This window comes from Panthera tigris, chromosome D1, assembly GCF_018350195.1.
Source record: "Panthera tigris isolate Pti1 chromosome D1, P.tigris_Pti1_mat1.1, whole genome shotgun sequence".
In the NCBI taxonomy this organism is placed as follows: domain Eukaryota; kingdom Metazoa; phylum Chordata; class Mammalia; order Carnivora; family Felidae; genus Panthera; species Panthera tigris.
The window spans coordinates 19220713-19292801 of NC_056669.1; the positions used below are offsets into that span (position 1 = coordinate 19220713).

Sequence of the window (72089 nt, forward strand, 5' to 3'; positions counted from 1 at the left end):
CCCCGCCCTCATAAAGGGGAAGTGGTGTGTATTGGGGGTGGGCAAAAGAAAAATGACAAGAAGCAAGCACTTTGCTCCTGTAGGATCAAATTCCAAGCAGAATTCCTTCATACCCGTCCATTTCTGCTGTGAAAGTGCAGTGTGGTGTTCGTTTTCACTGTATCTGCTCGCTTAATTGTTTCTGCCTGTTCATTTCATTCTTCAGTGAAAACATTAGCCTAAGGGACATTTGAAAATCAAAAGGTAGGCTTGAAGTTTAACAGGAAATGAACAGTGGTGTTGCTGCATTATTAAAGTAAAAGTTTAGAACCAATAGAAAATAGCCACAATTCTAAACTTAATATATCTTTCCTCTTTCTCGTTGTTTCCTTTTGCTCTCCCAAATGTCAAGATTAAAGAAAAACATTCCATGGTTTCTACAGTTTTACATGGCCAAGGTACATAAAGGATGCTGGGAAGTCTGCGTTAATGGAAGTTACCTTCGATGTGCTGACAATCAAGGGGTTTTGAACGCTTACGTAGCAATATCTAAAACCCCGGACAAATTTCCTGACAGCTGTAGCTGTTTAATTCTTTTAGAAGTCTCCCTCTCCACCCCCAAACCTCCTCTTGCCAGAATTATCCAGATAATTAAGGAAGTGGTGGGAAGGTTAGAATCTGAACCATCTCCATACCAAAACTGGCCAGATAATTATCCAACTCTCTGCCTCACTTACAACGCAGAAATATGATTTCGGCGTCTCCGTGTCAGCCAGTGGAGCGAGGCCTCTGGTAGGGAAGTTGTCTCCCAACAGAGTAAAACTTGAACTTCAGAAGTTCTTTATTTCTCCGCCGAGTTGCCCACTTACACTCAAGGTGACGTGGCTCCACCACAGCCAACATCAGTGGTGCTTACGGCTGCTGTTGAAACAGCTCAGGATGGAGTACCACCATTGTCCAGCTTCTCTCTGGTCCCCGAGACAAAAGATCGAGCAGGTATTCAAACACCAAGCTCAGAAGATACCCGCTTAACATACTGCCTCTTTTACAACTACTTTGTCCACCTTAAGAAGGAAATCAAACAATTTCCAGAACGGCAAAGCAACCAGCAGAGCAAAGTTGTTTGCAATGGCCCACTGGCTACAGATATCTTAAGAGGTGAATGGCGAGGTGGAAAATACCAGACTTAAAAAAAAAAATGATAAACGAGAGCCTAGGTATTTAAGCATATAGAACTTCTTAGACCATTTATTTGGGGAAGTAATGCAGAGTTAATTCAAATGGCCACGACGAGGAGTAGTCAAATAACAAGTAATTACTTTTTCTTGCCTTGAAGAACAATGGATTTGGGATGGATCCAAATGTATAAAGAGCAGTCATGATTTGATAGTTGGTTATGTAATGGAAACAGCGCTGTACTTTCGTATTATTTTTGCTAACGCTCTATTTCATAGGCACGGCACACTTGGAGAATTTGTTTAATCAAAAGTAATCTTCACGTACTGATTGATGGTGTATCACACGAATTCATTTTAAGAAGAGCAGCACAAGAGAACTGTTGGTTATGAAACACAATTTTCGGGAGAAGTGGTATGTTTAGCTACCCTTACAATGATCATTCTCCATGGAGAATATAATCTTTTGGCCGTTTCTGTTAGGAAAGTGGAAGCGATGTTTGTAGGGGTGGGGGCAGGGGTACAACACCAGGGATAGGTTTGAAAATGGGAAAGCCAGGCAAAGGAACAAATTGCAAGTTAAATACTTTCGGGGGAGGGGACGTATTTTTACAGGTATCAATTATTGTCGTTACAAGTAATAAATAATGCTAAATAAAACATGTAACTAAACGGGCATTAAAGACCTTTTACATACATAGAAGAAAAGAAAACCTTTTTTTCCTCCTATGCTGCAGACTGCAGGCATTTTCCTCTCCCTCTGTCAAGTGCAATTCTTTCTTGATGAATGACAAGGCAGGATAATAGGCTGTGGTCGCCATGGCAACCAGACAGCAGCGCTGTGTGCCTAGCATTTTTTCATCTGAAAATGAAACCAGAAGCAAAGAAAAGCTGAAAATGTAACCAACAGATTAACTGATACAAAAAAAGAAAAGAAAGAAAGAAAGGAAAAAAGGAACAAAAAGGCAAGTTAGATTACAAGCAATTAAAATTACAGTACCTAGTCTCCCTTTCTCCCTCTCCCTCTCCCTCTCTCCCTCTTTCTGTCTCTGTCTCTGTCTGTCTGTCTCTCTCTCTCTCACACACACACACACACACACGCAAGCACACACACCCCGACCAGATATTTTAAAATGCTATTTGACAAACATGCAACAATCATGTTTTATCTTTATTTTTCAAAATGCCTCATTTGTTTTGAAACCTAGGAATAGCTGATATTTTTTCAAAGAGGCATTTAATTTCACCACGCACCGCATTTTATTAAGCCTGACGCACTGTGTTTGTACTGGAATTTCTCGATCCCTCTCCTCTCTAGTGCCTACCCCTGAACTATGCAGCGACTGAGGGCTTGGCGTGCAACAGTTTTATCTGACGGTGGTCTTACATACTCCATCTACTGCATTTGCTAAGGAGTCATAGTTGTTCTTCTGTTGAGCTAAAATGAAGCTGCCATGCTTTGCTATATTCTCATTCCTCACATTAGAAGGTTCCTGAACTCCCATTCAGAACACTGTATATTATTCTGCCCATATGATTTCCTTTTATTTACCGATAACAAAGCATCACTAGCAGTTTTCCTTTTAGACGGTCTCTGTCTCTGCTGTATGCATGTGTAACAGAAAACAGATATAAAGGAGGATGTTCTGAGAGCAGTAGCCCCTTTGCCGTGGATATTGGTGGAAGCAAAGAACACTGAGCTGGAAACAGAAGCCAGGAGTCCTGTGAGGCTCTCAGCTTTGCAACCTGGGGTTGGCTAGCCCAGGGCGGGGGTGGGGAGAGAACAAACAAACAGACCTTGATTTGAATCCTAGCTCTACCCCTTTGGTGATATGACAATAGGTATCCATATCAATGAGGAATGAACCCTAGAGTTTTTAACTTCTCTGAGCTTCAGTATTTTTCATCTCTAAAATGGGTGGCTCAGTCGGTTAAGCGTCCGACTTCAGCTCAGGTCACGATCTCGCGGTCCGTGAGTTCGAGCCCCGCGTCGGGCTCTGTGCTGACGGCTCAGAGCCTGGAGCTTGTTTCAGATTCTGTGTCTCCCTCTCTCTCTGCCCCTCCCCTGTTCATGCTCTGTCTCTCTCTGTCTCAAAAATAAATAAACGTTAAAAAATAAAATAAAATAAAATGGGCACTTCTTACCTACTTCATGGGACTTTTAAGAAGATTAATGAGATCACTTGTTGAAAGTGGTCCTCCTCCCTGCAGTCAAAACTTCCAGCTTTCTAATCTGTGTAGGAGAAATATCTGTCTGGTGTATGTGTGTGTGTGTGTGTGTGAGAGAGAGAGAGAGAGAGAGAGAGAAAGCAAGAGAGGGAAGGAGGAAGAGGGGGAGAGAGGCTATGTGTCCTAACCACCTGTTTCAGAAGGCTGTAGGTCAAATAAGTGAATTTATGTGAAATGTTTTTTTTTTTAATTTGTTTTAACGTTTATTCATTTTTGAGAGACACAGAGAGAGTGCAAACAGGGGTGGGACAGAGAGAGGAAGACACAGAATCCGAAACAGGCTCCAGGCTCTGAGCCGTCAGTACAGAGCGCGAAGCGGGGCTCGAACCCACGAACCGTGAGATCGTGACCCGAGCCGAAGTCGGACGCTTAACTGACTGAGCCACCCAGGTGCCCCTATGTGAAGTACTTTTAAAGCATGAGATGTTCATGAAAAAGAAAGGGGGTGCCACCCAGATGTTGAGAAACTTCTAGAAGCATCTCAAGAAAGGTGTCTGGCTCTGACCTGCCCTAAGGCAGAGGGATGGGCTGACCAGCTATACCCCAAGGGCTCCTAACTCAAGACCTCCCCCCTTGTGGACAAGAAGATTGAAATGTTGGAGGCCCACAGAGCAAGTCCAGGGACTTTAGCTGGGGCATCGGAGTATCTGAGCACTGACGTGTACCCAGTACGTGTCAGCTCAGAGCACTCTCCATTTCCCTCTGACATGCCCAGTGGCTGTGTGGCCACCCACAGCAAGGCCTAATAAATCCTTCCTTTGTCCCCATTTCCCCCAACACATACAAATGCAAAGTAAACATTTGGATCAAAGCTTTTAATGTGCTTTGTACCGTTTTATTTGAAAAGATCAGGTCTGATATTTGAGAGGAAGAGTCCATCTGGCTGGGCTGAGCTCAAGAAGCTTCAGACAAATTGTAAACAGGACCAGGGCGCAAACCCCTCTCACGGCCCGCGGCTCGACGCTGCCCTCACCAAGGCACCGCCCCATGCTTGCTGGCTCTCCCTGACCACTCATGCAGAGGGAACTTGGTGTATTGAGACTGACCCTCTTTGCAAGCTTTGCCTGGAATTTTCTAGCATCATCTACTTTGCCGACTGCCATCGACCTTCTTCCCAAGCTTCTACTGTCCTGGGACTACAACCCGTTCAGAGTTTTAAAATTTCCAACAGTAGATGTCATGGTGCTTTTGCAAACCACGAGGAGACTTGGTTGTTCAAATAAACTCCTTGGCAACTTGGAGGAAAAAGGGGAGGAATGGAGACTGGAGGGGAGAAAATGCTTTTTTTTTTTTTGACGTGATACCCATGTGTTAAATGTAAGGCTTGCGTTTTCCCCACCTGTGGAATAGGGAGAAGGGGCACGTCGACTGCATTTCCTCCGCCCCGGTATCTCGCACACACCGTGCTGTTATTTATTCGATGATCTGTTCTCCTTGCCGGACGGAGTGCTCCTGTCAGGCAGGGGTCGAGCCCATCTTGCTCGCTTAACCCATCTCCCTGGCCTAACAGAGTGTTTCACCCAGAGGAGGCCCTTAAGACGTATTTGGTGATCAAACGGATGAGCTTTGCAGTCAGACATGCCTAGGCTTTTGCTGCAGCTCTGCGTACTCGCTGTGACTGTGGGCGTCTTTCCTTTTCCAAGACACGTGGGTAAAAATGCAAAGTCCCCGGCACACTCTAGCAGGTATGCAATGGCCACTTCTCTTCCCCTTTTCCGTGCAATACCTTCTGTTGAATTTTTAAGGGACTTCTCGGAAGCCATATGATGCTGCCAAGAAAGGTAGGGGTTCCTGAAAGGTTCCTTCTCCAGAAACTGGTTTCGCGGATCCATTCCAAAGACCACGTCTGTTGCGAGAGTAGAAGAGCAAAGGCCGTCCACAATTCACCGCAGCAAGGAAGACTGAATTCGGGAAGGCCGGGTTGGGAAGTGAGGACAGACCCTTAGCGCGGGCAGCAGGTGAGGGACCAACACGAATGCACAGCTGTAGGGCCATTAATCTCGGGATAACCACTTGTGTGTGAGCATCCGGAGAACAAATCACACACCGCAAAATTGGTACCAGTGGGGGGCACACAGCATCAGCTGAGTTCTGAGAGCGAACTGATAGCAGCATTTATGCAGCACCTACTGTATATGGGACAACGGCTCTGTGCGTTCAGGGGTGTGTGTATATCTGTTAACTTTGGAGGCAGCAGCACAGCCGTAAAGCCCAGGCTCGAGAGACTGTCAGGGCTTCCGTCCAGACTCTTCTGCTTAGTAGCTTCATAACTAGGCACGTTACTTAAATTCTCTTATTACCGTTGCCTCATCTGTGAAACGAACAATGGTGTATCTACCTCGCAAAGATTTTTTTTTTTTTTTTGTGGTCATTAAAGGATTCTAAAGCTCTTAGAACAGTGTCTGCACATAGAAGGTAAAATCAAATCTCAATAAATTTTAGCTGTGGTGGTTTGATTTGTACTCAGCCTTTTCATTAAAGTTAAGAGAGATTAGGAACTTGTGACCGGGAAGAGCTACAGACCGGGGATCAGGAGACCTGGGTTGGAAAATCAGTTCAGCCACTTAGAAGCCTCGGATTCCTCATCTGACCATGGAAATAAGATCTGGCTCATAAGATGTGTCACGAGAAGTCCATCTATTGAGAGACCAAGGCTAAGTGGGTCAGTTGAGCCCCTGCAGGTGATAAGCAGAGTTTCAGACCGCAGGTAACCAGCACCAGGGAAACTCAGCAGCTGACCCACGGGCAGCAGGAGTTGGAGCCCAGGCCCCCGGAGACTGAGACACAGGGACAGGGACCCAAGCATTGAAGAGGAAGTTGCCCAGATAAGCACAACAGCCAACTTAACCACGAGACACAGTGATACCCAATTAATTTTCCCAACACATCGTTCGGATGAGATCATCAAGCCCACGTGCCTCCAGCCGCTCCCACTGGCCCAAGAATAAAATCTAAGCTCCTGTGCTGAGCATACAGGTCCTTCCAGGACTTTCTTTCAAAATCTACTTTCTACTTTACCTCTCTTTCAAGATCACTAAGATACCAGCTGTTGCCTGTACATGCTCATGGCATTCGAAGGATAGAGTCACAAGCTTTGGTCTCACCCTTCTCTCCCTCTAGAGCACGATTTCTTTCCACCTCTACTTGTGCAAGTTGTTCATGGCCTTCGAGGCTTAGCTAAAGGCAGCGTCCTCTGTGAAGCTGTCCCGAGGCCTCCACGTTACGACTCTTAAGCTCTTGGGCATTTAGCAGTCTCTCCTCTGTATTAGAATCCTTTCTGTGTCTTCCTGTCTTTCCTGTGCAATTACAGGTACATTCAACGGGAAGGGTTTTTAACTCTTACCCTTATTTGCTTGAAAAGGTACTTAAACAGAGTGGTCAAGCAATATATATTTGTGTTATTTGTTTGACACCTGTACTGAATGAATGAGTGAACAAATGGATGAATGGATGAGTGATGGAAAAGGTACGTAAATTTATCAATCCTTTACCTATAGCCAGCTTTTGTTTTCCAGGGCTTACCATAGACTTTAGTATTAATAATAATAATAACTACGAATTAACACGTATCGACGCCTATAGTGGGCTACGTGTCGAACAAAGGCGGAAGGATGCTGTGGTGAGAGAGACATACACATCTTTCCTCTCTGAGGCTCATAGTCCTATGGAAAGGACATACGTGGTCAAATCATTGCCCAAAGATATAATCGCGAACCATGAATATTATAAAGAAAAACATTAAAGCCAGTTGTGAGAACACAAACAAAGGGACAGGATCTAATTGGGGGGAGGTCAGGAAAGCCTTCCTTGAGGAATCGGTGTTTCTATTCAGATGTGAATGATGATAGCAGTTGATCATGGACAGAGTAGTGACTTGACAGCCAGGGACTGAATAGAATGGCCATTTAAAGGCATTTCTACCCTGCAATCAGATGTTTCCAGGCTGCGTGAGGATGGCAAGTGGTCTAGCATCAGCGCTAATAATTTTGAGTGTATGCGGCAAAGTAGGCAGACAGTAAGAAGGATGGTCCAGAGAAGCACATGATAAAAGAGAAGAGAGATATGGCTGAGAGGGGGAGAAAAATAGCTCAATGAATAAATAATAAACCTGAACAAGTAGCGAAATACAAACACAAGGCAAAAAGGAGGAAATGGTGAGTCTACCATCAATCTCCATCCTGGATGTCTCAAATAAATTCTACAGATCTTCGACCAGCAAGCATTTTTGGTTTGCAGTTACACAACTTGCATTTAGAAGTTAACGAACGGGTGTGACCGAAGGCAATCCTGACGTGGCCTTTCATGAGACTACATGTGTCTGTGCCTAGGTCCTGGACCGGTATGATGTCACCCTCCTGAATGTTGTCACCCTTCTCAATGTGACGGAAGCAAAGAAGAGTAAGGGCTGGATGGACTTAAATGTGAGGCGTTCAGGTTGGTTTGTCTGTGGCCTCTGGCTCTGGCTGGATATTCATGTACAAACATACTTCCAGGTGAACTTATGAAAGTAAATGGGATAGCTAAAGGTTCTGGGAGAAGACAGGTGGAGTTGTATGGCTGAGTTGGGTGTCCATGCCTGAAGTCAAAGCTCTTAAGAACTGAAAAAGCAGGGGCTCCTGGGTGGCTCACTCGGTGAAGCGTCTGCCTCTCGACTTTGGTTCAGGTCATGATCTCATGGTTCGGGAGTTTGAGCCCCACATGGGGCTCGTAGCTGACAGTGTGGAACCTGCTTGGGCTTCTCTCTCTCATTACCTCTCTCTCTCTGCCCCTCCCCTGCTCTCTCTTTCAAAATAAATAAATAAAAACTTTAAAAAAATTGAAAACGCAAAGGGAGAAGGTGCATCGAGAACTTCTAGGACGCTGCATTGACTAGTCAATATCCACAGGGAACATTTTAAGGTACAGAATGGCATCCTTGGGTTCTGAGAGACGTCCTGTACAGTCCCAACAAGTAGCATATTTGTTCCACCTCTCTGCATGGGCTTAACGACCTCGTGTGGCTCTTCTGACCCAACGATGGAAACGTCTAACGGGAGTGACGGGCCCCGTTTCTAGGGACAGCACTATTTAAGCTTCAGTGGCTTTGAATTTGAAGGCAGGTGGAAGAAACAGAGTGTTCAGATTACTGAGAACAAAGAGTGTAGAGAGTCAAAGCCGTGGGTACAGAAGACATAAGCTTAGCTGCTCAGCAGTTATTCTCAGGCAAATGGTGGTGGGAGACATGATTGCAAGTGACTTAGCCTGCCTAGTTCCCCCCTTCACCCCACGAGTCTGCCTTCACCCCACGAGGCTGTCAGAAAGCCTATCATGGGAGAACTCTTCTCTGCGATGTTAAGTCATGTCCGTGTCCGAGGCTCCTTTATTAAAGCACTAAAGCCCAGGGGAAGAACCCACCTTATTAAATAATACCTTAAAGAAGCAGTCATATATCAGTTATTTTTTAGATAGGTACAGAGAGCTGAACCTGACGTCCCAAAGAGAGGAGACATGTGACAAAGCTAAGGGCCAGGCACAGACCCTACTAAGTGGGATAATACTGGACAAAATTCCACCCAACTTCACAAACGATGCTTACAATTCTATCAGAGCTCTACTGGCTCCCAATAAACAGTGCTTGGTCTCACACAAAGTCACTATATATGCAAATGCTTTATTCATAAAGGGGCGATTAGGCAATGAAGATAAATGTGCACATATTTGGAGCATTTGCTCTTTGGCACACGCAGAGCTTCCATGGTCCGATATTTAGCCAGATGTAGGAAAAAGTGATTATAAGCTACACACAAAATAAAAAGCACACAAGCATGCCTCGCTGCGGGCATGATTAACTCATCCCATGCTTTTGTGAATGGGCATTACTGAGTGGCAGTCAGACCATAAGCAAATTGGCCAATCAGAACTCAGCAATGCCTTGATCCCAAACTGATCCCACACATAAGAAATGCCAATTTTCGGAGCCTGATACCAAATCTGTAAAAGTTCCTGATACCATAACTTTGAAACAAAAACCATCAGTAGGAAAGGTGAATTATTTACTCGTGGTTATTAGCTAATAAAAAGATGATTATGACAATCATGATTGCAAAAAATCTTGGAGAATGTAAGATGATGAGTAAGGCTGGAAATGGAAACGAGTTGTATGTTTGAAAAGGCAAAAATGAGTGACTTTGGGAAAAGGCGACTTGGTTTACTGTATGGCTCCCTTTTAGGGTTCAAAAGCTACCTCTGAAGTTTTTCTCAGCACTAGCATTAAGACGGTTATCATTTCGGGGCGCCTGGGTGGCTCAGTCGGTTAAGCATCTGACTTCAGCTCAGGTCATGATCTCATGGTTCCTGTGAACCTGACAGCCTGACATTGGCCTCTCTGCCGTCAGCACAGAGCCCACTTGGGATCCCCTGTCCCGCTCTCTCTCTGCCCCTCCCCCTCTCTCAAAAATAAACTTTAGGAGAAAGAGAGGGTTATCATTTCCTTTCCAGAGTCCCCCAGCTGAACATATAATAGACTTGACACCCACAGGCTATAGAAGCTCTTCTCGCTTAAAGGTCTGAAGACGGTCTCTTTGATCCACCTTGGGGGTCTTAAAATCAGCATTTCATCTCAGTGTGTTGTGTGAGGGTGGAGAGAGAAAGGGCGCAAGTGAGCGAGGGGCAGAGAGAGAGAGAAAGAAGCAAGGCTCATCCAAAGCGGGGCTCACGTTCACCCAATGTGGGACTCGAACTCACGAACCATGAGATCATCACCTTATGATCAGATGCTCAATGACTGAGCCACCCAGGCACCCTGGGTTGTGCCTTTTTAAAGAAGATATTGGAAAATGAAAACTGAGAAGATAATCTTATTCATTATCAGGCTCTACAATCAGCTGGATTGGACTTTGTATTCATAAGGTTGTAAGTTCAATCTCTAAATACACCACTTCGTTTTATTCCACAAAGTCTTGTCGATCTTCACCAGTACCATGATCTCAGTCCAGCCTAGGTCCAGTTGGCAAATGCCACTGTTGAAAGGAGATGAGCACATTGTTTAAAGAAAGTGTGGGTGGACCCATGTGTATCCTTGACATGTGTTCAGCTAAATGTGAGTCAGTCAAACCATCTTGCTACATAGAGGAAAGAATGTATTATTACCTAAGGAAATGGACTCTCTTGAGATAGAAACATAATTCGAAGAATAAATGTTTCCCCATTGCTAGGGATTCCCCTGCAAATACTTTTAATGTACATATCCATAAGAACAGACAGGATGGGATCACAACATTCTAGATAGTCTAAAAACCATTTCTATTTGACTTTGGAATACAATGCTCACCTGCATGGCCCCATCTTCCCTATTATATTTTGCTTACCCCAAAACCTGCACTTACTGGAGAAAGTCATTGGATGGCAATGGACATGAACCTTTATGTAAATTTTCATCTATTACTTTCCTCTGGATATTTTCTCTAGTCTCTTCATCTTTTTTTCACCCACGCATAAATCAGGCTGAAACTCAGACCATTGATTTTCCTGGAATTGAGTGCAGTTTAGAACCAGAGAAGGGCATTCATTTCTTTACATGTCTCTTTCCCCTTAGTAGGTGAGCACTTTGAGGACCAAGCTCGTGTTTATTCATCCCTGTATTCCCAAAATGTAGTAGGTCCACAATTAACGTTTATTGAGTGCATTAAGTACAAAATATGTAACAGCCCATTAAAATGTTTTGCCAGTCAATTCTACAATTTTTTAAACGGTGGGTGTAGCATAAAGCGTTACATCGCTCTGGGCAAGCAGGTAAGTGGCTATTTACAAAGCAGATTTATAAATAATTGGGAATAATGTATTCTAATGATTTGAATTGATTTGGTTAGCCTAATTCGGATGAAAGACACTCGGTCCATTGGTGTTATTTATTTCCTTGGTGGTAATAAATGAGATTCCTTCTAATACCTTGCTGATGGCAATTTGTGCGTCAGACGAACAGTTGGAGCCTTTCACTTTTGCAACAATGGTATTTAGGGGCAAACAATAGGACCCTTAAAAACCCATCTAATCCAGCTTTATTGTTTCATAAACAGTGAGACTCTTCACTTTCTTTGTCAGGATGGGAAGACGGGAAAGGATGTAAGCAGGGCCGAGAGAAGACCGTGGGGCTTAACAAGCTACAGGACTTTGAGATAATGTAAATAATGAAATTGGTATGTTGAAGAACTGCTTTCCCTCTAATCTCTTTCTCACTTTTGTTTTGGAAACATGTAGCGCATAGAACCAGATCAGTGACAAAAGTAAAAATTCCCAATCTTCTTGTGAATAGCAAGATTGTAACAATGACACAATGTCATAACCCATTTGCAGAACCAGGTAGAAGGCTATTTGACTACCACAGGAAAAACTGGGTGACAGACTACGCCAAAATTAGTAAGTTTAGTGAACCGAAAGCCAAAGGTGGTTCACAGTTAAAACCTTTATTTGTGAACCCAAAAATTAAACTCCAGGTCAAAGAGTTTTAAATGTTCATGTTGAATACAACTCTCTAAATTAGGCTTGGTTTGTGTGCAAACAGCCAGTGACAACTTTTACTCAAAATGAAGCAATTTTCTCATTTTTTGGACAGTGTATTAATAGATCAAATAGGTATCTTGATCCCACGAGCTGAAGTGGATTTTAGATTTTAGGAATTAGACAAATCCTTCACGAATTCAAAGACAGCTGTGACCAAGGAGTCAGGAAAGCTGAGTTCAAGTCTTGTCCTACGTATCTTCATAAGGAATTGCCCAATATATGTTCCCTCAAATGGCTCTTTTACCAAAATGAGATAAGAATGCATGGATATTATGCAAACGCACAAGATAACAGATGAGAAAGTACGGCTCCAACCCTTTGGGAGAAATCCATCATCGGAATATAAAGCGTTGTTATTTTTATTATGTCCCGATCAGCTAGAGTCTGCATCCGGTTCTGGCCATCCAGCAAAATATGGATTTGGAAATAGTTTAAAGAAGAGCCACTTGATAATTAAAAGTTCTAGAAGTAGATGCTACTAAGGAAGATGAAAGGAACTGGTATTATTTATCCCATTAGAGAAACGGTCAAAGGAGAGTGAAATGATGGTTTAGGATTAGAGCAGTGGTTCTCAAAGTGTGGTCCCAGGACTAATAGTATCTGCAGCACCTGAGAACTTGATAGAAATGCAAGTCCTGGGTCTCTGCCCCAGACCTACAAGAGTCAGAAACTCTGGGGATGGGACCCAGCAATCTGTGGTTCAACAGCCCTTCGAGATGATTCTGATGCACATTGCAGGGTAAGAACCATTTAGAGAATAGGAGTAGTAGTCTCAAAGAGAGTAATGAAAATGAGTGATGTCAGACTTGGAACAGGAAAGAAGGGATGAGTGGATCCTTCCCTGGTCAAAGCTACCAAATAGTGATAGATGAAAATAAGAAAGTAACTTGGGGGCAAGACAGCACAGAAGCCATTCGGAGAAGGCTCCTTTCTTTTCTTTCTTTCCTTCTTTCTTTTTTTCTTTCTTCTTTCTTTCTTTCTTTCTTTCTTTTTCTTTCTTTCCTTCTCTTTCATGGAAAGTTCAGACCCCTGACAACTACATGTGGTAGTATCCTTAGATTAAATGTTAATATAGGTTTATTCAAAGATGGAGTCCCAAGGGAACAGTAGCCTGAGAAATAAAGCCACATACATACACCAAACTCAAGTAGTACTGATTCTGAAATAGTCCATAATTAGTGGAAAGAGCCATAGCTTTTTAGAAAATCAGTTTGAGACAGAGAGAGAGAGAAATGCCAACCAAAAAACAGGAAAGAAAAAGACACACGGAGAAAAGGACAGGTGGAAGAGGAAGGAAGGGGAAAGAAAAAAGGAAACAGTGAAAGAAAATGGAGTACAGAGAAAGAATTCCCAGTCTCCACACAGAAGGAAAGAGAAAAAGAACGAAGACTTCCAGTGTTTCTGGATAACATTACCATCCAATAGCACAGTGTACTGGAGCCTTGCTAAGAATTTTGTCCTCTGGGGCCAGATTGTGGAACTGCTTTATCATGAGTTTTAATTCATTTGAACAGTTTGAATTGAGTTGAAATGCCTGGTTACGGATCTTTAGGCACTTTGGTAGCCAAACTCCTGAATAAGTGCCAGGCCAGACTCACCTTGTATAACTCCCTCTCGTCTTACAGAGAATTGTTACTACAATGAGGGGCAAAGTATTTTTTGGTCACATTTACTTTTACATTTATGTGGAAGACATAAGGGCAAAGATGAGTTGACATATTTATATCTTGATATACTACGGACAAAAGATTTCCAATTCCTTTTACCCAAAAGCTTCTCTCTCAAGGAAGGTTGTCTATCAACCCAAAGAGAGCAAGAACAAAGAAAAGCCAGTTATTTAAAACGTCAACACGTGCATTAGTGTGCTCAAATTTTCACATATGAAACGTCCCTCTTTTGATTGCCTGATGCAAAATATTGATCCCAAACCAACTTTCCCTTTTCCTTTCATCATTCATCTAGATAGCTACTTCCCAGCATCACTAGTTGTTAAGAAAACGTGTAAATATAATAATGGAAATATGAGACCAAACAACAACAACAAAATGTCTAAAGGGCGCCAGATTAACTCCACTTCTTTCTTTGACACTTATTAGACTGATAGTTTTGGGAGATGACACTGGGAATTCTAACTTCCACAAGTCACTCGACAAGGCTTCCTGAGATCTCCTTTGGGAAAGTTTGAGTCAAATATGCGAGTACGATGACTTTCAGAGAAATATCTAACATAGCAGATATCTTAATTGAGATCAAAAAAAGATACTATGAGACAGAATAATGGGCTGAATCGAAGGATGAGAAAAATGGTGTTTGACAGCAGCATGTACAAAATAGACGTAAGTGTTTTAACAGAGAGTAAGATGATATGGGTCAACACTGCTACATGGTTGCCAGGAAGATTAATATGAAGCTTTATTCATAGAAACCTCGTACTTGGGGGAAAAAATCGTTTTTCGGAAAGCGATCACCACATTCCACTCTCCATCGGCCAGTGCGTGGCTAGAAAATTGCATTCAGTTCTTCCTTTTAAATGGCGGATAGACAAACGGGAGTGTGGAGACTGACAAGAATGATGAAGATGTTGGAAATAATGCCACGGGAGGGCTAATGGAGGGTGCTAGGGCCATGTGGCCTAGAGAAAAGAAGATTCTAGAAAGCACAGGATTTCTTCCTTTAGGTATCTGTAGTAGAAGATACCTAGACCAATCAGGTGGAAGAGAACTGGATTTGCACTCTATGATCCATGGGTCCAAGAAAGACAGAAGAGTGTCCTGTGATTCAGTGTAAGGAAAAGGTACTTGAACGATCTGAGTTGTCCACAGGTGGAACTGCTGATCCACAAAGTAGTCCATTACAGGTTAACAGAGACAATTTAAGCAACAGATAGACTCGATGGCCCTTGTGGCTCCTTTATCATTGAAAGTCTATAGAGCTTGATTCCAAAAGGACATTTGGCCAAAGAAAACATCAAAAGTGCATCGTGTAAAACCATATTAATTTTTAAATAACATGTGTATCCCTGTTCTTCTCTATTAACCTGGGGAGTTAAAAGCCAGTGGGATGTAATCTTGATTGCCTGGTGCTGGTGGCCAAGGGGATTTGCATTCCTAGGTCCCATAGGACTGTGGCAGTCAGAGAGATGGTTCTTGGCAGAATGCCATCCCCAGGCACTGTGCCTACAGCAGACTAAGGTATACCACCCCTCTCTCCCCAGTCTTTCTGTAAAGGAGGCCTCTGGAGCTATTAAAAATCTAATAGGCTCCTGGACAAGCACAAAGTTTTGGGAGACAACAAAGAGCCAGGTAGGGTTGAACAACAAGGTTTACCTCCTATATGAGGCCACTCCTTCAAGACTGGGAGGTGGCTGTTTCATCTACGGCAGAGAAACCAGCAAAATAAAGAAGTAGAAATGTGTTCCAAATGAAAGAACAAGATAAAACCGCAGAAAAAAAAACGTTAATGAAACAGAGATAGGTAATTTGCCTGATAAAGAGTTCAAAGTATTGGTCATAAAGATGCCCACTAAGCTGAAGAGAAGAATAGACAAACGCAATGAAAACTTCAACAAAGAGACGAAAAATATAAGGAAGTATCAAACAGAAGTTACAGAGCTGAAAACACAGTAACTAAACCGACTCGGGGGGGGTGGTTAACAACAGATTGGGCAAAGCAGAAGAAAGAATCAGTCAACTCAAAGACAAGGCAGTGGGACTCACCCAATCAGAGCAGCAAAAAAGAAAAAAAGAACGAAAAAAAAGTGGAGATAGCTTAAGGGGCCGATGGGACAATATCAAATGGACTAATATTCACATTAGAGGGGTCCCAGAGGAGAAGAGAGGGGAAAAGGGCCAGAAGTTGTGTTTGAAGAAATAATAGCTAAAAATGTGCCTAAGTTGGAAAGGAAACCAATATCCAGATCTAGGAATCCCAGAGAGTTCCAAATAAGATGAAACCAAAGAGACCCTCATCAAGACACATTGTAGTTACAGTGTCAAAAGTTAATAGAGAAGGAGAGAATATTAAAAGTAGAAAGGACTTCTTAAAACATTTTACCACATTTACTTTCAAGATCTTGCAAAGCAAGAACAAGCCAACTACCACATGTCTCATTTCATGGAAGAGCTAAGTCATCTCCAGATATTTTGAAGGAAATAATTACTGAGTTCGATCTAGAACAGGGACCTTTATTCAAGAAAATAAAACTGTCAGCTGTGCCCTTCAACCTTCACTATCTGGCATACCTTCTAAAATTCTCCCTAATGTTGGCTGAGATCATTAGTTGATAGGTTCAATCCAGTGCAATCCAAAGCTGTAAACCATTATTCTATAATCATGTAGTATTTTATGAGAGCAAGTGTTCGGTCATATTCTAAGTGAACGGGAAAGTTGTAAAGGATCCTTGTCTAGGGGTCTTCAAGGTATTGTGATCATTCTACTATTGGCTAGGTCATACTTTCCCCCTGAATCTATCAGTTATCGCACTGTGGGCAGAGTAGGAGAAAACTCTGGGACTCAGGAAATGCTGATGACCTCACTTGGGCGATGCAATGCCAACACATTTTCGTTTTCTCCATTGCACTGCTCTAAGCTATGATATCATTCTCCTCAACACCATAGTTGACCCCATGTGGTAATGGGGGTGTACTGCTCACAGTCCCTACGGCAAGCATATAATCTGCTCTATACATCAGCAAAAACGAACTGGTTCCTTTTAACTGTTGAGTTTATTAGAAGTATAACACTAATCAGATTTACCTGATGTCCGAAAATAACACTGGCCCTTTGGCAACTAACAACCCAAGGTATGTATCAAAAGTTTGAGAGAAGAAGCCTCACATGAGAGTTTTGTGATGTGCTAATTTAAGTGACTTAGGGAATTAGATACAAAGGAGATAACCAGAGCTGAATTTTAGCCTCATAGCCCACGTGAGTTTTTGCTAGTATGGAATAATCTGAATAATGACGTGTCTCTTACATGACTCCACACAGTCTCATCCTTGAAGAACCCTCCTCTCCAGGCACATACCTGTCTAGGGATCCCTAATACGCTGAGACCCACTCCACTATCGTTACAGCTCTGCCTTATTATAAAATTCAGGGGGTTCCATCAGGATAATAAATCTCTCAAAGTGTTGAAATAGTGGTCAATATAGGTATGGGATAAGTTATGTGTGATCGACAATAATACTAATCGCCCCCCCCACACACACACACAATCTTTCTCAGGACTGGTTTGCCTCAAATCTTGGCCTCGTGGAATGTCAAGTGACTTTAAAATGTGATTATTTGAGCCTCCTGAATGGAGAGGCAGTGAATGGAGAGCCTCCTGAATGGAGAAAAATAGGCATAAGATGACGATTTAACATTCCAGATTCTGCTGGTGATATGGGGTCACCCTTGTGGTTACCAGATGCCAACATTCCGAGATCAATTAAGTACAGCATCCCCTCCCTATAGCTTCCTTTATGAAAAGTGAATATACTAACAGAATGTTGATAATAGCAAGGATTTTGCTAAATATCCATTTTTATTTTTAAGAGTGTCCCTATTTAAATGTCGGAACCTAAAAATATACACAAACCAAATGTTGATGCATTTCAGGACTTGCATGTTACGATTTCCTCATTGCATCTGGTAACTGCATGTTATTAGCTACACTTGGTACAACTCGACACGGCTTGACATATTCTGGGATTTATTAAAATGTAAATGACAAAGCAGAAAAGAATGTTCAGACAATTGGATTACTCCATTGACTGAACGTTCCAATACTGTATCTATTTTTGTCAAAGCAATGGTGGCTCCTGCTGTGGAATGCTGAATGGAATATTCCATTGCAGGGCATGGGGAGAACTTGCATGAAAGAAATTGAAACCTAATCATCGAATTTTTAATTCACCTCTCCAAAAGCAACAGATCGCCAATACTTTCTAAAAGAAATTATGATAATTTGGGCACATAATTATTGGAAGATTATCGTTCACAGCTATGTATTCAGCATCTATTATTGGATCTGTAACTTCATTCATGAAAACAATGATACATTAGCTTGTTTCTGCTCTTGGCCTTGGCTTGTTTTGGTTATGAACATTATGTGAGAAGCATGAATGTATGTGATATGGCAGCGAATATGCACAATCCAAGAGAGACATTTTCCTGATGGGAACTGTTATTATTTATTCCAGAGAAGAGAAGGCTGGGTGGTAGGTGTCTTTAAGGACTTGAAGGAATTGAGTTTAGAGAGAACGGAGACCAGCTGTTCTTTCTCTCCACAGGGAACAACAGAAAATGGGATTAAACTACAGCGTGAGGGATTTGGGATCGAAATAAAAGAGAATTTCCCAACTGTGTAGGCTCTCAAACACTGAAATATGTTTCGAAGGATGTATGGGAATGTGAGTTTTATTCTGACAACCTTAAAAAATGGAAAGGCACATTTTTCACTCTGTGGTCTTCCACGGACGAAGAAGAGGGGACTCTGGTTCCTGGATTCTCTTGATCTGGGAGTCGAATCTAAAACCGGGTGGTAGCTAAGAGGGGTAACTTTTTTTTTAATGGTATTTATTTCTCGAAGTCAGCTTTTCTCATGGGGACGGACTGGAAGTTTTTACCTGCGCTGTGAAACGTTCAACTCAGTGGAATGTCCTGTAACAAGGTGGGTGGAGACAGAAAATGTGGGAGCACAATGCACTCTTATTTTCTCCTCCTACTACCATGTTTGCCATTAAGTAGTTCAAGTTTAAAGGCAAAATGTCTTTCGTGGTTACATGTGGAGTTGAACGTATGCATATTGATTTTCTGAATTTGTGAGACTGTGGTCATGGCCCCTGGGAACCTGAACGCTCTCTTTACAATTATATATAGAACGTTGTATGTTTTCCCCCCAAAAAGATGTTGCACTCTAACAAAGGAATCTATGGTGCTGACTTTTGATTAGCAGAAAGCTGTGAGTCCATGGGATTCAAATTGGTCCAACTTCAATTCTTGCTTTAAAAAATTATGGCCGTGGTGGGTGCTGGTTGTCTCTTGACTTGAAGATGATGATATTTTCTGTTTCCCTGAGAGAGCTCAGCAGAGCAGAAAGAGCATGGTGTTATCAAGGAGCACGGGATCGGGTCTTACCTAAGTCATAAACCGGCTGTTTGACCCAGACAACTTAGTGACTCTTAAGTACCAGCTTATATTCTGAGGCATGAAAGGTAGAATGTAGATATGTTAGGCAGAAGACTTTACAGTTTCCCTTTTTGACTCAAATAGGCTATCAGTTATCAATACCAAAAGCTCTTAATCTCTGAGCTCACTCCAAGATTATGTCCCGATAAATCAATAGTTCTCAACTTTGGTTGCACATGACAGTCACCCAGGAAGCTTTACGAAATTCCCGGTTCCCAGGCCATCCCCACACCAGTTATTTCAGAGCCTTTTGGGGGAAAGACGCTGGTATTGGTATTTTTTAAACCCCCCAGGTGGTTACAATACGCAGTCAATGTTGAGAACTCCTGCTTTGGGTACAAGGCAGGGAGAGGAACTGAAATAACGTTAATGCTTCACTCTGAGCATAGGAACGGTGTCTGTCTTGTCACTTCCTGTATCCTCAGGACCTCACAAAATGTCTCAGACATAGTAGGTGCTCAGGAAATGATCAACGTTTTTAGTGCCCTTTGGCCAATCCCTAAGAGAAAGAGGGCTTATCAAACCTGGTATCTACTTTGATCATTTTCACTTTGATCTTATTCACTGACTAGGAACTCAATTCTTTACTACTGGTTGCCAGTGTAAACAATGAAGGAAAGCGAAATAACGGGCAATCCCATGGCCCTGCTACAGTTCAACTATCCTTGAGATGAAAGTGAGGACCTCATCTGTCACCACATCCTCCTGAGAAGTGGCCCTCCGGAATCTAAAGACGTGTCTCTTACATAAGTCCATGCAGCTAGGTGAAAAGGAGTAAGATGAGATGCCTAAGAATCCAAATGTGTCATGCATTCATTCAGCAGATATTTATGAAGTACTTACATTGCGCCACGCACTAGGATAGCCCATCGTCAACTTTCTCGATGAGGATTTTATGCTAGAGTTAAATCTCTATATCCTGGGCATCTTAACATGTCATGAATCAATTTCCCTCCTATGCATATAGTATCATTTTAGTTATATATCATCCTTGGGAGAATTGGGGAAAAAACAGTCACTCAATTTTTTGCTCTGTGGTTCAGATGAATTTTAAACAAATTCAAGTTTTTTTTTTTAACGTTTATTTATTTTTGAGAAAGAGAGAGAGACAGAGACAGAGACAGAGGCGGGGGGGGGCAGGGGGGGGAAGGGCAGAGAGAAAGGGAGACACAGAATCCGGAGCAGGCTCCAGGCTCTGAGCTGTCAGCACAGAGCCAACACGGGGCTGGAACTCACGAACTGCGAGATCATGACCTGAGCCTAGGTCGGATGCTCAACCTACTGAGCCAACCAGGCGCCCCTAAACAAATACAAGTTTAAAAAGGCTGCAGGTCTAGGCGATGAAATGACAAACAAAACCCAATACTTGTCTTTCAGAACCATACTGTCCAATAGAACTTTATCAATGATTGAACTGTTCTATATGGGCTGCTCAACAGGGTAGCCACTGGCCACATCCGACTACCGAGCACTTGAGATATGGCCAGTGCAACTGAGAAACCGAATTTTTAATTTTGAATTTTCTTCAATACTAGTTCATTTAAATTGATGTAGCCCACATGTGGCAAGCGGCTACCGTATCCAACTACCCAACGAGGCAGGTCTAGAATTTCACATCCAAAGGGAGGAGACTGGCACATAAATGATCATAATCTGGGTGAAGTGAGCACAGAATGCTATGAAATCTCCTACCTGAGGAAGCTCATCCTAGGTCAGGGGAGTGGATGACAGGGGTGGAAATTTCCAAGAAGAAGTGACCTCCAGGACGAGACCAGCAGGACAAGAGATGGATCTGGAAAGGGTAGCGGAAAAAGTACTACGCAGAAGGTTGAGGTGTTTGAGAAGCCCTGAAGGTTAAACAGAATGTTAAGAAATGGCAAAGAGGTATGGCAAGAACCTAGAACGGTAGTGGGAGACAGTCACTCAATGAGTTCAGAGAGGAATGTTGGGGCCAGGATCTAGAACATGAAGGGCTTTAGGCATCACGCTATTCCAAGGGCAATGGGAAGGCCGTGAAAAGTTTGAAACCGTGGCGTGATATGACCATATTTGTGGTTTAGAGAGATTTCCCTGGCGGCTGCTTGGCGGTGGGGAGGAAAAAACTGGAGGCATGCTGCCGTCGTCCAGGTGAGACACCAGAGCTGTCTTAACTACAGTCGCGCAGAAGATGAAGAGAAGCAGAAGGACTTGAAAACAGAAGAAGGGAAAAGGTACATGTCCTTCCTGAATGATTAGCCGTGACAATTGAAAGGAGAAAAGACAAGGACCACACCTTGCTTTCTGACCTGGGTAGATGACAGGGCTGTTTATTGAAAGGCAATATGGGATTGTTAGCAACGGTCTCTAAATTTACGTTTTCCCATCGCATCAGATTAATTGCTCCTCGTGGATCCTGAAACTAGCTTTGATAAACACTAGTGAAAACAAACAAATTATGAGAGCACACTCTTCCAAGAAATCAAGACAAGTTCACAGTTGATGCAACGTTGCTTTTATTTGGGGATTCAAGGGACATATGACAAAGTCTCAGAAAATGTCAACAAAGTCACATTTTGTGCTTGGCTACTCACTTAATGAGAACTGTGTGAGATATGGCCAATAATCATCATTTTGAAAACAGGACGGCCTGAGCCACAAGGAGGTCTAGGTCTGACAATGCCAGATTTTGAAGTGGAAATTTACAACAAATATTCAGGTGCTTCCAAATGTCTAGATGTGTGTCCTTAAGTAGATGCAGCTTAACTGACTCCTTCAAGACAGAATTGCATTTTGGAACTGTGTCATCCAGCTGACCACTTTATTAATCATTACTAAATGCCAACTAAATGCGAAGGAGCCGGTGAAAAAGAGTGAGATTTCCTCACTTCTAGCTTTTTATGGCTGAAGTATTCTTGAGTTAGTTACATGGATAAGTGAGGATTAAAATAGCAAATAACCATTGGTATTTTCAAAAACATAAGGACTATTGAAACAGTCGTGTATAAATATTCATGCAGAAGCACTTACAAATACATACTGCGCATAAAATCGGGTAAGGAAATGCTCATTAGAAGATCCGATTGGTTTAGGTGAACTAAGAATTCCAAATAACTTAAGAATAGCATTGGAGACATTGCGCACATAATTTGAGCCATTATGTGTTCTTTGGGGGTGGACCATTGACAATGTCTGCATCAGAAGATGTCAGTTCATAACCGGCTAGTTTTCACGTTGAGGTGGGAAGCGAAACAGGTGCAAAATGGAAACAACCTGCTAGGCGCAGTCCCCCCCGATCACCCAGACAGAACACTTTCCTTGATCAAATTCAAGTTCATACTTCGTGTAGGCAGGGTGGGGCAGTTCAAGAGCCTCGGAGAGGAGACTGGACAGCCTGGTTTCTGGACCTAGCTCTGCCACACTCAAATGTGTGAGCTTCCTGTAAGCCACTCACACTTTGATTTGCCGTCTGTAGAAAAGCACGTTGCAACAGATGACCTTTGAGTTTCCCCTCTCCTTTATTAATCCTCAGGAATTTTAGATTTTGTGCAGAACAAGGCGAACCGTTTCCTCAACGTCTGGCAAAAAAACAAACAAAAGCCTAACATGCTGAGAAGCTCTCTTCCCCAATTCTGTCAGTTTTCTCCCATGAAAAGTCTTTCGATCGCTCTAATGTCATTTAAGCAGAAAACTGAAAAATTTGAGGGGATAACTGAATGTCATAGCTATTTGTTCACCATAAAGAACTATCGGGGAATACAGAAGTGGTAACACTGCAACACTGATCACAATATTGGGACTTCGTGCTTCAGATCATGAGATTTACGGTCACAATTCTGAGTGCGGACCCTGTGCGTGGCAGTTTGGCAAGTTGCTTAATCTCATTAAATGTTAGCTTCCAAACAGGGATAATCGTACCTATCTTGCAGGGCTGTTCTGAGCTGTAGGCTTAAGCGAGTTCATACGTCAAATGCTTAACATACATTAAGACCTCGATAAATACTAATTGTTATTAAGTGAAAAGTAAAATCATAAGTTCTCATATTACCACCAATCACTCCCACTTGCTTTTGTGGAAAACAAGATGGTATTTCTAGGTGACACCCAAGGTGGGAGAGGGGACGTGTGTGTGCAAAGTCCTTACCGTGTATGTCTATGTATGCAGGCATTCAATGTCAACTAGACACGTATACTCATAATTCCCAAATTCACCACATAGATTCCTTCCTCCATGGCTTTGCTCTGCTCACATTACATTCATTTAAAGCAATCTATTCTCTCTTTCCTTTCCATTTATCTAAATATTTAATACCTCTCCCCTCTTTTTTTGTAAGTAGGCTCCACGCCCAATGTGGGGCTTGAACTCACAACCCTGAGATTAAGAGTCGCATGCTCTACCAACGGAGCCAACCAGGTGCCCCTAAATCTTACTACCCTTTAAGATTCATCTTGTGTTTTCCTCCTTTGGAAACTTTCTTCCCTAAACAGGCCAGGTTTGCCCAGATTATGGTGACCTCCTCTGAACTCTTTGCTTATTATCTCTTTAGTTTTACTGTGGTCTTAACATCAATGCACCTGATTGGTTACTATCTTTTCAAAAGTTTGTGTGTCTCGGTCTCATTAAACTTAAACTCTTTAGAGGCAGGGATCATGTCTCAGCGAACCTATTTTGCTGGATTAAAAGAATGGTTGACTGGTCTGTGTCAGGTGGGATAATGTCCACTATGTTATCCTTTGGATTGCCTCTGACTACTTCGGTATTTCAAAAGTACTTTATGTTCCTTCAGGTCACTCTTAAGATCAAACCGTGTGTGGCTAAAAATTGATGTTCTTATAGCACTAAAATTGTTCCTTACCACATGAACACCTGTGTGCAATTTTCTGTTGTAAAAACATTGATGCCTTCATAAACATACTCTTCCCGGGAAAATATTTTAGAAATGAATGTCACACTGAATTTAAATACAAACAGAGGAATACACACGAGGAAGGGAAAGTCCTTGGCTCTTTAGAAATCTAGATGTCACTGTTAAATTTTGTCTGGTTCTTGAAAACATGGTCTCCTGTTCTGAGAGTTCTATTGCCTGCAACTGCGCCATTTGGGGTGTGCTGCTTAGCAGGGAAGGTGTCTTCAGGCGATCTCTTTCTTTGTTTCAACTCCATTGTTGGCTTGAGCGTCCATCAGTGCGGCTGTGTCTCTGAAGTTTTTGTCCTTTCCCTGGGGAGACCTTCCTGAGGAGGGGGGCTATAGGACCAGCTGAAAGGAACATCGACACAACTAAAAAAATAACAGAACATGTCACAGAAAGTTATCACATTGACTCTTCGATAAAAATAAGTAAACGTAACGATACTTTGGGGGGCCATGCTATTTCTAACTCCACGTGAAATGCTGCATCACCAGAAAGACGTAGCACTTTCTCGCTCTTCACGTCGCTCAAGGACCAGTCAAGCAACAGCATTGCTTGAGCGTGTGAGCACCCCACGCTAATCACTCTGGGAGAAAAAGCTCCGTCAGAAAAGCTTCAGGGTTATCCAACAGGCAACTTACTGAAATAGGACACGTAGGAAAACAACAAAAGAACACAGGACATTAAGGACAAATTCAAATAAATCTAAAGACCAAAGGCAAAGTAAAATAATTGTGGATACAGAAGTGCTTAGCAACGCAGGGGTGAATGAAGTCACTGAAATTTTTAGGAGTTAATGTCAGTTTCTTGTGTTTGTATTTCTAGTGCCTGGCTCAGAGCACGACATACGGTGCCCACTGAAAGAAAGGAGGAAAGGAAGAACAAAAGGGAGGGAGGAAGGGAGAGACTGAAGAAGGGAGGGAGGGAGGAAGGAAGGAAGGGAAGGAGGAAGGAAGGGAGGGAGGAAGAAAAGAAGGAAGGAAGGAAGGAGGGAAGGAAGGAAGGGAGAGAGAGAGAAAAAGGGTGGAGGGAGGGAGGGAAAGAGAAAGAAAGAAAGAAAGAAAGAAAGAAAGAAAGAAAGAAAGAAAGAAAGAAAGAAAAAGAAAGAAAGAAGAGAAAGGTTGCTGAAAGGTACCAGTGGTGGAGAGCAGAGTGCGCGGGGAGGAATAGCAGTGTGTGAGCTCATTCAAAGACCGGGAAGCCAGGAAGAGCAGGCTTGCTTAATTCAAGGAGAGATTATACATTCGGAGTGGCTTTAGAAAATAGGGCAGGGCAATTTTCAGGAGGTCCTGAACATGTTAAGATTCAATTTGGGAAACGTGGCGTGCTAATGTGACTTTGTGGGTTTTGAAGGGAATATTAACATGATTCAGATAAATCGAATGGAAAGGGAAATGTGAAACTCAAAGCCGTCAACCCAATGGGGTAAAACAAAACCATGCTGCAAGAAATTAAATGAAGGCAGAAGGACCAAAGACTATGGTCTTAAAATAGAAAGACAGGTGCTTGTCTGGGTTTCTTCTGTGTTAATGCTGAAGGACATGGGCTTAGAAGTCAGATCAAGAATTTCCTTCTCCCACTGTGTAGCTTTTTTCACTCTTCAGCTGTTCCTCTTTTTTGTCTCTGCCCTTCCTGAAAATGAACTTCAGACTTTACTGTTTTAGCAGCAAGGCAAAAGATGTTAGTAAATAAAGTACCTGGAGGTGGAATCAAATATAACTTTAAAGGACAACTGTTGGTAAAAACAGACTCCGGATTCCAGGGTCCTGGAATGGTTCTTCTATTTCTATACTTTAGAGCAACTTCAAACATCCTTAAGGCTGCAAAAACATTTAGAGACCAACTCATCCAACCCACTCATTTTGCAGATAAGGATATTCGGGAAGAGCTGTATTCGTGTTTCTCTTATGCTGCAAAAGTTATTATGAATGAAATATACTTTGCAGGTGGATTTTGATGTAACGAAAGCCCTTACTGTCAGCCTTTTCATTATGCCAGCACAATGAAGGTGCATAATGAGTTAGGCACGGCAAAAGAGATATACTAACACGTATCACTGATATACTGCCACATATCTGCCCAAAACACTTTGGATATGTTGACGATGGGTCTCTAGATAGCAGGTACGATATTTTTTTTTCCTAAAACATGAAATATAACCCTGTATGACATATCGTTAACAGGTATTTTTCTGTGCTGAGCAAGCATGCAGCAACTGATCTCGGAAGAGTAATTAAAAATGTATGTTACAGAGGTCTGTATTTTAGAACTCAGTGTTTTGTGAACATCGTTGGGGACGGGGGTCGCTAAGCCCCTGACACACGTGTGCAGGACTCACTTGTGAATACATCAAAATGCTATTAGAGTCAAGAAGGACGCTTGGCACAGTTTTGGGGGTAGCTAATACGGGAAAGTCCTTGTATACGTGAGCAAACGAGAAGTAAAACAACGCATCGCTCTGGTGTTGCATAGATATGGCCCATGCAGAGCGCCTCCTTCATGATATGGGCCCCATTATTAAAATGACTGTTGAGGAACAAATGGTATAAAAATATGAGCCACCGTATTTTGGTGTCTAGTATGAGTCAAATGTTTAACAAGCCAGCCTTCTTTGGGGCCTCTGCCTACTTAATTGGAATGAGTAATCTCTTATATCATCTCAAGATGAGCCTCCCTTGGACTCCTTTTTGTCTCCCGAACATATAAGCATAAATTGGGATGTTTGCGTAGCCTCGCTCAGGGTCCCTCCGTGATCTGATGGTAATGATTCTCCAAATTTGCATCAAGAGCACCTTCACCTACGGAGCGTAGAGCAAGTGTCTTGCACCAGGCTGACCAAACTCACTGTTGCACTGTCTGGCTTTTTCCTTAGTGGCTAGATCTTCGGGGGTCAGCTCCTTGGTGGGAAGTTGATGTTAGTGCATAAATGACCGAAGGCAGAGTTTTAGGTATTCGTCGTGTGCCACGCAAGATGGAGGAAAAATGGAAAAGAAGTTATTATCGTTATGATTTTGGTTGCTCTGATTAAATCAAAAATGATTATCTCTGCCTAAAGCCATTTCCCTGGCATTTTATCTCATCCCAGTAAAGGAAATGGATTTCTTACGAGTAAGATTTACCATTCTAATATTCTCCATTCCCTTCACAAATTGTCCACAGTCTGGATGAAGAGTAAATCAGTAAAGAGTAGCAAATATTTTACAACTCATCCCAATGTCCACAATGATAACCCTCTTAGAGACCATTACTTTCCAACATCAAGGTCACGCACATCCATTCATTCTTGCATGGGAACACAGACCGTGGAGCCCTTTTTCTCTTAGATCAATTAGCGAGGAATTTTTTTTTAAAGCTGATTTTAAGAACATTCTAGTCAGGAGCCATTTCAAATGATGAGCAATACCCAAGGGGGGTGGGGGGGGGTGGGAATCTCAAGTAGGCAACATGTAAAGCCACACACAACTATATGCGCATTAGTATAATTACACATTGCAAATTATATCGGATGTATCTAATATCTAATTTTTTGAAAGCTGACTCCACTTGAGATTTCAATAACAGCATCAACATCTTGCAGGTGGCTCCTTCTCCATAGTATCCAGAGAGAATTATTCCTCTAATGTGCTTACAACCCTCAAGTAAAAGCTGAAGCTCTCCCTGAAAGGACCAATGAACAATGAAACTGGGAATATTACCTTGATAGATTAACCAAGGGAGGGGGGAGATTCCACCAAATATAATATTCCGCATGGTTATTTATCCTCTGCCTTCTGTGCATAGGATCCTTATTTGCTTCCAGCAAGAAGAAACAAACTTAAACACAATCCTCATTACAAAACATGGGGGAGGCTTCCCATGTAGAGTCTGAGGCAATGATATAAAAAGCTAAGGGGCTCACAATTTTTTAGAACACCTGATAAAAGAGAACTATGCAACTGAATGGCGGATTATATCTTTGATTGAAAACAGAGGGCCCTCCGTTCAATTCCGCTCTTATAGAACATATGATTAATCTGTCCGAAAAAGGAGGCCAGATCAAAGCTCCATGTTGAGGAACAGGCTTTTGTCCTCAGCTTGCTGTATGAATCAATCAATTATCAAATAACCAAATATATATTTGTGATCTTGGAGAGTGGAGCGTATTATTCAAGTTGATTGGATCCATTTTCTTGATTCCTCCTCGAAGATCTTTCTGCTAATTAGTCAGGGTTACTATTGAATTATTTAATTATCTGCACTTTTGTGCAATGAAATATGTTGTCATATCACATACTTTATCATGCTACTGCTGTTCACAATGATGCCTCTAGAGTTAGCAGTTTCCTTTGTTCTACTCAGTAAGTGGTTTTCGAAGGGGGGTGGGCCGGGAAGGAGGAGCCTGGGGTTTGTAAAATAAAATCATACATTCCTGGTGCCCATGCAAAACTTTATGCATTTACATGAATCTCTTTTTAGAAATTAAGTTGCAATTCCATTTGGAAGAAGTTAAAAGGCACATGTCGGCGACTTCAAACGCAGCCAGGATGGAATTACTATACCTTGGACCTCTCCCCACTGCATTTCCACTGCAGTGCAATGGTAAAACGATTGAATCTTTTTTTTTTTTTTTTTTAATCAGCAAGGAATGTCTTTAACAAGGAAGAAGTAAATTATGATAATTACTCTGAATGGTCGGATCCTTGAGCATTACTAATTAGCATTTATTGCCTGGATTATAGAACAATACATGTGAAACCGAACTGCGATTGCTCTTTTGCGTTGAAGAACTGAAAAAGGCAATGGAGCAAAAAAGGCAGCATCATCAGGACTGTAGTCTGGTAGTTTCCATCCCCTTGATAAGTGGGCAAAATCCCCCACTTTTGAAAGACGCCAACGCGGCCCTCAATATTTACGGCCCATTCATTTTTTTGTGTTGGGCACATCTTTCCATAGGATATCGTAGTCATGAGAGGCTAATGAGAGGAGAAACATTTTGGCCGTGATGTCATTTGGGGACAGTTTTTATCCATTGTGAGAGTTTAACCATCAAGAGCACAAAACTCGCCGTTTCAGAAAATACACATTTTGCTGTAGACATTCCGACTTAAAAAGGAAACAAAGAACTCAGCTCTTAGTAAATAGAATTTTACATCCACCTCCCCACTTTCTCCTAGGAGGACTACAGTTGCAAAGAATTGAGAAGAGGAAATTGGCATGTAGTGCAAAAGCCTTTTCTCCACCACCCCCCCCCCGCCCCAACGCATCACGAATTTGTAACAAAATAGATTCTGAAATTAGAAATAAATGAGATCTTAATCAACGGAGCAACATCGGTCGTGGAAATAAATGCCACTCAAATAATCTGGCAACTGAAATCCCCCAATAATCCAGTAGGTAGAAGAGAAAGGGAGGAAAATTAACCATCCCTCACCCCCCCTCCCCACCCTGCAGCATCGTGGGTTCCTCCACACCCCAGTACCAGGGAATGAAGAGGAAAGGACGTGGTAAAATATAAAGCCAGTACTAAATACAGTCGCTAGTCTCCCCGATACCTTCCATGGATTCCCTCCCCTGATCCCTTTTAGTTTGAAAGAATAAGTTTGACTAAATCTGTGAGGAGATTAAACAGGCTGGTGATAAAAATTAATTCTGCTGAATGAGCAAATGCGTTTGGATGGCAGAGATGCAAATAAGATAATACTTTTCTTTTCCTTTGACATACCAAGCGGATTAGTTTAGAATGTTAAATTTGATTTTATTAGAATATATTAGCAGTGTTTTAATTAATACCAATCAAACATTTTCTTTCCCTGGGGCTTGATGTGTTCCTAACGCTTTCTAAATCATCTGGTATTTATCCATCAACCCCCCCCCCCCACCACCAAATTACCAAAGCCTTTTGTTACATTCTTCATCATTTTACTGTATTCAACAGAAAACTATGAGCTGTTTACCTAAAGGTGTCTTGCCCATAAAATTAGTTCCCAGGTGCAGGATTTAAAATGAGTCCTGGTCATTAGTACAGTTGGGTTTTTCTTTTTTTTTTAAAGGTAGAATTAGAGACTCAAAAATAAACATCTTGTGTGTTTTTCTTTTGGGGAAAAATGTTGCAAAAGGAGTTTTGGCTGGTTCGTATTACTTGGCCTTCTTCTCAGTAGAGCTTCCTAAAAGCTGTTAAATTTCCAACTGCCTTGGTGTAGAGCTGGCATTTCTTTGGAAACAGAGGCAAAAAAAAAAAAAAAAAAAAAAAGGAATAAAAAAAAGAGGAGGGGGAGAATCTAGTTAAAAATATGGTGAACCAGGATGCCCTGTGAACTGAATTGTAACTGTGTGTTCCAACGAGGTGTTGCATTGCATTTCACTCATTATCCGCTCCTTTTCTCTCAAGCTTCCTGTCCTTCTGTGTCCGAAAGCTCCACTTCACGTCTTTTTCTTTTCTTCCTGCAACGCAAACCGCGCCCCCCCCCCAATTCCCCGCCTTATTTTTTTTTTTTTTATCTGCCAAGCTGGATTTGCACTTTTAAAGATCGGTATCAATAATGCCCGGCTTGTTTCGGTTGCACTCCCCCTTTAAAAGACAGCTCTCTCTAATTGATGCGTCTGGGCTAGTCTAGACTGGTAGTGATTGAACCAACCACCAATTATGTTATTCATTTCACTGAACTTCGCTGATGGGCTCGGTGAGGAAGAAGGGGTGTTGAGAAACCTGCCCTTACACTCGAGCAGTCCCCTGCTGAAATTCAAAATCCTGTGCGTCGCTGTGCATTGCTAAATGCCCGTGTGATCAGTTGTGATGGCAACCTCAGGGCATGAGCAATCCACTTGAAAACATGTTAAAAAAAAAAAAAACAACAAAAACCAAAAGAGAGCCTTGGAATACAAACTGTATCACTTGTATTAAATTACTATCCTGTTCCCATTTAAAATCATAGAAGAATGATATCCAGCATGTTTTTATTGGCCCATGAGTCCATCTTTACAGAACTGACTGCAGATAGATTTTGACTTAGTAAAGCACCAAATGTTTTGCAAATATTTGATATGCATCATGCGGTAATATAGATCCATAAGTTAAATAGATGCCTTTCCATCATTTCCAAATACCTATGCATACACACCAGCTTAAGATGGGGAAAAAATCATTAATCCACTGTGGAGAAACCGAAGGTGACTTGAAAATCAAATAACTCTTTTCTCTGAAGCCCATTCAGGCTCCCCAAGGCTGGAAAGTAATATTTAAATAGTACAACTGCACGAGAGGTCGCAACAAAAGACGTAGTGCAATTGTTGCACGCTTCATTTTCTCGATTCAGTTTTCTGATACAAAATGGTTTCTTGACTACGGTTTGGAGTCAATGACTGAAATTGCAATAAACACTCAAAAAAAAAAAAACCCCATACATACACACACACACACACACACACACAGGAAAAGAACAGTTTCCTTAACCTTCGACTACACGTATAAAATGAGGTTACAGCCAATACAAAGTCTTTAAAAGAAGAAAGCATTAGAAGTCAGGGGTGATTTAGGTGTTTTCCAAAAATACGAGACAAGTGTTGGCCCAAGAATACCAAAACTGTCTAAATAAAATTGTATATTGGAGTTTTTCACAACAAAGAAAAGGTAAGTTAATGTTCCTCTTCTTCAGCTATGAGATAGATCTAAATCACTAAAATTATTCTGTCACAGAAAGTTCCGTTTTTCTGAAAACTGCAGACGAGGTAATGCTGACAAATTACCTTAAGATTATTTTAAAGGTACAGTTTGGTGTTATACGTAACTTTGTTGGATTACATTTAAATCCTGATAAATTTTTCCACCCTTTGATTACTCCTAAAAGATACAATAATTGCATATTGTGTGCATGCTGCTATTTCTTTGCTTTCATACATTCAGAAAATATATTTCCAACGCCTATTACTCTTGAACTCACAGCGTGTAACATTTTAAAACGGACGCCAGGCACGCAGGCTCTGTCTCTCTTATTTTTAAAATCTCGCAAAGTACCATAAATGTAATCCTCATGAACACCATCAATTTCATCCTCCCTATAGCGTAGCAAGAGTCGAATTTTTAGCCTACTACTATTTTAGCCCAAACTCCTGGTTTGCCCCCATCTGCGTCTGTGTGCTCACTGTCCGGCCGTATATGTGATACATACGTGTGAGGACTGAGTGTGTAACATGTCCACATGCCCGTTTTAATTGGACATGATTTTCAGATTAACTGTTGAGTTTCAAAGTTGGAGGCACGGGGCATGCTGGGACTTCAGCTGCTATGTTCTGAGGTCAAGCACCAGGTACTGAGCTGTTCTTGTTACGCTCGGATAGTACTGCGTGTTGCTCTCAAGAAACAGACCACGGTAGATGAGTTCCACAAGCCTTGGGCATCAGTGATACACATTCGTACGCACAGCAGCCAACACGCTCCTCTAACAGAACGTATACCTCCTTCACCAGAAATCCAGGAGAGCGGCCACTTTCTGCTCACCTGACCCCATCTAACAATGAAAACCTCTGAGCCGTGCTCCGTCAGTTCAGACAAACTTTCTTTTCTTTTGTTTTTGCTTTAAAGAAAGAAGTTCCACCCAATTTCCAGGATGCACAAGCACGACTCACAGCTCCCAAGAGCCTAACCCGTGGATTTAAACGGTAAACATCACAAGTTAGGGTCTCAGGGATTGAGAGGAGCGCAGGAAAATTGTTCTTTCTTGAGACAAAGCAAGGCAAAGCAAGAACCACAGCCAGGTTCTGGTCCAGGTTCATGACCAAAAAGGCCACAAACAGGTGGCAGGGTATTCCCTCACTCTCGAAGCTTCCTCAGGTCACAAAATTTAGAGCCCACGTAAATACGATACATTCATATGCACACACGCACTCTCTGTGGACACATATACGTACCTGAACATACGATCGCGAGCATATCAGAGAAAAAAAAACAAACACAAAAAACTCTTTGACGCTTTGGGCAATCCAGTTTTACAAGGAAAATCATATGCATAGACCCAGGAACGCCCCTGTCTTCAAAACCAAGGTCTAAAAGAAGGATCAAATGTCCTTTTGGAGCTTTAACTTACAACTAGCATAGATGACGGTAAAGAAAATAGGAGGCATCTCTTTCCCCCTGGGCAAGCATGCCGCATGCAAAATCATAGAAAATCAGGTTTTCGGAGGAAGACCCAAGACACAGGGCTTGGAGGCCGTGGAAGTACAAATACGAATAGCGTTTTAAACTCACCCATTGGAAGCGGAGCAGGGCTGCAGCCCTCGTGCAACACCATTCCGAGCAAGGGGGGGAAATGGGAGCTCGCAGTGCGCTAGCCTGGGCGAGGTGTTTCAACAGAGGACCGACATCGGGGCGGGGAGGGAGGCGGGGGCAGGAAGCGATACACCAAATCTCGAGACTGTAACTCTGTAGCTCATGCTTTGACGAGGGAGAAAAAAAAGGCAATTTGGTGCAAGTGGAGGGAGGGACTGGGACTGATCAAATTTTGAAAATATTCAGTGAAAAAAACGTTTTTAATTCTCTCTCTCTCCCTCTCTCTCTCTCTTTTTTTTTTTTTTTTAAGAATGAGAAACCTCCCAAGAGCTGCTTTTAAAAAATTCCTTGCTTCTTTCTTTAGCGTGCACTTTGCCAGTCCTGCAAACGGGGGCCTCGTCTTCATCAGCTGCTTGGCTGAGGCCAAGGCCAAATCACCCAGAGCCAGCACCAGGCTGTCATTTGGGAGGCGAGGTGGGGAAGGGGTGGGTGCAGGCTGGGGAGATCCGTCTCCCCCGCCCCACTCCCGCCGCCGCCGCCGAACCTTTGGAGCCTCTTGCCAATATTTCAGAGGAATCAGAAGCATAATTGCCTTCTCTTGTCGCAGAAGCTACCGGTTTTGTACCTGAGAGACAGTCGCTTGTTCCCATCTGCCTGGAAGCTGAGTTTTCCCCAAGCCAGGGGTTCTTGTGCCGCCTCCAAAACCGAAAGGAAAGGGAGGGGAAGTGGGTGGAAAGACTCTTAAAATTTTTCTTCCTCCTTGTGTTTCTCCCTTTCTTTCTTTCTTTCTTTCTTTCTTTCTTTCTTTCTTTCTTTCTTTCTTTCTCTTTCTCTCTTTTTCTCTCCTTCCTCCCTCCCTCCCTCCCTTCCTTCCTTCCTTCTTCTTTTTTTTTTTTCTTTATTCCAGCCTAAGCAAGGTAGATGGCTGGCTAGTCAAAGAGAATGACAAAGCAGCCCCCTCCAAGGAAGACACTGGAGGGGCCCCGGGCACTTAGTAAAAATGCTAAATATTTGGTAGATGTTTCCATATGCAACTAGAAACCGTTAAAACTCCAGGCTCTCCCCTCTTCTCCCCCACTCTTCCAAAATAGAATCATAACAGCAAGACAACTAGATGATGCTTTTCCCTCTGTACAGGGTCTACTCAGCATCCCCCACCCCCCATCTCCAAGACAACTTTTTTTTTTCTCACCTCCGTAGGTTCTTCTCAGGCACAATCTTCCGTTCAGTTCAGGGTCTCTCCTTTCTCTCTCACTTTCCTTTTCCTCTCAGAAAGGCTAGTCCGTCATCAACCTACCTTGCTTCTCTCTCCCTGTCTCGACCTCTCTCTCCCTTTTTCTTTTACTATTAAAAATCATAATAATAATGGCCTTTTCGACATAGCAGCGTGAAGTGGCCGCCTTTGAGAAAGCACATTTAATCTTTGCTGGCTCCCTTAGGCTTCAGTGAAGGAGAAGGCAAGAAAAAAAGGGAGAGAGAGAGAGAGAAAAAAAGATTGTAAGGGAGGCTGCTGACGGACAGCAAGCATCAGGCACAAATCAGCGACAAGTTGAATTTTCCTAGACCACACTGCCCCCTTTCTTCTCAGCTCTCTCCCTGGGCTCCTGGAAAGCCCGAGTGTCTGGTTACAGAGGCTCCTTTTGCCAACCATGGTGCAGATTCCTCGCATGCCTGCTTAAATCTCTGGCAGAATAAGGAATCAATATCCCCCCTCTAATCACCGTTAGCTCTATCTACGGCTTCCCTCCTTTTCTGAGAATCCACTTGGCTTTCCCCGCCGCTCCCCCGCCCTGCCAGGCTCCTACATACAAAGCTTGCGGTCCTGTCATTTCTCACTTCCTTCCATATCTTGGAGACAAGCCTCCCTTCTAATATCCTCTCGTGCTCGCTCTCTCTCTCCGTTGTAGTGTCTCATCCCTGACTCGCAGCCCCGGATGCACTAAGGCATCTCCCTGACTGCTAATGAGACCAAAAATACACCAGCAGGTCAGGGGGAAGGCCAGACATTGTATTATACGAATACAGAAAAAAAAAACAAAAAAAAAAAAACAAAAAAAAAACAACCCTCAGCCTGCTAGACCCAGAGATCAGGTATCACGTTTTCTAGAAGGGGTAAAAGAAAGGGGAGGAGTGGAGGGGGGGAGAGAAAGGAGTGAAGAAGAGGAGACCAGGGCGCAGTTCTCCGCCTAATGGTTCCGCATCCCACCGGGCATTTAGAGCACCTATGCCTGTATGTGTGCAGGTGGAGAATTCTGTGAGCCTTGCTGGGTTTTCTTTACGGACAGAAAGTCAACAGCCCCCAAATACTTCCTTGCAATCGGCGTTTAGAGGCACGAAGAGCAGTGATTCCAAGCCCTATTTAAAATACGCACTCTATTCAGGCATGAGATGACGACAACGCTCAAAATCTCTTTCCTTCCAGCGGCAGGCTTTGCTCCTTGACTATCTTTGCCATATGCACTAATTTACCACTTGGCTTCTGCAATGGACTCATCACTCACTGCGGCCTCTCCTACCCCTTTACTTCTACCGCAGACATTTTCCTTCTTTCTGAAGTATTTCTCCTCCAATGTCCATCAGATCCACGCACCCTCCACTGATCAGCCTACAGCCCCTTGGTAATGATAAGTAATAATTCAGATGACAAAAAAGTGGCAGAAGATAAAAATGAAAGACATCCTGAGTTGAGCAGGGGAGTGTCTCCCATCATTTCTGGTGGCACGCGTTTTCGGAGCTCGGCTACACATCGATCCTGGAAAGCAGGTAGCTCCTGAAAATCGGGGTCTCTACCTATCTACACACACAGTGGGTATGTTGCCTTCTCCACCCGAGTTTGCTGGCCGGAATCACGCAGACAACAGGCAGTGCTGTGTTAAGTATAACGCTGGGTTCCGTAAATAGCAGGGAAGGGAGGGAGATATCTGAGGACACAGGTTTCCTCTAAGTCGATGTTTTTTAAAGGTGGCTTCTTTGTGCTCAACTCAGACATTGTGCTTTGTCTCTCACTGGGAGACCTGCAGAAACGCAGCTGGATGCCAAGGAAAAGAAGAAGAAAAAGCACACATGAGGAGACCCAGAGAGAGGAAGAAGGGAAAGGAGAAGAGAGGAGAGGAGGGGAAGGGAGGGGAGGGGAGAGGTGGGGGGGGGGAGAACAAACAGAGGCAAAAAAAACAACAACAACAACAACAAAAAGCCAGACAGACTTACAATCATAGCATTGGATTCCCTTTAATACTTTTTGTGTGTGTGTGTGTCGTTATTGGGAAGGAGAAAGACATGGTTGGCAGGCTTGGGGACTGGGTTAGAATCTTTTTCAGATTTGGCTAATAGTGTGTTTGCACTAGACTGATGAGAAAAAAAGACATGCTAGAATAATCATAAAGGGTGGAGCTGTCAAAGAAAAAAATCTTTGACTCACTGGGTGCCTCCCTGTAACGCCAAGATGAATCATTCCCAACCAGAGTCGTCAATTGTCTCAGTGTGCTTGCACACGAAGGCCAGATTATGGGAATCACGTCAGTGCACCCATCTTCAGAAAGGAAAGGTAAGCAGAGAATGAAATTCTGAGACTCCCCTAAACCCCTCTCTGTGTGCAACCACAGTTCAGCGCGGTTTGTCACACGCCCAGCGAATCCGCCCCTGTCTGTATTCACTCTGCTTACAAAGCTATACAAATGTATGAGTTATGAAAGTTTTGCTACGAACACATCGTTTTCTCTACACAACTCAGCGATGTCTTTGGAGGATCCTTACTTCAAGCAGTTAACGCCTGACCCCAATTTCTGTGGGTAATTAGTGAGCTAGATAACCACACAAAGTGGGTAATTATTTAGTACCCAAGGGTACGCTAGAAGTGGGTAGTGGCTTTGTTAACAAAAGCACATCTCTAATTATTGTATCTATGATGGGTGTTTTAAAAATACCAGTTACTATATCAAGTGAACCATGATAAGCAAGTGAACTGTTTTGCTGTCCTTCGCGTATATACATATGTATATTCCATCATGGTTAATAATATTTACCTCTCTCGTACGGAGCGTTGTGAAAATTAATTAGTTAACATCTGTAAGACTCTCAGAGAGGAAATGTGCTGGAGAGTTTCTAAATACAGTATTATTATTGTTATTACCGTGTTGGCTAAGAATCCCATGGTGAGAGGAGCTTAGGGAGTAGATTCAATAGCCCGGTCTCTGTCTTGCTTGGGAAAAATATGCTCAGATAACAAATGCAGTGAGTTTGTTTGCAGGGACCGGTCGCCTACCTAGCCGTCTAACACAGGCGGTAATAGAAAAGAAAGGTATATGCCATTTCCTTGACAGCTAGCTCAGGAAGGATGCGTGGAGCCGGGGTAGGAGATGGGGAGAGGGAGGAGCAGAGAGAAGTCAGGGATGGGCCTGGAAGGAAGCTGAATCAGCCCGACCACACCCTCCTTCCAAAGTCCTTCTAGCCTTCCCTTTGATGAGCAGCAAATATGCGCAAAAATCCTCAAAGAAGACATCCGTGCAAGTGCCGGGACAAATTCATCCTAATTACAACCAATCAGCCAGATATATAGTATTTATTCTGGAGAAGAACAATCAGTACAAATTACTTGAACAAATGCAGATACACATTAAAATATTACAGTGTTGAGAATAAGCACGCACAAATCAGCTTCAGATATTTTTAACCCAAGATAGGAACACCAGTGAAGAAACCCTTTCTAATTCGATTGCTTTTCTGAATCATCCCCCAAGATGGGAAGGGGATATCATTTACTTCTGCTGAGAAAGAAAGAAAAGAAAAAGAAACGAAAGGAGAGGGGTGAAAAAAGAAAAAAGAAAAGAAAAGAAAAGGAAAGGAAAGGAAAGAAAAAAGAAAAGAGAAGAAAAGAAAAGAAAAGAAAAGAGAAAGCTTCATGCTTTCAGGGACCTTAATTCTGGGGAGAGAGACCAAGCCTTGAAAACAAACAGCAACAAACATAAACTTACTGCTTCTTTCTCTGTAAATGTCCATCTCCTTGAGCCGGCTGTCTGGGGTCTGGCTGAAGCAGGGACAGACAGAGGCCTCTGAGTTCCAAATCTTCTAGTAGGCTCAGCACATTTTTTTCTTTCAAAGCAAGGTTGTCCCTGGGATTAACCCTAGGAGTCTGGGAGATGTGAAGCATTTGGGCAGGATGAAGGGACATATGTAGAGATATTGTATTCAGCCCCGTTTAGGGTATCTAGGGAAATCGGAAAGGAGAGGGACCCCATCGGTCAGCCAACAGGTACCAGAGCTGGAACCTCTCCTGGAGGACAGCCTCCAGGACACGTGTTTATGCTGTGATTGGAGGCCAGTGAAGGGATGAGCGCATTTTAAGAGTTTGGGAGCAGAGGGAAAATTTCTCCAAAGCCACCCTAGCCAGGCTTCTGACCTGAAGCCCAGGATTCGGCACCCCCTCCCCAAGCCCAGAACTACAAAGGCTGACTGGCATTCCCCAACCCGCCCAGCTCCTTTCAAACCCACAGACTGTGCCAGACTGGCCCCACCTCCCACTGCAGCAAATTCTGTAGCCCTGCTTCCAGCTGCGCTGTAAGGGGCCAGATTTCCGTTTTAATTGTCCTACCTGGCCTTCCCCTCTGCCACTGCCCCTGGCTCTTGGTTCCTGGCACCTTTTCAAAGGCCCAACCAACTGCTTTCCCTCCCCCATTGTCATTCGAAACACCTCTAGTTCTCCCCTCCTCCAATTTTTATGTCTAGAATGTTCTCCTGTCCAGCAGCTTTTTTCATTTTTGGCCCCCACCTTTCCCTTTCTTTGGTCTCTCACATTCTCTTGTCTGACATTTTTTTTGGGGGGGGGGAGGGGCATGTCAAAATATAGTTGTATCTCCTGTTATGGACCGAAAACCCAAACCCAAAGTCAGCTGCCAGCATCTTCTCCTCCCCCTCCCCCGTCCCCGCCCCCATATTAACATATTTGACAATCCAGTTCAGATCAGGGCACTTCCCAAAGGCTCACCTAAAAAAAGCTGAAGCTGGTAGATAACAGGTGTGTGTGTGTTTGTGTGTGTGTGTGTGTGTGTGTGTGTGTGTGTGCGCGCGCGTGTGTGCGCGCGCGCTGATCTAACTATATGAATGCGGTGGGAAAGGGCCTGATGGACATGTAGGGAAGGAAGCACAGAAGGAGAGGGGTCTGGTATATTTGTGGGTATTTAAGATAAAAGCAACAGAAGCTAATTATTGCAAGGCCTTCTAGAGAAAAAGGTTATATTTTTATGTGTGTATTTCTATGTCTCTGTATATAAACATATACACATATATGGTCTGTCTCGAGCTTCGACACGTCACAATATTTTAAGAGGATCTGATGATCTGAAAAGGGCATTTACCATACCGTAAACAGTGACGGGCAGGGCCCACGTGGTTTTGCAGCTAAAAGCTGAATTCGAAAGCCTTCAGACGGATCGGAAGAGGAAGATAAATCCCGTAAGACACCTACCCTCCCCCCAGCCTTGTCTGGGCTTAGAAGCTAAGAACTTCGGGAGCACCTCTCCCCGCTGCCACCGTGACTTTAAATTAAGCTCGTCATTGCCATCCATCCCTCAAAGTGTTTGTGCTCTTAACCTTACTCCTCAGGTCTTTATTGCTTTAACGTTGCAGTTCTGTTCTCTGTTACTCCTTTACTAGCTGCTCTTGAGTTCTTCGATGTGACAGACACTTAACAGGCAAATAATATCTCATTTTGTCTTCCAAAGCCATCATCAGTGTTTTCAAAGGTTTGGGATAGTTGGAAATGCCCAGCTCTGAGCGCAGCGCTAGGATCCGAACCAGGTCGAACTCCATGAGCCCGGTCTTTCCTTTAGATCATTGTGTTGACTCTTGTCTCCGTGTAAATGACACTTTCCACACAGTTCATCCCCTCCCACGAGTCTGGTTTCTCCTCCGATGTGTTTTCCATAGCAGTCTATACTTACTTCACTTTAACATCCATTCATTCTTTTCATTAGCTCATTTTTGCCAAGGAATATTTATTGAGTACTTGACTGTATGTCAGGCACTGTGCTCGGCAGTATAAGTCCGTTAGCTAGAGGAAAGAACTCGATGTTCTGGTGTTGGCACTATCCATAGACTATGTCGTCTCTAGCTCCAAATTCCAAGATGAACGCGGAGGGTGGTTGTCACATGATTGCTATTGTGTTTCTGGTATATAGCTCAGCACCTGGTATATAGCAAAAGGTTTTTTTTTTGACATTTATTTATTTCTGAGAGACAGAGAGAGACAGAGTGTGAGCGGGAGAGGGGCAGAGAGAGAAGAAGACACAGAATCCGAAGCAGGTTCCAGGCGCTGAGCCATGAGCACAGAGCCCTACGTGGGGCATGACCCCACAAACCGAACCATGAGATCATGACCCGAGCCAAAGTTGGATGCCTAACGAACGGACTGAGCCACCCAGGTACCCCCATAGCAAAAGTTTTTAATAAACGTTTATGCTGATGTGGCTTTGATTGTAACTTTTTGAGTGATCAGAGCTCATGTCTAAATAACCCTTGGAAGAATGCTTAGTACGATGCCACATAAAATAACATTCAATAAAGGGTGAACTGCAACCTTATTTTCTAAGACCATACTCTGGCTGAGGTCCCACTTAGAGCCACCTTTGTGTTTCTGAAAAATAACAAATTGGTCTGCTTAATTCATTCTAAATGTTCTGAAGTCATGCTGTTTCTGTTTGAGAGCCAGACAGATTCTGTCTGAAATCTCACTGATCTGTGGATTAGGAGGTAATATCAAGTGATAAAGTGTCCAGGATGACGTGGCTGTGAAGGCCTATTCTGGGCTACACGCAGGGAGGGAGGGAGATCTCTTGCACTTTAAACTGTGTGGGTAAGTCCAGATCTGAGATAAGCAACCGAGCTCAGATGCCCTCATTTCAGAAAAAAGAGGTTGAGAAGCTAGAAATCGTTCGTGACCGTATGACCGAAAGGCTCCAGAGTTTCGTAATCTGTATTCTGAAAAAAGGTTACACAAGTCCTTATTTGCCTAAGGAAAGAGTATTGAAGCGTGTACAAGTGGTATCCTTGGCAGGCTAGCTTCCACCCGAGACCTCATCTGGGCGACAGGGGCGGGCAGGGAGAATATGATGGCGCTCAATCTGTCCTTTGACAGGCACTGATGCACATTCAGAGTTTTGACACCACTCAAGTCTCTAAAGATGCATCCTTGGCGGCTGACCGTGACTCTCAAGGGACAGCTGGATGCATACCCACAGTCCCCCCGACTCCAGCCCCTAAACTCTAAACATGCTTTAGATGGGAACTATCTAAATTCCCTCAGCAAGAGTCCCTCGTTAACTGACAAAAAGATATTCCCAGGAAGGGGAGGAAGACGAAGCTTCCTTCTGCATTGATCAGCAAAACCATTTTCCTGAAGCAACGAGACTTTGAGCCAGTAGGGAGCAGTGTTTGGTGCAAGCAGTCTGAAGCTCCAGTGGTCTCCAAAGGAGTCATCTGGCAGATTTTATACCCCAAATCTGTAAGAGTTCCAAGTGTCAGGTTAAGTAATGTCAGGCTAAAGACTTGAATTTTTGCCTAGTAAAAGAAAAAACATATTATTTCGCTTTCCTTCACCTTTTAGGATAGTAGGGGAAATCAATGGTGAGAGAAGTCTTCAGCATATTATTTAATAATATTTTTGGGGGGCGCCTGGGTGGCTCAGTCGGTGAAGCGTCCGACTTCGGCTCAGGTCATGATCTCACGGTCCGTGGGTTCGAGCCCCGCGTCGGGCTCTGTGCTGACAGCTCAGAGCCTGGAGCCTGTTTCAGATTCTGTGCCTCCTTCTCTCTGTGACCCTCCCCCGTTCATGCTCTGTCTCTCTCTGTCTCAAAAATAAATAAACGTTAAAAAAAATTTTTTTTAAAAATAAATAATATTTTTTGATATGAATATGTATACTAATTCTGTTACCTCCTTATCCTTCATTGGGTGAGCTTCAGAGGACTCTTCTTGGCTTCTAGATTAACTCCATACAAGGACTGTCACTTATCTGACGAGCCCATGTTGTCTGTGAAGCCCTCTGGAAGGTACTCTATGGCCTACTGCCTTGGGGTCTGACTTGACCAATTTGTAAGTAGTACATTTCAGTAGCCTTGTGGATGTAGGCAGGTAAAAGAGAGCAGCTTTCACTCCTATACAATAAGTGGGTAAACTGAGAGTGAAAAATAGAGAAAATCAAGGCCCTTCTAAAGGATGAGGTCCCTATTACCTGTGCACTAATAGAATTGAGCCTGACGTTAAAAAAGAAGCATTATTCTTGGCTGACGCATATCATCTAAGAGCCAAGTTCTATTTTGGTCTAGGTTCCCTGCCATTCAGTCATTAGGTTTAGGCTGGCAAGCAAAAAGGCTTATTTCTGCCCCTGGAACTTTTGAAGATGGAGATTGCCAGGCCAAGAGTCTAGAGATGATAGGAGACCAAAGATATAGGCCAGGGACTTGGGCTGGAGTTATTTGTCTATATATTTGAAACAGCTACACAGCCAGGAGGTTGTGAGGAAAAGGAGAGGGGTGGGGGGAGGGGAAGGCTTTAGAAGCCAAGAGTGTTCTCATCTTAAATTCAGTCTTATTGATGCCATGGTTCATAGAGACATCTTTGCTGACCAAATTAATGCTCCTTAGAAGATCAGTCCCCTTTTATAGTATTCACCATTGCTGGATTGCTAAGTGCTTTCCAATATAAAGGAGAGAGGTACCCAAGGCAATGGTCTATCAGGAAGCAGATACCGGATTACAATTCAGATTTCAAGGTTTCCAGTCAAACTCCTAAGACTGTATCTCACCTTTTCATTAATGGAAATAAAGTCAAGCCACACTCCTTCTCTTTTAGACTTTTTAGGCTCTTCAGATTAAAAACATTTTTTTTTTTACTAGTTAGGTTCTAAAGGTCTAGGATAAAGACAGGGAGAGGCAAATATCCTAATATCATTATTCCCTTTTCATATTTGGGAACTGAGGCAATTAGTGGCTAAATACTTTTCCCAAGAAGGTTGTTGAAGCACCAAGAATAGAATCTAGGTCTCCCGGCCCAGCTGTGGTGAGGAAAAATGAGCTAATGTGTAGGAACTGCCTAGGGTTCATTGAGAGTGAGTTTGTGCAAATCCAAAGTATTGTTACTAATAATCATACCCTATGCCGCCTGGTTTCCCCCATTATTTAGTAATGACAGCACAGTAAGGAAGAGCTTCAAAAAGATACGATTACATTTACTTGAGTGTTTGTGAAATAGAGGAGTTTCAAAAGCACTGAGTGTGCAGAATTAATAAAAGAACACAGAAACACTGTTTGAGACACACTTCGGGGACCGAGGTGCCGTGGCAGCCCCAGACTTCCTGCTAAGATTCAAACGGAGATAGATGCACGGGGAGCACTCTGGGGGAGAAACCCAGGAATATTCCCAAGGTGGAAACTGCTAACTCAGAGATTTTAAATGTGGCGCACTCAACACTCATCAAAGAGTCTCTCCATGCTGCAAACAGCAATGACAGGAAGACCACAGGGAACTCTGTCACAGGGAGCCACGCTAGCCTTCCGGGGTCCGATGCTTTGCCCTTCAGGAATGTTGGACTGCACACTCTCCAATCCAGACAGGGTAAACCAACTGGAGTTTGCAACCAACCTGCACTCCCAAATGAAGGGAGGTTAAGTGAACTTTCTGGCATTCTTAAGTCTTCAAAGATTCGCCGTGATATTATGACGACCTACCGCAAGTCTGGAAAATTGCTCGGTTTATGGGCCCGTGGGTCTCTTAGCTCTGCTAAGAGCTAAGATACTTAATACCTCCTGCGTGAAGTGTGCTGATTATGATTTTACTATGGTTAGCGTTGTGCCTGCCGCATGATGGGTGCTTTACAAATTATTGTTCTGTCTGTCCTCTTCTGGGAATTTAATATGATCTAGGGTCACAGTGTTATGCACACAGACCAATCAACGGATTACGCACAGGCAAGCAATCTTCAACTGATGATTTTCCTCTCCTGCCATGTGCTCAATTACTCAAAATCCATGTCTTCAAATTGATGGGAAAATGAGAACAACTCTAAGGTAAGGAAGGAGGAGACGCACTTTGAAAATAAAACAAACAAAATCCGGCTAGGGCTCTGTTATAAAACGTTAACAGAGCTATTGGGTGTTTCTAGTAAACACCTAGGTGTCAACCTGTCAAGGTCTTTTTAAAAGCAAAGCAAATCAAGAAAACTGATTTAAAAATTAAAGTTGGAGAGGAAACGATTGGTGAATAACATCTTCTCCCCCCAACGAATCTACATATGTGTGCATCTCTGGGCCCAGAGGACTTGCTTTCTGTAGCACAGGAGGAATTGACTGAAGTATCAGGAAACCTGCTTCGTTCAGAGAATTTATGGAGGAAGGTGAGAATATCTAAGACAGGAAGTAAAAGAAAAATCCTACATGCTACTTCTCTTTTGCTGAACACAAGGCCGAGATGGCTCTGGAAAATACTATTGTCTAAAATTAACTTCTTGGCTCTGATAAAGAAGGAGAGGAGAGAGTAAAGGCAATTATCCCAGATCTCCATCTTCTTGGACTTCTTCAGATGATCCCAGTCTCTCCTTCTTCATCGCTTCCTGCCGCCACACAGCACATCTCATATGAGCATATCTCATGCAGGACATATTACACCATGATTGTACTTAAGAGACTGTGGGATCCAGCTCTGTATCTCCGGCCCACTGCCCAGGACTGGCACACAGTAAACTCTCAGTAAATGTCGAATAAAAAATGTGTAAAGTTGGGGCACAAGAGTGGCTCCGTAGATTAAGCATTCGACTTCGGCTCAGGTCACGATCTCACGGTCTGTGGGTTTGAGCCCTGCCTGGGGCTCTGTGCTGACAGTTCAGCCCGGAGCCTGGATCCTGCTTCGGATTCTGTGTCTCCCTCTCTCTCTGACTCTCCCCCGCTCATGCTCTGTTTCTCCCTCTCTCTCAAAAATAAATAAACATAAAAATTTTAAAAAATATGTAAAGTCAACTTAAAGATAAAATTTAAGAGCTGTCAGATAAAGTGCAAATGCAACCATGTCCAAAGTAAGCTTGGAAAAGTAGGAGTTCAATTAGATCCAGAGTCTAGGCTGGGTCTTATGGGACAGGAGGGGACAAAGAAGAGGCTCTGGCAACCATGAATCCATCCTCCATGAGGATGCTAACGCCATGTTGGTCAGGTTATGCACAGAGAATTAGAATATGGCCCTGGGGAAAGCCAAAGGTTGACAAATCTTGGTCCGGTCTGCTTACTTGAACTTCAGGTACTGTTTCCAATTATAGTGGCCTCAAGGCACATGAACCAATGGAAAAAATATAGAACTGAAAGTTAAAGAGACGTGGGTTCTCTGCTTAATTCTGTCACAGCATGGATGAACGGGTAAAGATGTGGTATGTTTATACAATGGAGTATTACTCGGCAATCCAAAAGAATGAAATCTTGCCATTTGCAACTACGTGGATGGAACTGGAGGGTATTACGCTAAGAGAAATTAGTCAGTCAGAGAAAGACAAATATCATATGACTTCACTCATATGAGGACTTTAAGAGACAAAACAGAGGAACATAAGGGAAGGGAAACAAAAATAATATGAAAACAGGGAGGGAGACAAAACAGAAGAGACTCATAAATATGGAGAACAAACTGAGGGTTGCTGGAGGGGTTGTGGGAGGGGGGGTGGGCTAAATGGGTAAGGGGCACTAAGGAATCTACTCCTGAAATCATTGTTTCACTATATGCTAACCAATTTAGATGCAAATTAAAAAATAATTTTTTTTAAAAAGTTTTAAAAAATGTTGTCATAGCAACCTTGGACAAGACATTTTTCCTCTCGGATCATTAGCTTCCTCCTTGAATATAAAATGAGAGGATGAGACTAGATGAACTTTTAAATCCCCTCCAGGAAAATTCTAGAACTGCACAGTCCCTCTCTCTGTCTAGATTCCATTTTCTTACAAAACTATTTTCTTAACAGTTATGATACAGACGGAATTTGTCTTTTGAAAATAAATAGAGCATCTTAGCTGATGTTAAAAACAATACAGGATCCAGACATCCAAAATGAAAGAAGAAAAACGTGCAGAGTCTCAGAATGGAGGAATTAATCACAGCAGATCGGGTCATGAAAAGGAGATCCCCATTTAACGGTCTCCCAAATCTCCTGAGCATTGCCTGGATCAAAGAAGTTTTGACAAGATTCTTAGGCAATAAGGAAGTTGTCCAGAAGATGCAAGAATTATCCATCCCATTTCATACAAAGGGAAACTGACATCCAGAAAGGAGAGGTAATTCACTCAAGATCACTGTGAAGATGAAGTCAGGCCTGACACTCAGGTATCCTGCCTCCCACCCAATTATGTTGCCCAAATCCGTTCAGAAAGAACCCACCACTGCTTCCAGTGACCTCGAGAATGTGGTGCTGTGACCCAGCGTAACTGGGTAGTGTCCTGACCAACTTGGCTTTCAAAAACTCTGCTGAAATCACACCTGCTATAGCACTGATCACTAGAGAAAGTGACCACATGAATAACCCAGAGAGGCTCTTTAGAAGTTTCCCTACGGTCAACGACACTTCCACCGGCCTTGCGTCAGGAAATCTATCCGGTTTCCATCCCTTCCGTTTGTCACCTTAGGCGCTCCTTCTTTGGGAGTCGAAGAACTTACGAGAGAAACTCATAAAGTGTAAAACGATCCTAGATCACCATGCAGAAACTACGGTTAGAGGAATTGTTGATATCGGTATCACTAATTATCGAAAGCAATTATTTTTATCTACTTTTTAAATTAAATTTTAAATCTACTTTTCATATATGTTAGAATGTATAGAATAGCGTAATGCAGATACATACCATTCTTGTAAACATCACACATGTATGTATGTACATATGTGTATATTATATATATATATCTCCTTCAGTCTAGCTGGGAAAATCTGTTTCAAAATCAACTCCTGCTCTCTCCTCGGACTCGATATATAGCCAAGCAGGCCTTTCTCGATTAACACAGCCGCCTCCTGGGAAAAGTCACAGAATAACTTTATTGATTTCCCTTTACCCTTCTCCACATTTCTCTGCTGAAATGTTGTCTTAACTCTTAAATGTAAAAGCAAAAAGAAAAGAAAATTAAAACAAAGAGATACGCTTCCTTTAGGACCACGTTGATTCTCTTATATTTTTTTCAGATTTTCTAAAAAAGATTTTTTTTGAAGAAGAAGGAGAGAGTACTTGTAAAGACAAGGGAGGATTAGGTTCTCCAAGGTTTTTGTGCAACAGATTTCTTTACATCGAAACCTGTGTTTTGCACACAATGCTGGACTCAATACTACACAAACCACTTCTCCTCGTCTCTCATGACTTGGCCAGCCAGCTTTGAAAACTGCCAAGGCTTTCTGGCGAACAATCCCTCCAATGTTTCCAGGAGCCTACCCAGTGCATAGGAATATAGCGAACGTTTATTTCTCATCAGATTTTCCTACCTCAAAAGATTCGCAACAAGATTAAGTATCTGATTTAATTAAAAAAACTTTTTTTAGGATTCAGTATTTTAAAAATCAGAAAGTTCTTTCGGAGTTTCTCTGATGGCAGCTTTAGAGAGGTCAAAAAACGAGGCCCTCTAGGCTACCTTTCTGCTTCCACCTCTCACGATGACCCGGAAAGATTAACCCAGAGCCTCATTCTTGTTCTCCTTCTGGCTTCAGAAGCGCCCCGTGCCCTCGCCCTCGATTCTGACCATGGGGCTGGAGTGGGGTCAGGGTAGTGGAAGGAAGAGAAGGGAAACACTGGAATGCCTTAGAGTAAAAGCTCTAACAAAACCCCCTTTGCATTTTTGTCACTTCCCTCCACCAACTCCACAGATTTAGTTCTATTTGCTCTAAGGCCTGAGTTCATAAAAACCTAGTAGAATTTCTATTTCTTTGGGCTCTCTTTGCTGTCACCCCCAGCTTTTCCTGCAAAGGGGAGGAAGCGGATGGACTTATTTACAACATAATTGCGATCTGATTCCTCCCCCACTTTAAGCAAATAAAGATGCCTAGTGAAATGAACGGATTGTGTTCTTTAAAATTGAAAACGCCTGTGAAGGCATCACCCGTCAGAAACAAGCTTAAGGAAAGTACAGGAAGAAAATGAAAGGTCTGCGAATAAACAAGGTTACAGTGATGTACACTGTTGGGTACAATTTAGCAGAGCAATTATTAACAACATGACAAATATCTGCCTCCAGTGCACAAATAAAAGACGCTCGAAACCACAAAAGGGTAGTGATGTGCTATGCTGTCCTGAGGTTTAATCACAGAGCTTTTGTTTTGTTTTGTGTGTGTGTGTTTGTTTTTTTTTTAACAAAATACCATTTCCCACTCCCCCCCCTCATTAACTTGGAAGCTTAGTTTTAATTAAATGCCATTTTACTTTTTAGTGGCCAGTTTATCTTTTCTTTTCCATTTGGTTTCTCTGCACAATGTGAATCAGACAGTGATTTGGAAGCGTTGTGGGTAAAAGTGGGTAGAAAAGCATGCTAAGAATTGGGTCATCTTGTTGAAATCGAGTTCACTTCTGTGTAGTAGAGCAGGAAGAATGGGGGAAAATCTGCCCTAATATCTTGCTGTATCTGTCCCAACTTCTTCCTTTCATAGGGCCTCAGCAGGGGGAATTAGGTAGCAATGCAATTTGCATCCTGGTTAAATAGGAAGGTCTCTGGAGCACATTTTCAAGAACACCCCCCCCTCGTGGCAGAGGAGCCAAGATTGTACCTTGTAAGAGGAAACACTGTTTCCTTAGGCAATACAATATAGGCTCTTTGCTGAAACTGGCAACTGTGTTCTAGTGACAGGCAAGAGGGTCCCTTCTGCCTCTGGATAAATGGAATAATGGCCAGAAGCTTGTTCTAACCAGGCAGTACAAAGTCACTCTCAGTTTCCAAGATCGAATAGGAAGGTCCCTCCTGGCTTCCTGCAACACCCAAATGGAGCACAGCACATCCACCATAATTTTAAGTTACAGTGTAAGAAAGTTCAGAATCAAACACTCATTCATTCATTCATTCATTCAGCCAGTTTCTATAGGGCAGCTCATATAGACTGGGCTCTCCTTATGCACAGCGTTAAGTGGAAGAAGAAAGATTACATCCTGCCCTTCTCTTCTTCTCAACTCCTACTATCCTTGGTATTTTCCTTGATTTCAAGTGGCAACTCATCAAAAATCCTCAGCCGATAATAGCTTCCAAGGGTTCACGTATTCATTCTAACCTCTTCTCACCTGCCTCCACCTAGAATATCATTTGATCTAGGTTTGTGTGAATAAACATTACTAATTAATACGAAGTCTTGATGATGTCCTCTCAAGTTTGATGCTCAGACTGCAAAGAAGCTCTATCTTCTACCTAAAGGTAAGAAATCTCCCCATGTTGATCTCTGACATCTAAACAGCAGGGATACTTTTTTTTTGGATTTTTTTTTCCCAAATGTGAACACCCCTGGGAGTATTTGCTTCATTTCTTAGTCAGCAAGAACCTAGAGCTGTGGGTGCCTGAGGGAGTCATTCCAACCGAGACTAGAATTTCAAGAGAGAAAATTTATCCAGCTATCTTGTCTGGTGCTTATAATGCATGAAAGTATCAACCTCCCCATGGCAGACTACAGGGAATGATCAGTGTGAAGTAAGTCATCTCCTCAAAGATGTATTGCAATATTTCCCTGGTGAAACGGCAAGTTCCTGACCATGGTATTGTACACAAATAATAAATAAACAAATGCCATTATGCTGTTGTTGTTTTCCACACCGGGAAGACCTCAGAACATCTTGCTTCGACAGATAGGCTGGAATCGTTGAAAAACTTGCCTCCCCTTCCTAGTTCTTTGGCTAAAATGTATTGGGAAAATGGTGCATTAGTCATTATTTCTCATTGGGAAAAGCCTGATTATCATGAGAACCCTGGTTAGGTGATTTGTAGAGTACTATTGTGTTGAGAGACAAGAGACTTAAGGTAGAAGCATCTTAGTTAGCAACAGCAGAGAGGCTATGCGATTGGATCTGGTGTTTCCTATATCTACTATCAAGATATATTGAACAAGAGGGGCGCCTGGGTGGCTCCTGAGCGTCTGACTTCGGCTCAGGTCATGATCTCACGGTTTGTGAGTTCGAGCCCCACGTCGGGCTCTGTGCTGACAGCTCAGAGCCTGGAGCCTGCTTCTGATTCTGTGTTTCCTTCTCTCTCTCTGCCCCTCCTCGGCTTGCACGCTGTCTCTCTCTCCCTCAAAATAAATAAACACGAAACAAATTTAAAATATATATATATGAACAAGTATTCAGGGAATACTTGGGTGTTTTTCTAAACTTACAGTCATTCCAACACTCAGTTGGAAGTAGGGGGCACATAATATTCTACTCTGGCAAAATTTAAAGGTAAGCTGGGAAAAAATCCATCAAGTGCCTTGTAGGGCAAAAGTATAATTGAAACCACTAACATGGATAATGGAATCATTCAGGCTTGGATCTGAAGCCCAGATCTGCCACTTAGTAACTCTGTGGACTTGGGCAAAGTACTTAACTTTTTGGAAACTCAGATTCCTGACGTGTAAAATTGGGGATGATTGTATTTTCTATGCCTATTTATTTTGAGGTTAAATGAGATAAGGAATAGAAATTGTTTATCACAATGTCCGGCTTATAGTAAGCACTCAACAATGTTAGTTTCCTTAGTTCTCTCCCTTTTTTGATGCATGCTTTCCTGATTTCCATTTAACCTATTTTGTGCATTTATAGAACACTGACTTTCTATACAGTTTGATTTAATAGTCCAATTTTGGTTAAAAATGAGTGAGGGAAGAAACCCTGGGGTGGCTCGGTCAGTTAAGCGTCCAACTTTGGCTCAGTTCATGATCTTGCGGTTCATGAGTTCAAGGCTTTCGTCGGGCTCTGTGCTGACAGCTCAGAGCCTGGAGCCTGCTTCCGATTCTGTGTCTCCCTCTCTCTCTGCCCCTCCTCTGTTCATGCTCTGTCTCTCTCTCCTTCAAAAATAAATAAACATTTTTTTTTAAGTGAGTGGGGCAGTGTTCCGTGTTCTTCTATTTTCTGGAAGGGTTTTGTAAGATTAGTGTTATTTTAGAGGTTAAATTATTCTAAATCTAACACATGGAAGGAATATGAACATGGACTGGTACTTGCCATTTTTGCAAAAGATGCTCCTAATCTACTGAGGAAGTGAGAAACATGCATGTGTAGCTACAAATCAGACCATGAGAAGTGGAACAGGTTGACGAAACATTGGCGGTAGGTGCCAAGCACCACACAAGGTGGCAGAGACTCAGAGATAAAGAGGATGCAATCGTGAAACTTTAAGGCCCTTCACTTAGCATAAGAAGAGGCATATGGGCACACAGCCGCATAGGAAAGTGGGGAGTACAAGGGCTACTAGGTAAAGTAATGGCACGAAGAATGTGAAATCTCTTCTGTTGGAAGGGTCATGGAAAGTTTCAAGAGGAGAAGATATCTAGGGTAGACCTATTAAAAATAACGAGGTCAGAACTTCGATAAAATGGACAAATGCCTTAAAAAATACAACTTACTAAAATGGACACCGATGAAACAGAAAATCTAAATGGCCTCGTATCTCCAAGAGCAATTAAATTCATTGTCTAAACTTTCCCACAGAGAAAATTCTGGGTCCAAATGGTATGACTGGTGATTCCTATCAAATATCCAAGTCAGAAATAATGCTAATCTTACAAAACTCTTCCAGAAAATAGAAGAACAGGGAGTACTTCCCTCACTGATTTTTTTAAATCAAAATTGGGCAAATAAATTATAAGGCAATCACAGACCAATATACCTGATAAACATAAACGCAAAAATCCTTAACAAAATTGTAATAAATCAAATCTTGCAACATATTAAAGAGCATTGTCTCCCATTAGGATTTATTCCAGAAACATAAGATTGATTTATATCTAATAATCAAAGTAATTCATCATATTAGTAGGATATATGGGAAAAAGCACCATTATTTCCATAGATGCAGAAAAATCATTTGAAAAAAATTCTTACTTTTTTTTATTAAAAAACCTCTCATATTAGGAATAAAAAAGGAATTTTTTCAATCTGATAACACACATCCTACAAAAACTTATTATAAACAAAATCCCTAATGCTTAATTATAAAATCATTTCCCCATAATATTGGGAAAAGGCCTGCTCTAATTACTTCTAGTCACCATTTCACTGGACATCTATCTTAGTAATTGTAATAAAGCAAGAAAAAGAAAAGGCATAACTAGGAAAAGCAACATGGCTTTTTTTTTTTTTGTAACTGATGTAACTTTTTGTAATTGGTGTGCTTGTTTAAGTAGAAAATCCTAAAATAATCTCTATAACAATGGCCAGAATAATTGCATTTGGCAAATTATTATCTAGCAAATACAAGATTAACATATCCAAGTCAATTATATTTTTAGGTACTAGCAGCAAATCATTAGAAATGAAGAATTGTAAACCATTTATAACAGCATCATAAAACACAATATTTAGGAGGAAATTTTCTAAAACATGCGTAGAGTGAGTTCAATTGTGACTTCCAAAAGATATGACTATCTGGAACCTCAGAATGTGACCTAATTTGGAAAAGGGGCCTTTAAAGATGTAATTAAGGTAAAGATCTTGAGATGAGGTCATCCTGCAACAGGCTGTCCCCTAAGTCCAACGACAGAGTCCTTATAAGAGACGGAAAAGGAGACAGCACTGAGACCTAGACGGAGAAGGCCATGTGAAGACATAGGCAGAAAGGTTGGCTGAGGAACACCTAGGAGACTCCAGAAGCTAGGCATAGGACAGACTCTCCCTTCAAGAGTCCAGAAGGGGGGGGCACCTGGGTGGCTCAGTTGGTTAAGCATCCGACTTTGGCTCAGGTCACGATCTCACGGTTCGTGAGTTCAAGCCCTGCATCGGGCTCTGTGGTTCGTGAGTTCGAGCCCTGCATCGGGCTCTGTGGTTCGTGAGTTCGAGCCCTGCATCGGGCTCTGTGTGGAAATTAATTAATTCACTGATAAGAAGGAACAAATGACTTACACATGTAACAGTATGGGTGTGTCTCAAAATCTTTATACTGAATGGAAGAAACCAGAAACAAAAGAGTATATACTATATTGATTCCATTTCTGTAAAATTGTAGAAACTGCCAACTAATCTATGGAGACAAAAAGCAGATCAGAGTTTGCCTAGGGCCAGGGTGAGAGAAAGACCGCAAAGGGACACACAGAAACTTTTGGAAGTGATGAAGATGTTCTGGATTTTGATTGTCATGGCTGTGTTGTGGATGTGAGTCTGTCAAAACTCATTGACTATATATTTTAAATGGATACAATTTGCTGCGTGTAAATTATATCTCAATAAATTTGCTACACATACGGAGTAGAAAGATAGCAGCTGGACAGGGGGGAAGACAGGGCATGCAGAGAGAAGCATAGGAACAAGGCACATAGAAGACATCTATGCCTTATCTCGGAAAATAGTTTACACTTCCCTCCAGGCAGCAACCCTGTCTTGTATTTTATCTACGGTCCTCTCGGTGTCCAGAAATAAGGAGGGTAACGATGCATCTGAGTTGCATGGAATTATTCAGTATATGCCCACAGGCAGCTGTTTTGAGAGTGCTACAGGCCGACTACCAGAAGACTAGGTAGAAATCCCAGTCCTTTATCCTGCTGAGACCCGCGGAAGTCATTTCACCTCTCAAAGCCAAACCTGCGTAATGAACGTAAAAATATCCCCACAATACAGTTGTTGTAAAGATTAAAATAATACCTACGAGAGTCCCCAGCAATATTCCAGTACATGCTACATATGCATGAAACAGTGGGGCTTCCAAACATATTTGTTGATTGACATCCCGACTGTTATTTGCTTGTTCACATACTCAAATCTCTTATCATCTGCATACGTGTTTTCCATGTCAAATGATTTTCCCAGTCAGAGATGTACTTTTACGTCACTTTGGTCAATGAAGTACTCGAGAAATTAGAGTTGATTTTCTCTCTCTCTCTACCTCTCTATCTATCTATTGATTTATGGGAGAGAGAGGGTGCAAGCGAGCGAGGGGCAGAGAGAGAGAAGAGAGAGAGAATCCCACGAGGGGCAGAGAGAAAGGGGGAAAGAGAGAGGGAGAGAGAAGCAGGGCTCACCTGGATGGAGCAGGGTTCAAGATCACCCCATGCAGGGCTTGAACTCACGAACCATGAGATCATGACCTGAGCTTAAGTCGGATGCTTAACCGACTGAGCTACCCAGGCGCCCCTAGAGTTGAATTTAATATTAGATTGGGCAGGATACAATTACCAAAGTAAATGTGTTCCTTAAAAAAAAAAAAAAAAATCACATAAAGCATTCCACAATAGAAGTGACTGGGGATTATGCATTGTTTCTAGATTTTCTATGCCACTGCTTTGAGTACTGCAGTCAATGGAGAGCAAACTATTGTCTAAACAAAAACCAAACACACAAAAGATAAACAAGTCATGGGTAAATGTGGTCCCAGTGTGAAGGTTTCAAGGAGAAACTAGAATAATAGATACATTGAGGGCATATGATTAAAGAAAATCAAGGCAGAAGGAGCCTCCTTAACCCAGTTGCTTAGAAGAGGCAAATTGCTAGGAGATTGTCTTTAAGAAGTAACCAGACTCTTTTGGTAAGGAGCATACAGGTATCCCTTGTCCCCAAAATAAAATGGATAATATAATCACACTGTCAAAGGCTGGTTGATTCATAGGACCGTTTGATAGAAATGGCAAATTATAGATGAGAGCAGTTACACTCGTTGAGAAATTCTGAGATTGAACACCTCCGATGAGCTTTATTTCTCCACGTTCTGTTGTACACTCTTCGTGACATACAGGGAGATGTGGGTTGCTTTTTAATACATTTTTGTTGGTAAGCAAATTTCATTCTTTAAAAAAATTTTCTTTAAATGTTTATTTATTTTTGAGAGCAAGCCAGAGTGCGAGCGGGCGAGGGGCAGAGAGACAGGGGGACGCAGAATGCGAAGCAGGCTCCAGGCTCCAAGCTGTCAGCACAGAGCCCCACACGGGGCTCGAACTCATGAACCTCAAGATCATGACTTGAGCCAAAGTTGGACGCTAAGCCGACTGAGCCACCCAGGTGCCCCACAAATTTCGTTCTTTTAGTCTAGGGGTGAGCAAACTAGAGGCTTTGAGCCAAATCCATTCTGCTTCCTGTCGCACTAGAACCTTTTTGCTCCCGTTGGTTACTCTTGATATGGCTGTTTTTCACTACAATGAAAAATGGCGGGATTCCACCATGGCAGAATTGAGTAGTTGCAACACAGACCCTATGGCCGACAAAGCCCAAAATATTTACTCTCCGGCCCTTTCTAGATAAAGTCTGATGGCCTCCTGTTCTAATGCAAAGTTAGATCTGGATACTGGACCATCTGCATCGATGTTATATCAAGAATAGGGGAGCTGTTCTAAAAGGATCTCTGGAAAGTCTTGTCTTCTCACGGTGTTAGTGGGATCCTCTTTAAAACTGAATTCCCCCCTCTTGCCTGAAACCATTTTGCTAAGATGAGAGAAAGGCTTTTCAAATATTGCCACCCATCTCATAAGTTTATGGACGGAATTGTGCAATGGACTCAGAAAGAGAAGTTCAGTTTCAGGATGCCACTTACAGAGAACCAACTAGGAGGCAATGTGCGTTTCTCTGTCGTCTCATTGAGGGGCAGGATTTCTCCTCGGACTTCTATCTGGCCATGACTAAGTTCTGAGGCCCCAGAACCACCTGTGCCAGCAAACAACATAAAACTGGACAGAGAGGACACCTTCCATTCCTCAGACTGATGTTTATTTTTGCTTAACTTCTCCTCGCGTATCACCTGACCTTTAGAACCTGAGTCTCTGTTTGCTCCCACTTGTTCGTCTTTTGTGAATTACTCCTCTGTACTTGAACCCTAGTCTGCTGTCAGAAAACCCTTCCTGCTTCTTTGAACTTCTTCTCCGGTTCCTTCCAGACAGCACTGGTCTCATGTTATCCATATCCCAGGGTGAGCCTGGGTCTTTAGTCCTCTCTGGGTTCCAGTTCAACCATGTATAAAATGGGAATGCTATGTTTTCAGGTTCTCTGCACAGATCTACTAAAGACAAGTGGAAAGGTCACTAATGGAGATACGAACACTATTCTAAGTTGCACGCATAACAGATTCTCTTTTTTTATTTAAAAAAAAATTTTTTTAACGTTTATTTATTTTTGAGACAGAGAGAGACAGAGCATGAACGGGGGAGGGTTAGAGAGACGTGGGGCTCAATCTCAGGAACTGTCATATCATGACCTGACCCAAAATCAAGAGTTGGATGCTTAACTGACTGAGCCACCCAGGCACCCCCAGATTATCTTAATATTGATATTACTAAAGGCAATCTAAATGACGGTTGTAATCAAACTATTTCTGCATCAGTTTAAAAGGGCCAATCTAGGGGTGCCCGGGTGGCTCAGTCAGTTAAGGGTCTGACTCTCGGTTTTGGCTCACGTCATGATCTCACAGTGTGTGGGTTTGAGCCCCGCTTCAGGCTCTGCACTGACGGTGCAGAACCTGCTTGAGATTCTCTCTCTCCTCCTCTCTTTGCTCCTCCCTGCCTTGTGTGTTCTCTCTATCTCTCAAAAATAAATAAACTTAAAAAAATAGCCAATCTTGGGGCGCCTCGGTGGCTCATTCGGTTGAATGTCCGACTTCGGCTCAGGTCATGATCTCACGGATCGAGGGTTCAAGCCCCGCGTCGGGCTCTGTGCTGACAGCTCGGAGCCTGGAGCCTGCTTCTGATCCTGTGTCTCCCTCTCTCTCTGCCCCTAACCCACTCGCATTCTGTCTCTCTCTCTCTAAAAAATAAATAACCATTAAAAAAATTTTTTTTAAATAGCCAATCTAGAAATTATCATAAATTTGAAACTTAAAATACTTTTCCTCTAAAATAGTATGAGAGAGAAGAGTATGGCCACATGTTCATTTTTAGAAAAAGCTAAAAATAGTAAAGAAAGCAAAGAATGCTACATATCACCTGACATATGCAAAGCCCACCTTGGTACTTAAATTTTTTTCTTAATGTTTACTTATTTTTGAGAAAGAGAGAGCGAGCGAGCACGAGTGGGGGAGGGGCAGAAAGCAACGGAGACAGAATCCGAAGCAGGCTCCAGGCTGCGGGCACGAAGCCTGATGCAGGGCTCAGACTCACAGATTGTGAGATCATGACTTGAGCTGGAGTCAGACGCTTAACCAACTGAGCCCCCCAGGTGCCCCCCACCTAGGTACTTAGGAAGACTCACAAATAATCCTCAAAAGCTTAACACAAAACCTGAAGCTCTGAGCTAATCGTGCTGTTTCGTAACCTTTCAATAATAAAATATAGTTGTGATCTTCAAAGTGACTGTTTCCCTTTTCTGTCTATGCCCTAGGGCTGTGTGTCTAGCGTACTCTTCAGTGCTTGGCTCTCAGAGCGCTGTTCCATGGTTACCGGGGACAATACTCTTCAGAAGCTTTGAAAACAACGGCATTCCCATTAGTGAACGAACACCACTTTACTCTGGTTTAACAAAATGGCCACCAGTGAAATTGACAAAATGGTGTGTGCATATGTGGATACTTGGAAGAAGACACCCAATATGGCAGCGTAATACTTATTTTTATTTTTATAATCCCACGGTAAGCTACATTTTTCTTGCCGCTGCTTGATTACAGAAAAGTTTATCCTTTCTCCACTTTGCAGACACGAGACTTTGCTTTCCATCCCTAAAGCACATACTAACTCGTGACCTAATCTATACGGTACCTAGAGCAACGCACCCCGCCCGCCAGTTCTGAGTCAGTCAGTATGTTGTCAACCTCGACCTCCTGGCGCCCACCCTGGGAGACAGCGGCGAGCCAATCACCCACTTTTGGACGCTCAGTGTGGCAAGCTGAATGTCTCCACGATACACTACGTACGCCTTGATTTTAGAGACCCCCCTCGTAACCGTGTGGTGACTCATTTCACTTATAGTGTACCTACCGCCATTTTGGTTAACTGTTTCGCCAGGCCCGACTATGTTTCAGAGAAACGAGCTGCAGGTGGCATGGGGAAGCAGTTGAAAGGCAAACACAAGAGAGCAGGAGGGGCAACTGCCAACCGTCAATACTAAGACGACTAAAAAGCAAAAAGCGAAGAAAGACTTGATGAGAGTGTGGAATTCAACAATGGCCCATTCTGCTAAGGGGCGACCCTTAGCCACCAAGTGGGTTAGGGGCAGAAAACTGCTTTAAAAGGCTAAGCAGGCAAGAGTGTTGTGATGCCCAGGTAGGTCAGCTTTTATTCTTATAAAAATTTACTTCCGCGGCAGACCTTGTTCCTTGATAAAATCAGGTAGCTGAGGAATTGCTGATATAATTGACGAGGGGCTCATTTAGCCCTTTTATGGGGCCATCTTACCTTTTTTTTCTCTCTTGCTCTTGCATGTAGGGTCTCCAGGGAGGGCAAGCCTATGTGACTTTGGCCCCGTGCATAAGCACAGTCAGGTGCTTAATGAATGTCTGGTGACGATGATGAGCAAGAATTTAATAACAGGGTCTTCTCTAAAGGCTGATTAATGGGGCTTCAAGTTAATATGATTTCATTCTCTCTTGGCACTCGCACTTCAGTGGGTGTAGAGAGATGACAAATTGAACATTCATTGAAAGAAGAAAGTAGAATGTTCGATTTGGAAGTATGTGGATTGCTTTGTTAGAATATTTGCTGATGGTTAAAGAATAGGATTTCCAAGATTTTACTCCCAGGACTCATTCTATGACGTGGACATAATCTATCTTCGCACACTTCCATTTCCAAGATGTTCATAACCACATTTACCATTTGCAACATATCAAGAGGATCTGCAAAATTAAGGGATCCTTGTTTTAATCAGAAACGGTATTTGGTGCTTTCGCAACCATCCACCGATGAGCCAGAAAACCAAGGGGAGTTGACAGCTACTGTGGTCCTATGATTCTGCCATACCACAAAGGAAGCATTCCACAGAAACCCTTCTCTCCATGCTAGTGGATGATGACTCTATAGTCTTAGGCTCCCGTCTGAGATACTCTTGCCTCTCATCACCACTGAGTCACACAAAAACAGGAAAACCAACTTTCCCCTAAACAGGATTCTCCTTATTGGTTCCAGCCATCATTCTCCCAGATTTAAAATGTGAAAGTTATCTTCGATTGGACCCCACCCCACCTCCCACCACCCCCCCCCCAAATCGCTTTTTACGAAAGTTACAAAGTCTGTCGCCCTTCTGTGAACCCGGGTCTTTTATTTGTTCCTTCCTCCCCACTTCGCACTATCGTCTTTGACCAAGTTCTTCGCCTCCTCACCTCCTGGGTAACTTCCAGCCGTTTCCCTACTGGCCTCCCTCTCTCCAGTTTCTTCCCCCTCCAGTCCACCTGGAGCTCCATTTAAGTTCTGCTTTTCATTGTGTCATTCTCTAACCCAAAGTCTTCATTGGCAACTTATGCCATCTCGTATCTGTAAGACCATGCATCTAAGAAAACCTCACAAGCAGCATAGCACGAGAGAATCACTGTCATTAGCAATAATGACTCTTCCTGGCTTTTAGGACGTGACATAATGTAACCCATCTTCCTTGAAGTGTAACCTGCTTTGAAACTGCCGGCCAACACGTTACCTTGGGCTCTAGTTGGGTCAGGCTCCACGCTGCCCACAAGCATGACCTTTATCACCTGTTCCCTGCAGAGGGAGACCTGGAAGCTTCCTGACAGTGAAGGTGGGAGCTTTTTATACGGTGAAATGACCAGACATACGTGGTTTGCCCATGAGATCTGTTCTTGACCCTGTCTTGTTTATTTTGTTAAATCCTTGAAGGAAAAAAAAGATTATATTCTTATCAAATCTTCCGATATCAAAGGTGAGGGGAAATAAAAGCTATGCCAGCCAACAAGACCAAAGTTCAAAGAGAACTCCGGCAAGAGGTCAAAATGAAGAGCACCGAATATGACAGAAATAAATAAGTTTTGAATGCTAGATTCAAAACTCCAACTGAACTGGGTGGGGGAGACCTCACATAACAATTCTTTTAAAATATTTGCAGGGGAGGAGACCAGCATAAGGGTGAGAACGTGAGGAACAGGGTACAAGAGAATGGATTATTTTTAAGGTTTGGTTTAAATACGAACCCGGCCAACACACTGAGTTGTGAAGGATCTAGAAATCGCATAGAGTGTGTAGACTTATCCATGTTTCTCTTGAAAAGAGGACATTAAGAAAAGATATAATGTCTTTTCTTTTAGGACTATCCTTAAAAAAACAGGGGATAGGGGGCGCCTGGGTGGCTCAGTCGGTTAAGCGTCCGACTTCGGCTCAGGTCACGATCTCTCGGTCTGTGAGTTCGAGCCCCACGTCGGGCTCTGTGCTGACAGCTCAGAGCCTGGAGCCTGCTTCAGATTCTGTGTCTCCCTCTGTTTCCGCCCCTCCCCTGCTGGTGCTCGGTCTCTCTCTCTCTCTCTCTCTCTCTCTCTCTCAAAAAAGGAATAAACATTTTTAAAAAAGGGAATAGAATTATTCTCTGCAGCAACAGAGGGACGAACTGGACCCACTGGTGGAATAAGATGTATTCGGAAGTTAACTTCTATGACTAAAGGTGTTCAAGTAGTAGACAGTGACATCAAGGCAGGAACTTTTTTTTTTTTTTTTTTTACATTCTTAGAGTGTGGAGAGTCTAGACAACCTGAAGTTTGTCGATTTTTAACCCCTGAGGTGCAGTACTGCTCCCCCCTAGCCCCGGTAACAAACTGAACTGTGCTCACCCACCTCTATACAACACTGATCATACACGCTTTCCGCTCAGACCTCTCTCTGTCTTGTCCTTCTCACTAGACTGGGAACTCCTCGAAGTTCTATGTAGTTCCAGATTCTAGCACAGTTCCCAGGGAACTAAGGTACTCAATATATTTCACTGAATTAACAATTGTAAGTTTCTACCTAGGAAAATCCTCCCTTCAAGGTCCGGCATGAGTTCCCACTTTCCGCAAGATACCTCCCCTACTCCTACAGCTTTCTATTCTGTGCCATACTATTTGCCACAATGTAGTTCTCCGTTTCTTTCCTTGTATTGTGTGTGTTTAATGAGCGCCATACCTTACTCCCCAACTAGACGTCAGTCCCCAGTGAACAAAAGGATACCGTTTAAAAATTAAGCCACCCACTCATCACTGTGCTCGGCACTGAACTCATGAGTGATAACTGATGAGTGCTTGCTGGTTGAGTGAAACGTACTCTAGAAAATTTTAACATTAAGAAAAAAAGTCTTATTACAAAGAGAAATACAGTAACAAAGAGAAAAATAGTAACTTTATAGTGGAGAAACATGGCAGACACTCCCTTAACCAAGTGATCAAAATTAACATCACTAGAAAGACTAGTAAGGCATCATTGGCTCCGATATGACGTCATCATCTCTCCTGCGGACTTCTTGCCAGAAAGAAGTAACTACAATCTAATCATCAGAAAACATCCAAACTGAGGGACAGTCTACAAAACACCTGACCAGTAGTAACCATTAAAAATATCCGGGTCGGGGCGCCTGGGTGGCTCAGTCGGTTAAGCGGCCGACTTCGGCTCAGGTCATGATCTCGCGGTCCGTGAGTTCGAGCCCCGCGTCGGGCTCTGTGCTGACAGCTCAGAGCCCGGAGCCTGTTTCGGATTCTGTGTCTCCCTCTCTCTGACCCTCCCCCGTTCATGCTCTGTCTCTCTCTGTCTCAAAAATAAATAAACGTTAAAAAAAAAAATATCCGGGTCATAGAAGACAAAGAAAAGACTGAACCCCTCTCACAACATGAAAGACACTGAGGAAACGTGACACTAAATGCAGTGTGGACCCTGGACCAGGAAAAGGGCATTAAAGGGAAAAGTTGAGAAATTCGAATAAAGTCTATGGATTAGTTAGTACTATTAAAACAATGTTGATTTCCAAGTTTTGACAATTACACCATGGTTATAAAAAATGTTAACGTTAGGGAAATTTAGATTACACACTGTACTATTTTGTAAGTTGTCTCGTAAGTCTAAAATTCCTTCGAAATAAAACATTTAAGCAAATCACATTTTGGTTTCCTTCAACCGATTAACCAGAGAATAGCGTCGATGAAAAGCTTATACACTTTGAAGAGGAAATGGTCATTAGTGATAAAGAATTTGAGTGGGGATCCAAACCATTAAAACGGCTACCTTTAACACAAACAAGGTACAGTTGATTCTCGCTATTTGTGGTAGTTATGTCTGTAGAGGTGCCACAAACACACAACAAGAAGGCAGAAGGAGGTCACCTTGTTTGACCTCAGCTTGGAACATGTGAATGGGGCGACATAAATTTTCGATGCTCTGTGTGTGTCTGCAAACGACCACAGAAGCACTGCTAGTATTAATTTGGGTTTACAAATAACTACATTTTAGTGAGTTGGCCAACTTGAAAATATGGAATTCATAAATGAGCATCGACTGTATCCTAAAACATATCGAGTGATTGTGAACTGAGGTACCTCTGCCTTAAGTGAATAAGAGAATGAGTATAACAGTTGCATTGGAAATGACAAATTGAATTCTTGAAAAATTAGAAGGTAACTAAGGATTCTTCAATCATCAGAGCCCAGCAGAAAGAATGGGGCTTCTTCACTAAGACTTGCCCAGTCTGAGCGTCACAATTTTCTTAGAGATGGAGACAGTTCGTGAGATTTCTCTCTGAACTTCCATTCTGTCTGGGGGTGTTTTAATTCCATAATTCAGTTCTATTTCAGCTTACTACCTTTTCCTCCTTGCTGTCTGAGGGCCTTTCTAGTACCCTGGCCTCATTAAGTCTAACGATATTTATCCCCTTTCATTTCCATGACTACAGTCAACAGTACACATGGCGATAACCTGAACTTCATCATCATCTGGAATGGCCCCACCCTCAGGAAATCTCTTACTTACTTACTGCACATCCACTCCTCACTTGTGTTGGATGTATTTAATTTCTATTCGTGATAGAAGAAACCTCAAAATTCCTTCTGATCCCCTCAGTTAATCACTGTCTTCTAGCTGTACTTAAACTATCTCTATTTAGTCAGTAACATTTGTGAAGACATTTCAGTGATGCTTTCACTAGAACCCCAGGATCTTAATCTTCTGATCTTCTATACCTTTTCATTTTCCAAACTCTGATCTTGAGTGTCGCCATTTGTTTCCTCTGCGTCTATCCCGGCCTGCCAAATACTGCTGTAAAAATGCACAACGCCATACTGTTTAAATCCAAAATAAATTAATTTACTTAATCAACCTTCGGCAAGTATTTGTCATCCTTATTCTTATTCATCTACTGTTGAATCCCCATTGCACGGACAGGATATGCCAAATATTCCCTCCTCTCTGTACACGTTGCCAACACTCTAGTTCAGACTGATACAGGGATCACCTGAGTCTATGGTAATAAGCTCTTAACTAGTCTCCCCACTTCCTGTCCTGTCCACTTTATATGCTAATTAATCATCTTAAAGTGGACAGTTAATCAACCTACCTGCTCCCTATAGCTACCTGGCAAAATTCCAAACACCTTTACATGGCACTCAACTCCTTCTGTGAACTGATTTCAGATTGCTTGTAAAGTCTTTTCTTCTTTCTACTATGTCTAAGCCCAAATGGACTCTTTCCATTCCCAAATAGGTCCCACTTCTTGCGAATTAAGCCTCTTCTTCACGTTTTTCCATCAGGAATATTTTGTCCCTAATTTCTGTTCCTCAAAATCTGACCCCTTCTTCAAGCCCAGCACAAAATATGTATCTTTCATGCAGCCTCCTACCGATTCTACAGTTGGAAATATCCTCTTCCTCTGACTCACTGCAGCATTTTGGAATTGTTCGTAATGCATTTATATTTGTGAAGTAATTATTTTGTAATTACATTATTCCCTTTACTACATTTCAAGATCTTTGAGGGCAGGAAATATCATATCTATCTTGCATTTACCACAGTGCCTAGCATAAATGCTCAGTAAAGCACTATTTAATAACTGAATGAGTGAATGTGAGATATATATATATATATATATATATATATATACACACATATATATACATATATATAATTTATGTATAACAGAGAAGATTGAGCACATACAATACATTGTGAATGGCCCATATTATTGGCGTTAATTACGGATTAACTATTGATAAATTAAAACTTGAAACAGACATAAAAGAAAAGAGAACAGAAGATCAGTAGATTAACAATTATCTGATAAAGTGAAATGAAGTTGGTTGGGAAAACCAATGAGTGGTTAACTATCGTCACAACTCTCTGGGCAGGGCTGTACTGAAATCCTTTCAGACAGAGAGATGTATTAAAATGTATTCACTGAATTCTTAAATTGAACAGACATCGCTAGACGCAGCTGGTATCGTAATAGTATGTCACTTAATTGGGAAGACTTTTTAATTTTGGTAAGTGAAAAAGGTAACTCAGTATTTACTGTCTATTCCATTTGGACAATGAATGCTAACAAAACAAATAGCCATCATCACTATCACTACCACCACCATCATAAAATATATTCCTCGGTTTAAAAAACTTCAAAAACTATAGTAGAAATGTGGCTCAGTAGGAAGCTACAACAACTGTGGAAGGTTAGTAACATCAAAGCAAAGCCATTCATCATCTTCATGACCATGATGGTTTTATTTGCACTCAATAAACAATGCAGAAAAGAGTAGATTTCATCAAGGAAGATTTCCTCCCCTGGAAGTTTCATCCCATTGCAGGGAAATCGCATGGGATTCCTCAGAAATAAAAATTAAGTAATAAAATTTGGTCAATCGCGTTCTGATAAGCATTAATGTTTCGCATTGGGCTTGATTCTACGCAGCCACAGTTTACTGAACACTTACATTTCTGAGAACTCCCGATATTCTGAGAAAACTTTTCAAAAGCCAAGCCTCAACCGCATCCTACTTTCACTTGGCTATTAAACGTATTTCAGAGTCAATCTTGTGCACTGAAACAATAGCAGAATGAAAGAAAAAAAAATCCCTAGATGCTCCAGAATGCAAAACAGAACGGAAACGTGGGGTGCCAATGTTAGCTGAGTTTACCACTCCCTAAATCACGGGCCTATCAACATTGTTTACTAAAAGAAAATCTGGTTCAAGTGAGCCAACACTTATTAAGCAACTATTATGTGTCTGCTTGGGAACAAAAGGGTGACTGAAATGGTGTCTGTCCCATCAAAGAATTCACTAAAGCTCTCAGTAAAACAGACATGTGTAACACTCATATAATGGTATGCTAACTGTTTGAACAAAGTGTTAGTTGAGCACAAAAGGAAGGGTTGCCTGAGGGAGGTGAGTGGGAAACAGAAAGAGAGAAGGTGACCTTTGAGCTAGACTTCGGAGGACACCAACAGTCCAAACAAACGCATCTTCGACCATGAACACGGCCCTCAGCGGGGATCTAAGTTTTAGGGTAATTTCAAAGCATGCGCTATGAAAGTAATGGAGAGGAAAGATAAATCATGGTAGAATGTGATGAGACACCAAACGGAGATAAGTTAGTAAAATGAGCTATGTTCAGGAGAGTGATACTCTCCCTTAAACCATAAGACTGCGGGATGAGGAATATACACCACATTTCATGTTGAATTTACTGTGGGAGTGACCTAAGACATATCTTCGCTTGACGCAGTGGGGGGCTGGGAGTGACTTACTGGAACTTGTAGCATATACTATATAAGAGAACCCGTAGAAAAATGATCACCTCTTAAGAAATGCTTTCGTTCAAGGATAAGCAACATAATCAATTGTGTAGTCAGTTACCGGCTGTCGGAGAGTAATGCAGTGTGTTTATATGGCCTTTCTCCTCAGTGCTGAACTAGAACTGACTTCCAAATGATAAATCAGGACTGGGGAAGCAGAAAGCACAACGGAAGGGACTGATCCTCCAGCCCCCGGACAGAATTCCTCACTACGACCCGTTTTTATCAGAAAGGATCAGCATCCAGACACTTCCCCGGAAAGTAAAGAATGGCCTGAAGCTTACCCAGTTAGCTTAGGAACACAATTCACGGGTAATACCAGGGTCTTGTCATCTGCCTTCTTATTCGGTATCTCATGTCCACATTCTTTTCACCTGTGTATGCCAGAGTAAGTTGGGCAAGTAATCAGCTGAGAAGCTCGAAGTCCTCTGGAAGTAAGACCTCTCGACTGTCCCTATATTTATTAAGGATGTCCAGTGTCATCTATGGAGATTTGATTTAAAAAAAAAAATCAACAACAACAATAAAACTGTTTGATTTTTAGTCCCAGATAGACAATTCAAAGTATCACCTGATGGAGAAAGCATAAAAAGTTTGTACAACACAGAGGTGGAGTTGGGGGGGGGGAGGAGACTCCTTAAAAGCATGGTCTTTGCCAACACAATCCCGAGGAAACGACTTTTTTATTAAAAAATTGAGATTCCTCCCAATGCTTCATTTGTCTTGATAAATGTAGCTCAAGGCACAAAAACACATTCTTAATAAAGTTGAAATGCACAATGATTATGCTTTATTTATCATGCTTGTATTTTTCTAGCAATTTTTATTTTTCTATCCTTCCCAACATTTTTAATTTCCCATGTGCCTGAGATAGAATGTAAAATTAAAACAACAATTAAACCAAATCTCCATTGAAGAGCTTTCTTGAGAAGTACGGCAAAGGTTTACTGATTTAACAGGACAACATGTTTATAATTTGCTGGTGGCAGAAAAATAATTCACTACTGGGGAATTCTGACATCTAAAATCTACATATTGAGATGCTGGAAGGGAACTAGAGAGAATGTCTATGATTTTAATTTACTTATCCTATTTAGAAAAAAAAAAAAGCCACTTGAGTCATTCTGGCTCACTTTCCTTAGCATTAGTCATACTGCATTTCCTTAAGCCTGTGGATGTGTTTCTATGTAAATAAACTGTGTAGTTCACTTGGGGATAAAAGTCACAGTATTTAGAGATTATAAAGACCTATTAGATCATCCGGTCTGGCCCATAAGAGATAGTCCCTAGATAGGGAACGTAACTGTTGATCTTTGCCAAGAGGCCAAGAAGAAACAGTTGGCAAAAGTATTTTCCAGGCTTTTTAAAAATCTTAACTTATCTAAGAGTGCTTCGGTCACTTCCCAAGTGGACTAGTAAAATTATCATTAAACAGTTTCACTTACCAGGGAGACACAAAGCTTAACTTATCTGAGTTGACAATGTTCCAACTGCCTCCATTTGTTGAAGAAATGCTCTTGTTTGCAAAATATGAACAGTAAGGGATCTGCTCTTTGAACTGGCTGGGGAGTTTCCTTTCAGCAAAGAAAGTCCAAAGGCAAGTTCTTCTTAACTTTTCCCTAATCTATTTTCACAAGTTTCAGAGCAAGTAGATATTAAAGCATGGATTTGCTCAAAGTAGAAAATAAAAACAATAGACTCCCATACCAGTAAAAACTTACTACATTAAAGATCAAAGTGTTTTCCATTCCCAGTGGCTACATTTCATGAAACTGGGAGTCATTTTGAAATTTAAAGTATGGAGAGATTTGGAATTATGGTAAAAGTCAAAGAGCAAATCGGTAAAATGAACCCCAAAGAAATAGTGAAGATACCTATTCTGGTAAATATTTCCTTTATCCTGAAGTTCTTAAATCCTATTTCAGACACATCCAAATGTTCCCTCCACCCAGATCATATTCAGAATATTGCTAATGCTGCTCTTTAGTATCGACACCATGGTGGAAGCCATATAAATAAACACATAAAAAATAGCACAAATAGGAAAAGTAACAAATAGTAAAGGGTGAGTTGGTGCTGTAAAAGGAAAATTAGATCCAAATGCTTTAACTAGAGTTATTTCTCATCTACTAAACACAAACCAACATAACCCATGATGTACATCTTCTATTTTTATGGAGTTAGAATTTCCAGAGTGGGTTTGATATTTGTGTCATGGGAGATTATATTATATTATAAATGCCGTTTAAAAAGATAGTGTGGTCCTTGACTTCTTGAAGTCTACATCCTAAGCCAAGGACTTACGTTCCATTTAAGCCTATAACAAATTTGAGGATTTCCGTGGAACTCAGTAAGATTCTCCACATGCTCTGAGCATGCACTGTGAGCTAAGCCTTTTGCAGGTGTTGTAAAGAATTATGAAGGAGGTCTTAGATATGGTCCCTGCCTTTCCAGAGCTTACAGTATTATGGAAAAGATAAATATCTACTCTCCCATCCCTCATCTCCCACACAGGAGTGACTAATTTCTGTTACCTAGCTTATGTTAACTTTAGCTAGAAAATCAGAGTCCACCCAAGAAAGTAGCGCACTCAGATGGGGAAACTGGGGGAGGTTTAGTGAAAGGATTATTTGCGAAGATTGGGCGGAGTTAAGAAAGACACTGAAGATGTGTAAGTGTGCAAGTACTAACAGCAGGAGAAAGTCAGTACCAAGCTTCAGCCCGAGGGGACGTGGAGGGGGAGTGGTTATCAGAAGAGGGAGAGCAGGTGAGCGAGAGACTGAAAACTAGAGATGTCAGTCAGAGCGGCCCCCATTCTTGGTAAGGAACGAAGCCAGGTCAACCCCAAGGCCTGCAGGAAGGCAGGGGGATTAAGTACCTCTCTCTCCACTTTCCCTTCTGTCTCCTGTTTGGTGCCTCCCCATTGGCCAAACACATCCAGAAGCCAGAGGGCCAAAGGGACGGTTGAGGCAGCCCCTGAAGATCGATCTCTGAGTGTAGAGAACAGGATGAAAAAAAGGTTGAGAGAAGATCTGACGAGGCAGAAAACGGCCATCAGAGGTGGCTAAATTTAGAACCACACAATTTCACAGGATAATGTACATGCTGTATTCAGAACTAAAGATTTTGGGAGATTGGTTAAGAGTAGGGTTTAATTTCCAGGAGGAGGTCAAACTTTCACTCTTCACAGATGACATGATACTCTATAAGGAAAACCCAAAAGATTCCACCAAAAAACTGCTAGAACTGATTCATGAATTTGGCAAAGTTGCAGGATATAAAATCAACGCACAGAAATTGGTTGCATTCCTATACACCAACAATGAAGCAACAGAAAGAGAAATCAAGGAATCTATCCCGTTTACAAGTGCACCAAAACCCATAAAATATCTAGGAATGCATCTAACCAAAGAGGTGAAAAATCTATACACTGAAAACTATAGAAAGCTTATGAAAGAAACTGAAGGAGACACAAAAAAATGGAAAAATATTCCATGCTCTGGATAGGAACAACAAATACTGTTAAAATGTCCATACCACCCAAAACAATCTATATATTCAATGCAACACCTATTAAAATAACACCAGCATTCTTCACAGAGCTAGAACAACCAATCCTCAAATTTGTATGGAACCAGAAAAGACTTTGAATAGCCAAAGCAATCTTGAAAAAGAAAACCAAAGCTGGAGGCATCACAATCCCAGACTTCAAGCTGTATTATAAAGCTATAATCATCAAGACAGTATGGTACTGGCACAAGAATAGACACTCAGATCAATGGAACAGAATACAGAACCCAGAAGTGGACCCAGAAACGTATGGCCAACTAATCTTTGACAAAGCAGTAAAGGATATCCAATGGAATAAAGACAGTCTCTTCAGCAAGGGGTGCTGGGAAAACTGGACAGCGACATGCAAAAAAATGAACCTGAACCACTTTCTTACACAACACACAAAAAGAAACTCAAAACAGATGAAAGATCTAAATGTAAGACAGGAAGCCATCAAAATCCTCGAGGAAAAATCAGGCAAAAACCTCTTTGACCTTGGCTGCAGAAACTTCTTACTCAACACATCTCCAGAAGCAAGGGAAACCAAAGCAAAAATGAACTATTGGAGCCTCATCAAAATAAAAACCTTCTGCCCAGCGAAGGAAACAATCAGCAAAACTAAAAGGCAATTGACAGAATGGGAGAAGCTATTTGCAAAACATGTCAGATAAAGGGTTGGCATCCAAAATCTATAAAGAACTTAACCAAACTCAACACCAAAAAAACAAATAATCCAGTGAAGAAATGGGCGAAAGATATGAATAGACACTCCTCCAAAGAAGACATCATGTGCCGACTGACACATGAAAAAAATGCTCAATATCACTCATCATCCGGGAAATACAAATCAAAACCACAACGAGATACCACCTCACACCTGTCAGAATGGCTAACATGAACAACTCAGGCAACCACAGATGTTGGCGAAGATGCGAAGAAAGAGGATCTCTTTTGCGCTGCTGGTGGGAATGTAGACTGGTGCAGCCACTCTGGAAAACAGTATGGAGGTTCCTCAAAAAATTAAAAATAGAACTATCCTACGACCCCGCAATTGCACTACTAGGTATTTATCCAAGGGATACAGGTGTGCTGTTTTGAAGGGACACATGCACCCCACTGTTTATAGCAGCACTATCAACAATAGCCAAAGTATGGAAACAGCCCAAATGTTCATAGGTGGATGAATGGATCAAGAACACGTGGTATATATATAATGGGGTATTACCCGGGAATCCAAAAGAATGAAATCTTGCCATTTGCAACTACGTGGATGGAACTAGAGGGCATTACGCTAAACGAAATTAGTCAGAGAAAGACAAATATCGTATGAATTCACTCATATGAGGACTTTAAGATAAAAAACAGATGACCATAAGAGAAGGGAAGCAAAAATAATATAAAAACAGGGAGGGGGTCAAAACAGAAGAGACTCTTAAATATGGAGAACAAACAGAGGGTTGCTCGAGGGGTTGTGGGAGGGGGGATGGGCTAAATGGGTCAGGGGCATTAAGGAATCTACTCCTGAAATCATTGTTGCGCTATGTGCTAACTAACTTGGATATAAATTTAAAAAATAAATTAAATACAATGGTAAAAAAAAAAAAGAGTAGGGTTTAATTTGCAACAGATTTTTTTGGCACTTTTCCATTAGGTGAGATCACAGTCGATATTAACTTGAGTTTCCAACGTAAGCCACAGAATGTAAATGGTAAACTCTAGTTTAACCAGTCTTCTGCCAAACCGGTCTATAATTGGCACTTCTGTCACCTAACGTTACAACATAAATTTAGCTTTACAGTGCTGGTCTTGAAGCACAAGGTAATTTCAACCCATGAGCTATGAGAGTAATTGAGATTAAAGATAAATCATAGGTAGAATGTGAGCTGAGACGAAATAACTCATAAATCTTAAAAGAAACACGACATTGGATTTAAAACCGTTTTAGCTTTAAGCAGAACATAACCTTTACTTTCTTAAACTGGTCATTCGTGTCCCTTATATATGACAATTTGGTTAAAAACCCCGTTGATTAACCAGAAAACTCTGTTTCTTGGGGCGCCTGGGTGGCGCAGTCGGTTAAGCGTCCGACTTCAGCCAGGTCATGATCTCGTGGTCCGTGAGTTCGAGCCCCGCGTCAGGCTCTGGGCTGATGGCTCGGAGCCTGGAGCCTGTTTCCGATTCTGTGTCTCCCTCTCTCTCTGACCCTCCCCCGTTCATACTCTGTCTCTCTCTGTCCCAAAAATAAATAAAAAACGTTGAAAAAAATTAAAAAAAAAAAAGAAAACTCTGCTTCTTGGTCATGAAAGGTAATAAAGTTTTCTCTCCCCCCACCCACAAAAGTTTACTTCCCATAAATTCATTTTGTACCTTTCTGTTCAGTCTTTGGGGATCTGTTCTCCTTGAATGATGCTTGATTTAATATGTGTTTTGCATATTGGTTCCAGTATTTTAGCAGCACTTCATTACTCAATAATAAAAAGCTACAAATAGATTAAAAGACTTT

General features: G+C 42.2%; 1 long non-coding RNA gene across 1 annotated transcript; it reads right to left on the minus strand.

Moving 5' to 3' along the window:
- Positions 1 to 23423: 23423 nt before the first annotated feature.
- LOC102955446 lies at positions 23424 to 36050 on the minus strand. The gene is made up of 3 exons (XR_001511242.2): positions 34414 to 36050; positions 33201 to 33386; positions 23424 to 24348 (listed from the first exon to the last, which is right to left on the minus strand). It is a non-coding gene; the product is annotated as an uncharacterized LOC102955446 (long non-coding RNA).
- Positions 36051 to 72089: the final 36039 nt, after the last annotated feature.